We start from the raw sequence: 70,055 nt of genomic DNA on the forward strand, positions 1-70,055 counted from the left end.
GTAAGGCACTCCTGCACTGCGAGCTTTTGGAGATTCTCTTACCTGTTCTAACAGGGTAGCTGTGTTGTAGGGCAGCTGCAGATGTTCCCATAACCTACCTCAGCTTCCTCAGAGCTAATGGGGGTTAAAATAACTTAACTGGAACAGTGAAAGACCTTCAAAAAAATGTCTTCTTGAATGTAAGGATATGAAGACTTCCTGGTATTTGGCTGCAGTAACATGGCTCAGCCATGCCATAGGAAGAACAGTGTGTCACAATCTGTGTGCAATGAAATTCTTTATTCCCTGACTACTCAAATAATGTATATTTAAAGCTATGAACATATGTTTACACAAATGTGTTTGCACCAAGGTCTATTAAATATATGTATATGTGTTGGCATCTCTACAAGAAGTATATGGCTTTACCTTTTGGTAGTCACTTTTTGCCACCTCCAGACAAATAAGTGTATGGTAACAACTTCTGTTCATACAGAAATTTCTCTTCAAATTGATGCAAGCAGAAGAGAGGCTGACCAGCTGTGAAAAATCAGAGCTCTCTCATATATACTTTGTGCCTAGTGTGTTCTGGATGGTGTTTTAATTGTTAGTTTACATGCACCTGATACACCTTGGTAATTGCTGTATAAAATCCATTGAATGTATTTGTCTCTGGGATGCAAATGATCCCTTCAGCTGGTGTATATATAAGTAGACACTGGTTTGAAACCTCTGGTACCTGAAGTTCCAGTCTGAACTGGGGTAACAGCTGTTTTCACAGCCAAATGGCTGCACCAATGCTGACCCGTAACTTGTGGTGTTGATGTGGTGACATTCTGGTACCCTTTTCTTTGCCCTGATACCTCCCTGAGTGGTGGAAGGGTGAGAGCACTTCATGCTCTGCAGTGTTGTCCTTCTGAAGCTCTTGGCTGACAGCTAAGCTTGAGTTTCTGATTTGAATCAGAATTTGGTTTTGAGTGATAGCAGCAGTGATCTTGGATGCATGCAATCAGTCCCTTTGAGGATAACGTAGTCTTATGCAATGTCTCTAAAGGATTTTTCAAGAGTTTTGGGAGGCCTAGCAAGGATGTAGTTTATGCAGCTATAATCTCTGGTAGAAAAACTAAATATATTTGTCTGCTAGAAGATGCTGTCTTAGCAACTTTGCTGAGGATTCATACTGTGGTCACAACCTCTGGTTGAGCCTTGGATCCTGTTCTTGGTTTTGGTCAGAGAGGTTTTATTGGAGCTAAATTCTGTGGGGTTCAGGAGTTATTCAGACTTCTCTGCAGAGGGTGTTATGAAAGAAGTGTGGGAGAAAATAAAAGAAAATTAACTCAGTAATAGTAGGTGAAAAAGAACTTCGTCTTTTTTTTTTTCTGCTCTTTGTGCTCTGAGGTTTCAAGGCTCTTCAGGTGGGACATCTCATGTCACTGCTATAAAAGATGCAATTCCTCCTCCATGTCGTAGAGGATAACAAGCAGCACAGGGATAGCTGGTAGCTGAGGCCAGAAACAGTTGTGGAGAGTAACATCTGAGGATGGTGAGTGAGCAGATGTAACCTTTGTACCAGCTTAGAAATGCAGTGGAGCAAAAGAGCACCACTCATGTGGCTTCCCTGAAAAAGAGGAATTGAGTTAGCAACATGTCTGGCTTACTTTTTCTCATAAACAATGTGGAGAAATTTTGAATAGCTGATTTTGTTAATCACAAAATGATGAGCTCTTACAGGAAGAATTGCATTTTAATTTATATTCTTAGTTTTATTACATGACAGTCAAAAGGCCAGGGTATATATTCAGTTTCAAGCTCTGTGTTTTTCATATGCATGACATTCACTTTGTGAACTGATATTTGTTCTCGAATATAGCTTGAGAGTGGTAGGATTTCAAGTGAGTGATAGAAAAAGGGAAACATTAGCCACTTAAAGAAGCGTGTAGCTCTTAGTTCAATCCTAAAAAATTGATTTGAAGTTCCTTCTCTCTCAAGCTGATTTGAGGACAAAGCTTCCCCAATTTCTCCTAGTCTTGCACCATTTTCACAGGCCAGCCTGCGTCCAGGGATACTGATGCCAAGTAAGAAATTAATTTTTTGTTGGCCAGGTGCTGCCATGTGCAAAAATTATATACTGACTGGAGAAAATGTTGGGTTTGGGGATATTTTTTATGTGGAAACCTGTGTTTTCTAGTCTAAATCGTTCAGTTGTTCAGTCTGTGTGGTAGTTTGTAGATTCTCAGTTGATCGAAATGATGGTTAAGAGTGGGAAGCAGTAGGGAAGACTGGCAATGCACTGGATGTTTATTAGGACTCTGTAGTGCGTACCTAGGGTTAATGGGCAAAAAGGGTTGAATGACACAGCTGAGGCGCACCATGGAGTTTTCAGCTGAAGGGGGCTGCACTGGAAAGCTCTATTCTGGCCTCTGTATTTCTGCGCTGTAGACATCACATTTATGATTTATATTTTTTCCCCTCCGGTTCTACTGATGTATGAAAATGAGCATCTGGAGGCTATTGTTCAGGATAGAGGAGGTAGCATCAAGTGGCTTAGTCATATCCAGTAGCCTTTTTAAAGATGTGCAGGGAAATAATTTTGGTATATAGAGCCAGTGTTCTCTCTCTGTAGCATTGCATACACTTATTTTCAGGTCACAGTGTTCTTTGCTTGGAGAAGAATTGGAAGAGGCATTGCCTGTTTAGAAATAGTTAAATGTATAATTAAAATGGTTCTAACTTTCTATTTTTTGTCAATGCATACTGGAAAATACATTTAACCTTCAAGGCAGATTATTTTTCTAGAGATGTTTTTTGAAAGTGGTTATATTATTCTGGTAGATGATTTGCATTTTAATTGGCAAAAACCTTCGCAAGATAAGGAAAGTGGTTTGTGTTTCATGGACAACATTTTGTGATGTCCAAGTTCTGAGGCATCTCATCAGCACAGGAAACCTGAAATTTCACTTTCAGAGCTGTGTCCAGTACACACTGTATATTTTTTTGAGGGGTTTTATATGGCATTGAAGATTCTGATTTTTAAATTTGATTCCTCTTTTTCACTTCAAGAGATAGGAGACTGACTTTTTGTGGACATTCATGATTTGGTCTATTTTCGTTATTGTCTACACGTATTTGTAACCTGTATACGTAAATACTGAAGGCAAGAGTGTTCAAAGCTTAGTCTTACTATCTTTTTGGAAGGACATCTCTTGTTCTCTTCAATAAATGCAGCAATATGGATTCATAAGAGCTACTGTTACTGTATTTCTGGAACACTTTGATTTAGCATGAGCTAATTTCTGAAGCAATTTTCTTGATGCGAGTAACAAGAAGGAGAGGCACATCTGTTGCACCCAATTAATTTCTGTGTGTGTATGCTACATTAGTATAATTGAAGACATGAAAAGAATATGATACTATGATGTAGAATCTTTTTATGTTCTGTCTGTTTCCTGAGTGTGGTTGTATGCGAGTCCTATGTCTACTTGTTCTCATAATGGCTATTTCATTTAGAGGCAGCTTAGGATCATTTAGCTTCACTTGTGTGCGTTCCTCTAGAAGGCATCTATAACCATTTTATTCTACTGAAGGATGAATTTGGGAACAGTATTTCTTTTGAGAATAGGTTCCATCTGTAAGCATTTCATTAAGGATTTGTTTAGGTTCAAAACTTTTTATCTGTCTTGACCCTTCTGAATTGTAGAACTAAGTATAAATTAAATTTATGTAGATTTGTTTAGAAGAAAATATTTCTAGTCTGATTGTTCATAAGTTTAATGCCTATAGTGCTCTAGGCTTCAGCTACCAAGTAACCCAAAATACCAGCAGTCCCTTCTGGAAGAACTGTTATAGCCATTCAGGCACTTAGAATTCTTGTAGAGTGGGATATTCTTCTCTTTTTTTTCTTTTTGTTATGTTCTGAGTACAAAAATACTACTTTAGATTGATTTTTCGAAACTACAGTATGGAAAACCCCTAGGTCCCAGAGTTTCATCCTTTTGATTGGAGCTAGCGTATGTTGGACCACAGAAACACATACTTACACTAGCACATACACCAGCACTTTGTGGTCTTATTTTGGGGAGAAAAATATGCTGCTTAAGTTCTTTTAACTTAAACACCTGGGGTGCAGTAAGGTTTTGATTCATGTCTTGGTAGCCAGCTGAGAGCCTCAATATATTTTTTTGGTGTGGAGAAATTTAAAATGACAGATGATAAATACTGTAACATTTGTACATCATCACTTAAAGAAAGGAATCAGATTTACACTATGGAAACCCACTTTGGGAATATGAATAGACACGTAATTTATAGAATCATAGAATGGCCTGGGTTAGAATGGACCTTAAAGATCATCTGATCCCAACCACCACTGCCATGGCAGAGACACCTTCCACTAGACCAGGTTGCTCAGAGTTCCATTCAGCCTGGCTGTGGACATTTCTAGGGATGGGACACCCACAGCTTCTCTGTGCAGCCTGTGCCAGTGCCTCACCACTCTCACAGCAAAAATAATCTTCCTGATACCCAATCTAAACCTGCCCTCTGTCAGTTTAAACCCATTCTCCCTTGTCTTCTTCCTATATGCCCTTGTAAAAAGTCACTCTCCATCTCTCATGTAGACTCCTTTTAGGTACCAGAAGGTGCTGTTGATGCCTTAGATTTTAACTTTTATATTTTTCAAATCCTGTACTGCCTAGTGTGTAACTCTGAAGTTTTGTGTGGCCTGTTATCTGCTGTTATCTCATGCTGGTTAGACATAACAAACCTCTCTGGGTTTGCTCTTCAAGGACACCAGGGCCCAAAATGTGTAAACTAAAAGCCTTTGAGAGGAGGGGTAAACCTGGGGTAATTACATCATTAGCTGAAATTATAATTGGAGAATTAACCCTGATATGCAAATGGACCAAACTCATAAAAGTGTGAAGAACCCATGACCCAGGGTCCATCTTGGGTGTAGCCCCTTGGAGGCTTTGACTGCCCAGGGAATACCTTTGAAGGCCCTTCAAATAAATACCTACTTTTATTCTCTTATTTTTGTCTAGCCTCTGTTTTTAGGTGGCCACATCAAGCATCACTGTAAGGTCTCTGCAGGCCTTCTCCAGGCTGAGCAGCCCCAACTCTCTCAGCCTGTTTACGTAGGAGAGGTGCTCCAGCCCTCTGAGCATGGCCTCCTCTAAACTTGCACCAGCACTTTCCCATCCAGCTTTCTGTTGGAGACCTCAGGGCTGGATGCAGCACTCCAGGTAGGGTCTCACAAGAGCAGAGTAGATGGGGAGAATCACTCTGGTGCTTGTCACACTTCTTTTGATGCAGCCCAGGATATGGCTGGCTTTCTGGGCTGCCAGAATGTATTGCTGGGTCATTTACCTTCCACCTGTTGGTGTGTAAACATAAATAATTCATTCAATGGCTCTTTTTTCTACCAGGAGTCACAGAGCCATACTGAAAAAGCAAAATGGCCACAAACATTTTTTTTTCTCCTATTTTTGTGTTGAGAGATGAAGATGCAAGATATACCAAACTGACAAAAGGTGCTCTTACAAATATTTCTGGCCCCCCAAAAAAAGTCCTGGTTAAAGCAAGCTAAAAATTGTTAGGTTTCAGTTTGATATCTTAATTCCTCACTGGGAAATTAATTCTTATAACCTGAGGATTATGGTATTCTCTTGATGAATAGTCTCCAGTAGACTCAGACAATTGCAGTGTAAACAAATTAATGTAGGCTTTGGGTGGGATATTTTTAAAACAGTCACTGTTTTCCCAGTTATACCAGTTGGGTTCTGTTCTGGTTGCTTCAGGAAAATGACAACCTGTAAGCAAAAGCAGCTGGAGTTGCAAAATGTTTTGAGTAATATTTTTCCATGCTAATTCCATTTAAATAAAATAGGAGACAATTTTGTTTTCATATTTGGGCACAAGCTAGTAAATCTAACTTCTATTCCAGCTGAATATAAAGTGAGTAATATTGGGAAGTATATATTGCATTGTTTTCTCTGTTTGCAATTGTTACCTAGGCTTCTGCAAAACCAGCTGTTACTATTTGCCAAAAAAATTGAAGAAACTAATTTGCAGCATTTGACTTCTTAGAAACTCTTCACGATATACATTCTTGCTTATGTTGGTATGATTTTCAGGATCATATAGTCCTAAATAAAAATGGAAATCCTTGGAGGGGGAAGATTACATCTGACTTTTTTTCTGACAAATATTATTTTCTGTGTGAAAGTACTAAATGCATTTAAAGAAAATGAGTGCAGACTTCTTTCTCTATATAGGATTTTTTCCTGAAATGTAGCCTGGGGAATTTTAAATTCTGTACATTTTCTTTTCTAAATGGACCTAATATGAAATTCACAGCAGCTAAAATGTTGATGAACTTTCCCTATAATTAAGGATGAGCCTGAGCTACTATTTGCTTATTCTGGTAGTAATGGAGTAGTAGTGACCCTCAGTGGGGCTAATTGGCAGATGTTATTTTCTGCAATGCATTTCAGAAGGTGATAATAACAGTAGAAAATTTAATATCAATATATGCTATCTGCTGAAAATGCTATTAATAGTATTATTCTTCTTCTAGGAATATATATATATATAAATATTACTGTTCTTACCTCCCTCTTTTAATTCACCTTAAAAGGCTGAATAAGAGCACGGGGTATGCTTTAATTAATGTGTCTTCTCAGTGCACGGACAGTTCTATTTAAAAGTCATTAAGACTTATTGTCCTTAGCTTGCATAACCGCTTTGCTCTCCATATCTCTGCATGCTTACCTGTTTTAAGGAAAGAGAAACAATATTATTATATATTCAGGAAAAGTTTTACTTGTCTTTCAGTTCAAAGAGATATTGTGCTTTTGATGAAAAGGGAACTGTGGCTTTCAGAACATGTACTGACACTTAAGGAGAGACAGGAAAAAGTAAACGGAGGCTTTTGTGATTTAAACTTGGCAAAGCTATTCTTTCAAAGTAGGAACCAGATCAAACCTTCATCCATTAAACTTAAAACTTTTGTATTGAATGACTCAATATGCACTCCTCAAAGACCATTCCCCTTCCTCTTCTGCCTTCATTTTACTGTTTGTCGGGGTAGTGCAATCCAGGGCTTCCTTTGCTTCTGGTACCTTGCCTGGGTCATCATTTGCTTTCATGTGGGCAGTCAGATTCTGCAGGGTGTGAAATGCCCTCAAGTACTTTAGATTTAAATAGGGCAGAAGGCTGATAATCTCCACTGGGATCTAAAGTTGGGGAAAATACCTGGGGGTTTTTTGGGAACACCAGGGAAGAGACAGATTGTATCTTATGCTTCACAGCCATGAGGGTGAGAAGCATTAAACGTGTGAGCTGATGATCTGAGGTCAAATGCTCAAGTTGGTTTTCTTTTGCTTAATAAATATTTTTTTTATTCTAGGTTGGTGTGATTGGTCTGAGACCATATTTCACATCTGACTAGAGGAGGGCATATCCATATCCCACTGTCCAAGCAAGCCTCAGAGCTGTGTTTGTAGAGGGAGATGGCTCAGTCTACACTAACTTAGCTATTTGTATTCCAGGTCAGGGCTTTGGAGGGCAGGAAAAGAAGTGAAATAATGCTTGGAAGTATTGATATGTGTAACTAATTTTTATATATTTTTTGTTTTAGTGTTTCTTTTCCCCGTGAGCTGAAATACAAGATTATATAAATATAAGATCTTTAGCTGAAAGACTTATTCTCTCATGAAGCATTCTATCCCAGTTTGAATTACTTTCATATGTGCAGGTGAGGTGATTAGAGGCTTCTAAAAGATTCCATTTGCTTTGTAAAAGAAAAATCATAGCCTAAATACTTAAAAAAAGGTGTGAAGGAAATAATTGCTCACAATTTTGCTATGTGCTGGAATTCCTCTCTACTATAAATCATACTGGCTTTTTTTTAAAAGCAGGCTGGGAATATAAACAAAATGCATCAGTGCACTAAAAGCAAAAAATTTGGAATTTATTTTGCACTGCCTGACAATAATAATTTTAATGGTTTTACAGCATGCACAGAGATAATTTTATTTTCAATTAGTGCTCTGTTAGGAGCTTCTGTTTAGATTTACAGACTTTAGTAAGAAACTTCTTTTCTATAGACCCCTATCTTTAGACTGCTCTCTTTGCCAAAGAATGAAGTGAGAATGTCTAGAGTGATAGTTCACTAAGTGGCTTGGACAAAGGCATGGAGCAGGCATGGTAAGACCCTTCTCTCAATGAAGAAGGCATTGGTAGGATGCTGGTGAGCCACAGAGTGCTCATCTTCCACTGTCCTCTGAAGCACTCTCACTGCAGAGGGAAAACCCACATACCTACATAGTTTAAAGTCACTGAAAACTGTGGAAGCAGAAATTAATTCTTGTTCCTCAGAATATTTCTGCAGTCTTGTAATTGCACTTTCTTGAATTGCTTGGATAATGACATTTTATCAAAACCTTTTTGTTACATGGTGTGGAACTCTGTGAAGTTAAAGGGCTGGTGACAGAGTGATTTCTATCATGACAGTGTTGAAAAATCTGTTGAAAATCTGCTAAGAATTTCCTTTGACAAAGTATGTGCTTGTTCATCATTGCAGATGTATGTGCTGAAAGAATGAGTATACTCATGCTCAGTCATTTAAGTGTTACCTAAGCAGAGATCAATTTAAACCTTTTTAAAGTTAAACATGTTACTTGCTCTGCTGAATCAGGCACGTAACACGTAAGTAGTTAGAAGTCAAAGGGGGAATTCAGTGGAAGCTATTTGTGCATGGTGGTTCATTTTTTTCTGTTTGTAAGAGTCTGTATTAGTCTTAATTCCAAAGATTACTGGAGGGGAAAAAGAGAATAACAAGAAATAGGAGACTACTTCACACTTTCATGCACTTGGTGAACCTCACTGCCAAAAAAATTAATTTTCTTTTTAAAGAAAATAACACTATGAATAAAAATCTTCAGAGCATTTTATTTTAGAAACTTGGTAGTATGCCCTCTTTTTTTAACCGTAAAATTTTCTTTTATTATATGCTGGTAGGACTGCAGAGAGAAGCATTTTTATTAGTAATAAAATACTCAGCTATTTGACATTATGTACAATATTATGTGTATGTATACATTTCCTCTTGACAACATATATTCTCTTTCTTCTTCCCACTTGTCTTGCAAAGATTAAGCAAGTGTGCATTTAAATATGTGCAAATGAGGAGTTTCTCTATCCTGGCAGTTTCCTTGCTGCCCATCTCCCCTGGACTCCTCTCTTTGCCAGGATTTCCCTGGATACATGGGCTGGGTATGTGCAGCTTACAAGGAAGAATAGATACAGGAAGAAAAAACTGATGAGGCAAAATAATAGTATTCTTAAACACTGACCTGAGGAAAGGCCTCTTAAAGTGAAACTGGTTGTGTGAAGAAAAGTTTAAAACCAGAAAGAGGATTGTAGCTTCCCTAACAGGTCAGGGTAGCTGCACTCATTTTAGCCACTTGTATCAGCTTGTCACAATCTGAGGTCCAGATCTGCTGAGCACAGGATTATGGAATTTTCAGTTCTCGTTTTTAATCTGTGACTTCACCGCTACCAAGTTGTGTTTATAGTTTGTTGCTCTAAGTCTGGCATAGCTTTAATTTGCGAGTGCTTTTGCCACATTTTATTTTTCATAGGGAAGACAGAAAGAGGTACAGGCAGTTTTCCACTCTGCAGGAAAGCATATGTATTGCTTTGCCCCTAGGATGGAGAGGCCTGCAAAAGCCTGTTTTACCCAGCACTGAGAATTGATTTATTTGTAAACAAAATGCAAACCTGTTTCTTCAATTACTTCTAGGGAACAAAAAGGAATGGTATTTAAAGAAATCCACCAAACTCCAGAAAACATTCTTTCAGATTTCCATTAAAGTTGCAGTATCAGGTTGTTTTTGTCAGTACATCTAAAATTCACCATTTTTATTTTTCTGTGGATCACCTGGAACCAAGTATTTTATCCACACATTGGTATATTGCTAATGAATTCTTTTGCAGAAGGAATGTTGCTTTGTCATATTTGATATGTGCTTACACTTGATAAGAATATGTGGCTGGTAAAAGTTTCATGAAATGGTGAAATATTAACTTTTTACTTTAAAGTACATCGTGTTTTTGCTAGCTGTGTTAGCCTGACATCTTGCTCCTGTGAAACAATTTCACTTAGAGGAAATAAGTAAGTGGGAGTTTTTGGGTTTTGGAGCTGATTCAACTTCACTAGAATAAGAATTATAAGTAAAATTAATGCAAGCAATAACAACAACAAAAAGAAAATAATTGAAAAAAGCTCAGAAGCCTTACTACCAATGAGATGTAGATACTTTTTACTGGGCGAAGTGACAGCTGAAAGAAATGCAGAATCTGTGCTGGGAGGCAGAGCCATCTGAGTAGATGTTTAATCTTCTAAGAGTATTTTAACAATCATTACCCAGTTCCTTTAGAAATTGCCTTAGCAACTCAGTGTGAGCTGTTGAATACTGCCATATTCATACAGAGACCTTTCTTGGAATACTCTTTCACCTCTCCAGTACAGCACTTTGACTTGAAGGAAACTTACTTTCTATGAATATTTATAGCCTGTTCTTTTACAAGGAGTTTTATTGATTTGATTAGTGCTCCTACAGAACACAGATTAAAAGAAACCACTGAAAGGAGATCAACTTCTGTATTGTCAGTTCTTGAATATTGCACACTTTATTAATGTCAGTCTAGGCTTTCCTGTTATTATTCCTGGTTAGAAGAGAAGTATTGGTAATGTCTTTTTTTCAGGCTTGAGACAGAACTTAATAACCTTCTAAATAATCTATTTGCAGTTTTGTGACACAGAATTACGGGCTAGTGCTAAAAATCAGAATATTGTAGTTTGGAATCCAGAGAATACCAAACACTCAATAAACAGCAGTAATTTGTGACAACATGGATCCCAAATCACTGACTAAAACTGTGAGAATTGGCTTCTAGAAGCTGGAGTGGGTGAGTGAAGTGGTTGAGTCACCAACCCTGGAGGCATAAGATTGATGTGTAGATGTGGCACCTAGGGACATGGTTTAATGGTGGGCTTGGCAGTGTTAGGTCAATGGCTGGACTCAGTCTTTAACAGTCTTTCCCACCCTAAACAATTCTATGAAGAAATTATGCCAAACTTCTGTAGAGATTTTCAGTTTCGTAGCAGACCATGGTCTAAAACATCTCTGTTATTGCGCAGGGTTCTTCCTTCAGCAGGACTCATGCAGGAATTTCTTAAATTTAAAAGCTAAATTATTTTCTGTGTGTGCAATTGATGAATGAACTTGAAGGAAGAGCACTATCTGCATACTCATGCTGGGATCCACAGGCAACAGCTTGTGAGCAAGGGCTGTATCACGTAGTATGTGCATGGGTGAAAGAATTCTTGTGTATATATAGCACAGAAACATTGTACTTTCCAAGCAAGAGTATTTGTATTCAATTCATTTAGGGATTTAGATTTTAAAGTAATCCTTGGACTTATTCAACCTTCAAATTCTCTTCCTTTATGTTCAGGAATGTGTGTGTGTGCACATGTGTTGGTCCTGACAGGAGGGGAGTCCAAAGAGTTTGTAAATATTGGCAACATCTATGTCTGTGTACCTCTATCTTGAGCAAGACTGACTGAGGGTCTTTAAGGGCTTCAGATGTCTAACTTCCACTAATTAAGGGTTAGTGTAATGCACAGTCCTCAGCCACTGATCTGGTGTGAGCTATGAACCTAAATAATATAGAGAATTTTGGACTTTCCTTCCCACTGTTCTTCAGTCACCTTCCTGTAAAAAAGGGAATAGGAGTTTTCTAGCTACTTTGAAATATTGGGAGGGATGTCACACGGAGAAGTGAAAAAGCCCTTGTACTATACAAAGCCATAAAACCTCATGGAATATGTGTTTGTAAATATACAAATAAATAACACTGACATACACAAGCATGTCAAACTGGAAGTGTCGGACAGAGTTAAGAAAATGAAAGGAAAAGAGATCAGTTTAAAAATGTGGATTATTTTTTTCCACACGATGAACACAAACATGGAAGTTTTACTGCTTCTGCAGTGTGTGAAGGGATTTCCCCATAGTCAGTGTGAGTACAAACATTGCCTTTGTGTTTAATGATTATGTCTAGCCCATTATTTATGCTAAAAGGGATATCTTATTCATCTGTGATTAAGTGCATATCTCTGCTTTGGCACTGTTGGGCAGGGATGTATTTAATGCTAATCTCCTGAGCCCAAGCGGTGATCCAAAGGGAAAAAAGGATTTTATCTTCTAGAAATGAGCTACCTTCTCTAATTTTTTCAGATAGCTCTCAGGGCCTGGAAAGAGCATCTTTTGATCCTTAAAATCAATTTGACATTCAGTATCAAAACACGTGTGCCCTTTGAAAAGGGTAATCATTGTAATTGAGCTGGGTAGTCAGGGTTGATGTGAACCCATGGCTACACCGCTTTCAGTGGCACACAGAGTTCGGTGGCTGAGGCCGAGGCTGTAGCAGCTGCTTCCCCTGGCTCCAGCCTCCTGGGAGTCAGCAGCCAGGAGCTCTGCCTTTTTTCTGATTCTGTGAAATCTCAGTATCAACTTTCGTAATTCACTTTTATGTAATTAAGAGTGTGCCTGCTCACCAAATCATTTATCCCGCAGTGTTGCGCTGTTCCATCAATGGACTGCATAGCCAAACCTACTGCTGAGAGTAGTTTCTCATACCTCAAAATATATGACATTAATTTGGGATAATTTTCACTTTTTTTTTTTTTGCTATGTCATGAATGATGCCTTGTGTAACCTGAGTTTTATCAAAAACAGGGAGAAAGCATTTACTTGTATTTGAATTTACATTTCCTTGTATAGAACGAAAATGTTTCAGAACTTCCCCAGAACTTTCAATCCCACTTGAGGTATTTGAAATAAATGAATCATAGGTGGTGGCACTCTCTTCCAGTCAATTTAGCAAGTAAAATTCAGTCTTAGAATTCTCAAAAGCACCTATGAGCTCTCACATGAGAAATACTTTATTGATGCTAGATAGTTTCAGTAGATTCCTTGCTTTGTCTGGGAATTTTATGTAAAAAATATGCTCATTTGGAGTCTCTGTATTTCTAACTCCATTTGTAAATGTGTATCTACAAGAGTTTTCTGAAGATGTTGGTTAACTAGAAAGCAAAGGGATCTCTTTCTCTAGTTAAAATAGAAAAAAATTAAATTAGTTTTCAGTCTTCCTTTTTATGAAGGTGTGAATACAAAGATGCTTATCATCCAAACAAAAGTGTCATGTCAATTGTATGAGAATTTATAGCACTTCAAGATTTTCTATATTTGCAATATAATGTATTGTTTGTCATGGGGGGGAAGACTCAACTGGGATTTGAAACTTCAGACATTGTTTTACTCAAAAGTAGTAATATATAGTTATTAAAGTTACTAATATCTGCTTAACAGTGAGTCTGCTTCTCATGGGAAAGTTACAGATGCTTTAGTTCTCCCTGAAATATGTCAAAAAAGACAACGTGAAAGTAAGGAATCCTATAAAATATCATTTTGATTGGGGTTTTTTTGGGTTTTTTCCCCCTTTTCATTTTGCATACCTCTGCTTCCACCTCTATTGCTGACCAAAGGGATTCAGATTCCCTTTGAATCTGATTTGAATCTCAGAGACTCTAAAGAGTTTGGAGTTGAAACCATGGAATTATTTTGTTGAGTGGAGCAATTACTTAAAATCTACTTACTATGGCCTTTTATTCTTAATTCACTCAGGGGTTACTGGAAGCTCCTTCTAAAAAGCATTTCTTGTCCACAGAAGGACAAGACAAAGGATTTGTCAGAGACAAGTCCTTTGTCCGTTAAAGGAACACTAAGATTTTAGCAGGACATGAAAGAGATTTGGTGAAATTAGGAGGCAGATCATCATCTTCCTTGTTGTGAAAGTGAAGTGAGGAGAGTGCATTGGGGAAGAATAGTCTGAAAAGGATACTGACAGTTTTTTGGATGAAATTTGATCCCATTTGGAAAGTTAAATTTTCTACTCTGTACTGTTCATGGCAGATAGCATTGGTTAAAATCTTTGAGGGAAGCTTTCCGATGAACTCATTAATTTCCTCAATCAAACCCAAGCACAGTGGTTGAAATGGGGAATAACCTGGTTCTAGGAACTTCCCCCTCAGTAGAAACAGAGGAAGGGATGAGCTGCACAGGACTGAAAGTGTGAAGAATAAGCAAGGTACTGAGGCTGCCTGTGCAGTTGCAGTGTGCACATCCTGTTGCCATCCCACCCAGGCAAGCAGCTCCTGAGGCAGGGAAAAGGCAGCAGACCATGTTGTGATGTGGCTGATTCTGTGAGGTTTCTCTGTGGGCAACGCAGTCCTAGCCAGACTTTATGCTGCCTCTTGAGTGGAAGGGGGAACTCAGAAGTGAAAACATGCCAGGGGAGCTACTGCACTGGGACCAGATGTTCCTTCCCTCCACATGGAGGAGAGCAGGGATATGCAGCAGCATTCCTATGACCATGTTCTGTTCTCCCAGCACAGTGCCCAAAATGAAGGTTTCCTTGGTTTTTACCTAGCAACAGAATTCTTCTTTTTGTTTCTATTATAATTATTTAAAGGAAGAAATAATACTTTTCTGACACAAATCTCTTGGGAATTACATCAACCCTATGAAATATAAATACATTTCCTCTCCTGTTGAATAAATAATAGATTAGGTTTTCACTGGAGAAGCTGAGAGTAGGATTTAAGGACAACTTGTGTAACTCACAAAGTAGGCTGCAGTGTACAGCAGCAGACGGTTATAAAACATGACACAGTAGGAAATGCGATTTATGTGTGATGGAAACCCCTTGGTAGATCAGGTCACTAAAGTAGGTACCCTACCCATGGTTTGTATTATGTTCAGTGAGCATCTGGACAGAAATAAACTTCTACCTGGTGAAGCGTTGTTTTATCCAGTAATGTGTGAGATTTAATCATACAATTAATCACCCAATGCCTTTTCTGTTGTTTATGGAAGAAAAGCATTTGACAGTTTTTAGGATGAAAACCAAGAATTTGAGTGTAAAAGTGAAGTACCATCCTTCCTTCCAGGAAGACATAAGTCTGATTTAGGGAGAGTACCCAGAGCTGAGCGTGAACTTGGTGTCCTCATATCAATTAGCAGTAGATGAGGAGCATGCTGCAGAGCAACAGCCTCTCTAAGAGCTGTGGGATGCTCACAGAGTGCCTGCTTGTTTTATGGGGCCAGGCAAGCATAACTGCCTGCTTGGCATGTGCTCCACTGGGCTGGTGTTTTGTCACCATTGTAAGACATCGCTTTTGCAGAGAAGTAAATAAAAAGTGATTGCCAAATCCCCTAGCATGAGTTTTCTAAATTTGGTGCATCCAGACCCCTGATTCTGAATTGCATTAAGACCTCCCAGGAATTATAACCTGGAACAATTCAAGCTTCTGTTGATGCATAAACAGGCATATTTATGGAAACAGATCAGCTTGGATCTGTTTGTCCCTTTTTGATTGGTGATGAGCTAATTTTATTTGAAGATATGAGTCTTTACTCCTCGGTGCATGAAGGGACAGACAGAGTGAACTCAGTGGAGCTGAAATTTCCTGAATTGTAATTTTAGTCCTGACTCTGGTTTATGGAGAAGTATATTATGTTGGTCTAAAGTTGCTATGACTTTTTGCAGTTTTCTGACTCAGACTTTTTTCATTATGCTAGTGCAGGGAACATTTACAAAGTTGTAGGGCTCTGCAACCTGTAATTGATTTTGTTCTTTTTTTTTGTTTGACAGGGTTTATTAGTCAGGATTTGGGGAAAACTTTAATATCAGCTGTCTTTTCCCTAACTGAATTCCATCAAACTTACATTTGTTGTTTACATAATTGCAATCTGAAAACTGATATTAGAGCAAATGATCTAGGAGTAAAATATATTCCCAGTGGGATTTATTTTTATTTTAATGAATCATAGTATAGCTTGGGTTGGAAGGGACCTTAAAGACCATCCAGTTCTTACTTCCCTGCCATGGGCAAGGACCCCTTCCACTAGACCAGATTTCTCAGAGCCCCATCCAACCTGGCCTTGGACATTTCCAGGAATGGGGCATCCACCGCTTCTCTGAGCAACCCTGTTCCAAGTTAAGCGAGGGACAGCTTTGTCTTGTGTGTTCTGAAAGGAAAAAGTAGTTTTGGCAACAGAACTTTGGTGTAGCTCACCTACATGAAAGCAGAACCAAAAATTAGGATAACAGATTCCATAAAGAAAATCTATATGTTAAACAAACATGCTCAGAATACTTAAATACAAATTCTGATAAATAGCTAAGATATACATTAAATGTGCTCTATATTGTAGGAATTTAGTTATATTGTGAAAAAATATTAAGCTACTTTAAAAATAAAATGTTGGTTGTTCTTAGGAAAATTGGATTTTCTTAGAGGGATTTATGTGCATATGAGGTTTTTCTTATGAAAAATTTAAGACACTAAGACAAATTTCTCAGTTACATGCTAAAACACTTTGCTTTTATTTGCAAGTTATTTTTCTAACAATAAAGGTAATGTTAAAATAAACTTTTGTTTAATTTCTAAAGATAAGCCTTTTTATGACAAGTTTTCCCTCTTGCCTCCTTTGAAGGGCATGTTGGTCTGTTAAAAAGTGAAAGAATGTCGGCAATTCTGGGGTGTTACAGCTACTGCTCCCTCAAAACATTAGTGATCCTTTGGAGGGGAAAATCTCCTGAATTAAAACTCAGGACTTAAGCTCATGAAACTTGTCTGTAGGGTTCTGCCTATGTGACCTTGTCCAAATCATTAAATACTGGTCCTGGGAGATGTACTTGAGGGCATTCCACAGGTGCTGGGGCCCGTGCTCTTGGTATTTCTTTTTCTCTGTTCTAAGTGGACCAGCAGCAACTGAGCCATCAGAGGAATCTGGGGTGCTCTTTTACACAAGCCTGTGAAGACAAAATGATTTCCACTTTCAAAGGGACAGAGATGTGAACTGTTACTCTAAGCTTTGTTCAAAGGAACCAAAGCCTTTAATAATGAAAAATCTTTAATAAGGAAGAATTTTTATGGTAGAAATCCCTGTTTTGCTCATCCAGGTGGTTTGGGGTTTTTTAAGCTGCTTCACTTTGAAACTTGGCTCATCTGAAGGAAAATTGTGTGTTGTTTACAGGTGCTGCAGCCAGTGACAGACACTGGCAGGCTAAGGAATAGATTGCTATTCACTACATGTAATAGATGGTAAGAGTAGCTCAGGGAGGATGGTATGACCTACATTTTCATTTAATTTCTCACAATGTTTGCTGTGTCATATGTTTAACCTGGTTAGCCTGTTTTTAACTGTTCTGTTCCTGCAGTTCTTTTAAAATTTATAATGTATTGTGTATAACCTCTTAAACATCTCAGGTTGTTTGTAATTTAGGCTTTGGAAACATCTCCCCACGCACACAAGGTGGAAAGATATTCTGTATCATCTATGCCTTATTGGGAATTCCTCTGTTTGGTTTTCTGTTGGCTGGTGTTGGAGATCAACTAGGGACAATCTTTGGAAAAGGAATTGCCAAAGTAGAAGATACCTTTGTTGTGAGTATGCTGACTGCCTCATTTGGGTTTTCTTGCTGCTTGTTCTGAATTTCATAAGTGAAATGAAAAGCCTGAAAAACAGGGTATAGCTCGTTGCAATCAGATGTACAGGAAAAGGTAGGAAGGACTTGGCACTTGCTAATGAACACCTCTGAGAATTGGGTGAAGACACATTCCCTACCATGATTATGGTTGGGATGAGGAATAAGATCCAAAGAATTTTATTTCTGCTCTGCCTTTTTTACTCGTAAGCTTGCTGTGATGCTTTCCCTTAAAGCATGTGATAAATGTATTCATTGAGATTTTTGAAGCAGTGAACGCTTAGTAACCAACTTTGTAGCTGCTTGCATCAGCACTGCAGGTGTTAGGACTGGTTTTCCACATCAAGCCCTACCCTTGCATGCAGGACACCTTTTCTATATAGAAAGGGTCTGACATGGCTTTATTTTTGATGCAAAGCAAACTGGGCCTGTGCTGAGTAGCCTTATGCAATAGGCAAACACAAACTTGAAAGCTTTTTAAGAAAAGGCATGCATTTTTGGCTTTGAAACATCAGTTCATGTCCAGACAAGGTGCTGGTGAATAACACAGATTTCCATTGAGATTTGTCTAAAAAAAGCAAGAACATTCCATAAGAACATTTTATATTTTCTGGGTTTTCATAACTGATTTTTTTTTCCTAAAATTAGAGAAGTTCTGAGATCAATTTGTGTTTCTCTTGCTCATAGAGAGAATGGTTTTCCTTTTTTTTTATAATGGGTGTATCCCTACAACAAGAATTCCCCAACATAAAAAGCAGTATCTTGCTGCCTTCCGACAATATCTGAATGAAAACACTGGTCTATATATTACAGCCTGGAACACTCCCTAATTCTGTTTATTAGTTTGCCTAAAGAACTGGGAGATGCAGATGGGTCAGAGCAGGGATTTTTATGTTCCCATAACACACGCTGTTACTCTGGTTTGGGTTACAAAACTTGACCTTGGTCATGCTGGCTGTAAACACAATCAGTTCCCACTGAATTAAAAACAAGAAAATGTCCATTCTGAACAATATTTTCAGTTGATTTCTGTGAAAGTTTCTTGTATAATTCCTTCTTTTAGGTTGAACCAACATGCATTGGGTGGATGGAAAATGTCACATTGGCTGGGCACGCAAAATGGGACTTTGCAGGGGTCTGTTCTAGCTTTAGTACAGTTTAGAAAAAATGTTCATACACAACAGCTAAATAACATGATTCATTAAATCTGCAGTTGGTCTCAAGCTGGGGAGAGAGCTAAAACTTGGAGGATCAAAATGATTTTAAAATTTTTGAAAAGCAGTCTGACTAGACAGGATTAAATTCAAGCAGGACAAATTCAAAGTAATATACGATGGAATAATAAAATATGCAGTTGCATGTCAGGAACCAGCTAAGTGCAATTTTATAGGAATGCTCTGTGGGCTCTAGAGGTTAGCATGCTAACATGGGTTAATGTCATACTGCCATGGAAAAGCATGCACTGTAGGTAAAACTGTAAGCAGGCAAAGCATACGAAACGGTCATTCCATTCTACTTTGTGCTATTTTTTCATATCTACTTCTGAGTACAACACTTAATGAAACATGGGTTAGTTTGCTGGTGCCAAGGGATAGGAAGAAATATAGGGAAGGGAAGAAAAGGAAATAAATTTATTTGATTTAAAGAACATGTAACTAAAAGGGAACACCCGTGAAAGCTTGCTGGAAAGAGAAAATTAACGATTTCTTTGTCTTGGATACAAACCTAAATAGTACACTTAAACTGAAGGAGTTGAGATATAGGTTAAGAATTAGGAAAATTATCTGATGACAAGAGTGTGGTCACAAGTAAAGTATTTGCAGTGGCTTAGGTGGGTTTTTGTCTTTGGGCAGGTTTGGAAAAGGGGATCTCTTACGTCCCTTCCAGCTCTGTTTTGTAGGATTTTGTTTAGCTGATTATTTGATTACAGAGGACTGTATGATTAAAATTCACCTTATTTATTTGGTTATTTGTGGATGTACAAAATTAGAGAAATTGCAGGTGCATGCACTACTTGCAACTCACTTGAATATCTAGACAGCCCTCAAAACTTTCACATCATCAGCTGTTAATATTAGTGAATGCTACACATGCTGCTCAGCCATGAGGAGTCCATCCCTGCTCTGCATTTACTGCTGGCAAATGTTTCCTAGGATAGTCATGTTTGCTTTGAAGCCCATTTCAGAATAAAATCCTGCTTGAATTTTTCTGTTTGTTTGAGAATTATAATGCACTGCTCTCTAGAGCTGTGTAGTGCACGCTGGGGTGATGGGTGCTGATGTGTACGGTGCAGTTTTATTAACAATGGGTTTCCTGTCTTTCCCCTTCCCTTTCCAGAAATGGAATGTGAGTCAGACAAAGATTCGCATCATTTCAACAATAATATTCATACTGTTTGGCTGCGTGCTGTTTGTTGCTCTTCCTGCAGTTATATTCAAGCACATAGAAGGCTGGAACACACTCGATGCAATCTACTTTGTGGTGATCACTTTAACTACCATTGGATTTGGTGACTATGTTGCAGGTAAGATTTTTTTCATAACTCTTTATCTTATAATGATTGGTACAGTGGTATTTATTCTGCATCTTTTCTTATTTTTGAGACAGATGTATCTCTCTTGTGGTGCCTCTCTCCCAGTTTTATCCTTCATCATTCATGTGATGGGGCCTGTCCTCCTTTTGGTTAATGTGACAGTGTGGAGACAGGAGCTGGGACAGTGAAATTCCTGATGCATGTCTCTACTTACTGTTTTTTCTCTTCTTATACTATTAAAAATTAAGTAGAATATAATTTAGGTAGGGGGTTTGTTTAATTTTTCTTACAGGTTATGAAGTGCAAACACTAATAGAGCATTTTAATCTGAATATATCTTTTCAGCTGGACTTGTTTAAAATACCTCGCCCTGTGAAGTTATATAACATAAGTTTTGTGTGCGTCCCTTGCTTTCAAAATATTCCGGAATTCTCTTTCTGGCATTGAAATATCTGATTCCTGTAGGATCTGCTGCATCCCACTTCTATGATTCTTGGTTGTCAGTACATGTTTGCCCATGTGTTTTTTGTAACGTCAGGAGAAGTTTTAGCACAACCTGTAGCTAACATGTCCAATTTCTATGGTCCCATTAAGCTGAATTATTTGCAAATAACTTTTTTTAGCTCAGTGTATCAAAGTCTGGGCCAGTTCTGTGTCAACCTTTTTCTTGAAAAGGTGTCAGAAGCATTCATTCACTTCTTAGATTTGAGTAAGTATATGCTGTCTGTGCTGAGAAAGCATGTCAATCTGAGTCAGTGATGTGTAGAGGGTGAGGTTTAGGAATTCAGAGCTTTGTGCTCTGAGCCTGAGATTTGCTTTCCTTGGCCTGGTCTGATGCCTCTGCTGATGCAGCTCCACCATCTCTCTCATGAAACACCTCTCTCCCACCCCTGAACTCTGCGCAAGCCAGAGGTGACTGACAAGGACCTTTGTGCTGGTCTGCTCTCAGTGAGCTACTCTGCTGGCGGGAACTGTTTTAACTAGACACTCATATGCTGTGGGCTCCTCCTGTGTCTTGTCTGTACCCATGGCTGTTGTGTGAGTCCACGTGTGGCAAGCTGAGGCTCTCAGGTTGGGTAACTCCTCTTGTAGATGTGCTGGAAGTTTTGCCTTGATGGCAGTAATGGAGTCTTGTCACTGGCAAAAGCTTTTCAGGTTGGTGAGGTCCAACAAGGACCTCTAAAATATCAGAACTGCTTGACATTTTTGTAAATGATCTGGGTAAAATGGGGGTAAATTTAGTTGTTGTTGACAATACTAAGCTATTCAGGGAGCCTTAATTTTTAGACTGCTTGCAAGGTTGCCAAAGATTCTTGTAAATTACAGAACAGAGCTATAAAATAGCAAATCAAATTTCTTTTGACTTTTACATAGTTATTTGTGATGTGTCCAAATGTCTTTCTGTGTGTCTTGACTTCTGCCTTTCCATTTTCTTTCCCGTATTCTTTTTCTTTTCATTTCATCTTCATAATTTGTGATTCTGGTCAAATAACAACTAGCATGAAATAAAAAATTTATGCTGTTTTCAAGTCAAGAGTCTGGGTGTTTTAGACTTTCATTCCTGAAGGGTACATGTATGCCAGGGAATAAAAATGATAGTGTATAAAGGCCTGGTTATATTTACTGTAAAGCATTATATGAAATGGCCCACTTGGCTCTAACTAGAACACTGAGTACATTCATCATTACTCCCATTATAAATTTCCATAGACTTCTCTATTTGTAGGCCATTTGATATCATAATTTTTTCCTACATTGTCTCCTTTTTAATTTTACCAGGAAACACTTTCTCTTTCTGCAGAATGTCCTTGAATTATATTGTTCTATAGCTGATGGCCTTTTATGGTTCACTTGATAGATGTTCTTTATTTAATTAAAAATCCTACTGTAAATCCATTATTTCAAAGTATCAGAAGTGCTTTCTAGTTTCTTTGAGCAATATGCATAAGACTTGTATTTGAACTGAAGTATGCTATTGACTTAAAGGAGGAATGGGATTTGTAATTGCAGAGAGAACGCTCGAGAGAACAGGGTTAGATGGCTGCCTCCATCGTAACTGGGAGGTTAACATTCCCATGGGACTATATTTTGACAGAGATAAAGTTGATAATATTATCAACTTTGGGTGAACTAAAATACTCTGGTTTTGGCAGGTGACTTGAAGGATTTTTCAAAAATGTCCAGTTGTTTCTTTTGCAGTACATAATTGGCTGGTTAAATAAAGATTTTGAAAAATAGGTAAGGTATTAATTGGCTGAGTTTGCATTGTGGAAGTTTGCACTCATCGGTGTATTTGTAAGAATGAAATTATGAAGGAAACTGACATTGCAAGTTCTCAATGGAGCTGATAGAATTTGTCCTAAGAGCTAGGCTTCCTTATTAATTTTGAGGAAGTATGTAGAATTTTTTGCACCCTAACACATTAGTATCTTCTCTTCATGATTTTTTGGTTTGCTTGTTTCTCTTTTAGGTAAGTCATAACTGCAGAGTGGACATTAAGGGCCACTGATATTTTTGTGGTAGGCTTTGTCTGGAGAACTCTCCTTGAAGTTTAGGAAAGCTGGGTGTCACAAACAAGGGAGAAACATGAAGAGTTAAGGCATGTAATGCTGTGTAGGGCTGTAAAAGAGGTGGTCATGATAGAATATTGTGGTTGTAGAGCATGCTGGTCTTGGTTCTGGTTTGCCATGGTGAGAAAAAAGCAGCAAACAGAATGATGCTCCAGTGTCTAGATGCAATGCAGTTGAAAAAAATCCTCTCAGTGGCATTAATTTGTTCATTTTGCTGATTCTTTTCTCCTTAAATAATACTTACAGTGAAAATTGTCTTCTTCCATTTAGCATTATAGCCAAAGCATAATTGGTGGGCAGTGATGCTCTGATTTGCAATTATATCAGAGTGTACTTTCTGCAATAGAAGTCAAATTGATGATTGTTTTAGTGCTTGGAGGCACTTCTGATAATCCATAAACATGTGTCAGTTTTGGCCCATAAAGTTCCCTCAAAACCCCGAAATTCCTATATATCTGAAAATTTTCAAATCTTTTTTTCTGTGAACTGTCATCTCAGAGGAAAAAAAACCCCTAAGTTTACAACCCCTACAAACAAATCCCGTGGTTGTGTTAACATATGTGTTGATGTGTAGGGAAATATTTCTGAAATACCTATCATTTTTCACTAACATGAAACTATCTGCTTTCTGGTGCCACTGCAAGTAGGAGCCGAAAAGAAGAACTTTCAGGAGGTACAGGACACTGTGTTACTCAATAGCTGTAGCAAAAGGGAGCCAACAGAAGAACCTGGGATTCAGGAATATAATGGTGTCCTTGGCTGTAGCACAGGCTGTCATATTAGAAATTCTTTTGTTCTCCAGGATTTTTTTTAGAACTTTCTTCTTTTTTGTACTGGAGACCATGTACTCTCTTCCCAGAAACCAGAGGGAGGAAATATTCCCATTGGTAGTCAGAGTCTAAGTTGTTATTTGGAGCCTGTGGAAGTTTCATCTGGGGTTTCCATCAGCAAGAGAAGCCTTAAGGCAAACATAAAAGACTGATCACTCCTAGTGTGTGCAAGAAAGGAAAAGATGAAAAGCCCTTATAATGCATGTTCAAGAAAATATATGAATTGTATTTGAAAAACTTGACTTCTTTGTCTTATGAAATGACTTGTTTTCTAATTTTTGGAATGGTTGAATTTTTTTGGAGGGAGAGAAAAAATTTTTTTATTTGAAGAAAGATTATTGTAGCTTCTCACAAAAACAAAGAACAAAAATTGTACTACAGCCTGCACTGCCTTATGAATATCAGGACATAGTCAAACATCCCTTTTCTTGTTTTCAAGAGAAAACATTGACTTTAACATGACAGAAGAAAACCCAATCAAAACTATTAATACCTTGTGAAAGACAAAAAGAAATCTTCTCATGTTGAATGTGCCATGATTTTAGCACAATGAAATATATTTCTGGATACTAAGGTTGGTACTGAGGCACACGAATATGTGTATAATTGACAACATACTGTTCACATGTACAGATAAATTCTTTAACTTGCAGTGCAGTTTGGAAGGCATAGTCAAATATTTCTAATGGCATTTATCTAAGAGGATTCAAATCTAAATTAGGTGGCATGTCCAAAACTTGACTAAATTAAGTAGAAGGCAAAAATATAAATAGCATATCAGTAGTCTATTTCACAATGGGGCATAATGATGATATAAGATTGTCTCAACCGGTTCAGTGAAACAGATCACAGAATTCTGCAAGTCTTACTTTAAAAATGTATTCCAACTCTTTTGTTACTTTTGTGAGTACGTGGGGTTTTTTGTTTGGTTTTTTTTTTTTTTTTTTTGCTTGGCTTATTTTCCATTTTTGAGCCCTGATTTTTAACTTACTGCTTTTTCACTGTTTCATTCTGTAACACACTGATGTATTGCCAGTGTAATACACATACCTGTCTATGCACTGTTGCTTGGTCTGAGACCCAGTTTGTAGTGAGCTGAGGTGTTTTAGTCTCATTTAATGTCACCAAACGGGGGCACTTGACCTGGTGGTCATAGCAGCCCAGTTGATCTGCTGTCACTGTGTGATACCATGCACCAGCAGAGAGAAATTGCTGTCATGCTGAGCCAGGGGTGTGTCCAGCATCCTGGAGGAGAGCTGTGTGCTCCCCCACAGGCTCCATGCCTTTTTTTTGGCATCTGGAGGAGCTCTTTGCCCCCTCAGGACTTGGTGCCCGTAATAGGGGCTCTCTGGTGTGAGCCATGCTTTAAGGTTAAGGTGGAGCACTGTCTTGCTTGGTGTCTGTGTAGGACAGCATGTGAGGAGTGTTTTAGATCTGTGCTTTGTATTCTGAAGTAGCTCTCCATTTTCCTCTGAGTGGCATCACGTGGCTCGTATGGCCTACTTACATTCCATCTCTGACAGCGCAATATCTTGTCCCCAGCCTTCTGTATTTCTGCATCTCCACATGAGCTAGTCTTTCTCTGTCCCCTTTTTTTTTGCAGTCCTCAGAGGTAATTCCTTTCAAATAGGAAGGATTTGAAATATGGCTGGACCTCCATATTTCTTTGGAGTGGGACAAATGACATTTCTGGATTAAGCATGTTCATCAGGTTTGTCACAACAGGGATGGTGGACAGCTACTTGTTATTCTGCAATTAAAACTGGATTATATGATATTTCTATATCAGATTAATTTGTACTGCTGATGAAAAATCAGACATATCCTTGTTTGCATTGCCAACTTTTGAATAACCCAGAAATTTTTGCTGGTATGGAATTGAGATACTCAATGCTGACAGCACTTTCTATTCTCTCCTTCTAAATTTGAAGTAAAAATGCAAAGCCAACCAACTTAACAGAAATAATTACATGTTTCTATTTTGAGCTGCTTAGCTGTAGGAAAAAAGGGGAAAAGAATGACAACAATGAAGAAAATTATTTACTTTAAAAGTACTTGTTTTACATAAATAAGTAAAAAAGATATATCTGTAATCCTGATCTCTTACCTGAGAACCAGAATCTGTTCTAAAGCACTCCTGAAATATTCTCTAATGCCTTTCTTCACTGAAACAGAGTTCTCAACCTTAGTAAGGAATATGTTTGGGCCATAGAACAACTTACATTTTCCAAAGTGTTGAAAATGCCAAATAAAAGTTATTTGGCAGATAAAGAATGGTGGCAGCAGCAACGCAATAGCCTTTGATGAAGATGGATAGGAAAACTTTGATTTCTCGTAGACCTCAAGCTACTTTAAATCAAATCATTACCAGAAAACATCTTGGCAATAAACTGTGGCTGCTCTTGCTGTAACAGATTATGGCAGTGAGACTGCTAGATTTCTTCTTCATTGTGGTTTTAACCTATTTTGGGTAGAGGAGAGGCTAAAGAAAGCTGGGAAAATTTTTGTCCCTCAGCCCACAAAATTGGGTTTGCCAAACAAGCAACAAAATTCAGCTTCTGCCTCCTCAGCGTTTTGCTTCCTAGAGGGCTGCATAAACCAATTTGCTTTGCAAAAGAAACATGATGGTGTATCATATTGATATGGTTTTTACCATGTTGCCCATAAAATCATTAGATTATCTCATATACTTCAGTACATTTAGCTTTGCGTACTCATACACAAATGCATTCATACCCATTTAAGTAAATTTGGTAGTTAATGAATTCTTTTAGTTTAAATTCAGTACAGCTGAGTTGTGATCACATTTCTCTATGAAATCCTATTTAATGACATTCCCAGGTAACTGCATTATGGCAGTTTGAGCATGACAGGAGACAGTACAAACATCCTCAGGTATGTCTCTCTCTCCCTGAGATTTGATTAAATTGTGAAATCACCCAAGGAGTCCTTGAAATTCAGAAGCTCAACCGCTAATAAAGGTTTTAGTTGTGAAACCTTACCCTTGAGTATTTCTTTGGATACCTTTTGTCCCTTTAACTTTAGGGAAGCTGAACTCCTTTGGGCATGGCTAGATGGAGCCATCTCCTGGCCAGACAGCATCGAAAACTTGGTTGAACATGAATATGGCCTAACTCCTGCCTTGGTGATTAACTTTGCTGTAAATAAAATGAGTATAAACTGTGAAGGAAGTGCTTCCTGCAGGCTGGCAGAGTTATGTTCCAGTTTCGGTTTATAAACATAATATGCCAAAAAATTAAAAACCAACCACGTGGATGCGTTCTATGACACTTGTGCATTGTATGAACAGCTGAAGAAGAGGATGAGCCACTGAATGTGGCCCATTACTAGAGCAAAGACATGGTGGTAATTAACCATTTTTTGAATTACAAAAAATTTTGGGTCAATCATCCCTAAAATTCCATTTTACTAGATTGGCATGAGATGGATGTTGTTAACAAATAACTTGATGTTTTTTCTTGTGCTGTGATAAACTCAGCCCTTTGGTGGCTGGATGTCTTCTGTTCCAAACAGAGCCCTGTCTTCTACCTCTGCTTGGGACTATGAAGGCATCAAATTATATCCACTTGCACAATGTGGATTAATCTCTTGAGTAGTTAAGTAAACCATTGCAGCTCAATGCATTTTTTTTTTCTTGATGCAAAGATGTAATTGACATGAGAAAAACAAAATTTCTGTCTGTGAGGGCTTCCATACAAATCTAGTCATCAGTAAAATTGTTTGTTATTTGCATGCAATCTCTCTTTGTTATTTGCATGCAATCTCTGTGATAATACAGCTAAGTAAAAACGTTATTCTCCATGAGAGTCAATATCAGTACTGTAACAAGGTGCTTGATATTTTCAGGCCAATTTCCTTTGATTTGTTTTATTATAGGATGCGGATACGTAAAACAAAGTATTATGTACCTGTACAGGCTACTTTAACGTGCCTGAGAATGCTTTACTATGGAGTCTCTTCAACTGTGGGCAGATACACACATCGAAATTCTTACACCAGCCCAAACTAGAAGTCTGGTTTTACTTGTTGTAACATAGCTGAATTACAAGTTTAAGGCTTCTGTTTTATTGCATGGCAAGATGTGAAATGTGAGTTATTTGGTGTTGTCAAGAGCTCTGGATGAACATAGTTTTTTTTGTGTGGAAATAAGACATCTGTTCTTTATAGCTGTATTACACCTGGAAGCTGTATTACCAACATCTGAAATTTTTTCTTTTTACTTTAACATTGGAAAGAAGTGACTGGTGCTTATGGCAGTAGGATTCAAAAAAGCTGCCTTCAGCTGACTTCTCTTCTATCTACGTTTTTTTTGGGGGGGGAGTATGATCAGTTCAACTTAAGTCCCTGTACTCTGGTTTCCTTCCGCAAAATGGAGACTATAATATTTGCCTACCCACCAGGGGCACCTGTTAATGCAGGTGCTACTCTTTCTTTACTGAGGCTAAAGGTTTTATATAAGCATTGAGATGTTTTAAAGTTCTTACAAAACCAGATTTCTCAGGATATGTACACATTGCATACTTTGGAACAATACTTAAACCTCTGGTACAGCATCATTATTTGGAGCAGGTGGGAAGTAATTTCATTCAAGCTGTCTTCACTGACCTCTATCTTAAATGATAGTATATCAGAAGTTGAACCAGTTTGTGTTCATTCAGTAACTATTATGAATGGCTAGCAGTCATTGTCTAAAATTTGCATACTCCAGCCATTGCTTCCAAGAGCAAACTAATTTATATAATTTGTTCAAATTCAACAAAGTATTTTGCTAGGAATTTTTTCATGGGTAAAAATACAGAAGTTTTAAGACATTTAACTTCTTTTTTTTCTAGGAAAATTACTTTTAAAAACATCTTTGCACCTATAGCTATTAAGTCTGATTTAATTTTAACTGTATTGTTTTTCAGGGGGATCAGATATTGAATACCTAGACTTTTACAAGCCAGTGGTGTGGTTCTGGATCCTTGTCGGGCTTGCTTACTTTGCAGCTGTCCTCAGCATGATTGGAGACTGGCTAAGGGTCATATCAAAAAAGACAAAGGAAGAGGTAAGAATATTTTGAAAGGTGAAGAAAACTCCTTTTTAAAAACTTTGAATAGAAGCCAGATGAACTTATGGCTGCTTTTGCTCTTAGGGTGCATAGGTCAAAGCCCTTTCTGTACGAACTATAATGCTGCAGCTCAAACTGCAGGAAACTACATAGCAGCCCATTCAAACATAGTATTTTATTTTCACATGTCTGCATAGCAAATTAGATTAAATGTATTATTAAATTAAGTGTATATGAACAGTTGCACTTGATTTATGGGGAAAAAATCTTAAACTACTGTTCTAGGCAGTAGAAGGTAGGCCTTAATTTTTAAGGCAAAAATAATTCTGCTTCATTTCTACAAGGGATATAGGTATGTAAAGAAAGTACGTATGTAGTTATATTTGAGATACTATGTTTTATAGTGGTAAGAAAATAAATTTTTCATATCATGCAAGATATTGGAATGAATTATTTAAATATCCCTGGGTGTGTATTACCATAATATCTTCCACAGAATTACTTGGTGTTTGTAGTCAGGTATATTGCTTTCAATTGAAATATGTTTCACTTGTAAATGTGTATTTATTATTCCAATGTTGCAACAGTATTTTACCTTAAATTTTGCCATTTAAGAAAATGTCCTGGTTTTGAAAATGTTAGAGGGTAAATAAAATTTCCTTCAATTGTAGTGTGCATAGTTCAGGTTTTACTGGGAGTCGGAGAAATTAATTTTGTTTGAAGCAACATATTATTTCCCTCTAATTTAGCTTGAGTTCCTTTGCACGCATCAGTTGATTTATGATACTCAAACATAAAAGCTCTAATTTGTTTTTGATGGAATGAATATGTTGGCTACTGTGCAGTGGCCTGCTACTTACATTGTTTTAAATTGTTTTCCTAGCTGTAGGGCATGGCATCGATGCCTAGATGTATTCCTGGCAATCCTTGAGTTCCCAAAGCCTTTGCTCTGAAGGGTAGCTTACCCCTGTGCGCTTTCACTGACTGCAGCCCCTCAGGGTGCCTGCCACCTCCTGAGCAGGAGCAGGGGCACTGCTGGCAGCAGGCAGGAGGGTGGGAGCTGGGCTCCTGGGCAGGATTAAACCCACTTTGTGAGGAATGTGGGGTAGGAAGCCCTTTTCCATTGCCCTTGCTGGCTCATGGCTCTGTGGTTAGAGACAGCTCTGTGGCAGGTCTGCTGTAAGTACACTTTCAGCAGGCAATCCATAACCACTTAGCCCTGAAGCAGAGGGCGGCAATATTTGTTGGAACAGTTTCAGTTTAAGAGTGTCATCTTTTGCCACATGCTGTAAATTTGAAAGGGTATTTATGGCCTCCCTTCCACAACAAGCTTTACTAGTGCCCTCCACACACAGGGAGCAGCAGGTACCACTGGAGTGTTCCCATTTGCAGGTTCAGCAGCTTGCAGGATTGCAATTCTGTTTTCTAGAAAAGCCCTGAGGGTGCCTTTAACAGGCAGCCTTACACAGCTTACACCAGCTGCAGGGAAACCAGTGCATCAATTCAAGTGCCAGTAACCTGCATGGCTGTGTTGGGTTATTTTGAACTTCAGAATTAGGCTGGGGTCTCCCATTTTCCCCTCTGCAATAGGAAGAAGCAGGAGAACACTGGCGTGGGCTCCCCAGGGAAGTGGTCACAGCACCAAGCCTGCCAGAATTCAAGAAGTATTTGGACAATGCTCTCAGGCACATGTTGGAATTTTTGTGCGGGACCAAAAGTTGGACCTCAGTGATCCTTGCGGGTCCCTTCCAGCTCAGGATATTCTGTGATTCTAAGTGTGGTGTTTCCTCTGGGGAGTCTCCTGCTGTCTAACTGTTCTCAACTTGGGGCATTTCCTAAACTGTCTTTAGTTTCCCTGGGTTACTTGTGTCTGGATGTTTTGGAAAAAATATGATGTGACTGAGGCACTATGACTTCAGACTATGCAAAAAATGTTCTCAGGCTTCTTTTTGCTGTATTTTATCAGACACTGTTGACACATTTTAGTTCTTCACACTATTTTCTAGAATTAATTTGATATTTAACCTCAGTTTTCTCATATTCATTTCTGTTATCCAGACAGCATCTTATCCAGAGATCTTAGTATATTGACTATATAGCACACTGAGGTTTCAGTCTTATAATGATGATAATATATTAAGAATATTTGAAATTTGTAGTATCTCGTGTATATTAGTTTATCTTGAAATATATCTATTTCAATACAGACTAACTTGGGAAAATATTTAAAGACACATGAATTGAAGAAACTTAAGAATACCTCTAACACATCAAAAGCATTCCTATTTTTATCAGGGAAAACTGTTTGCCAGGTTATGCAGTGCAGAGCTTCTTTTTCCCAGGCACTGGGAATGTGTAACCTAGTGTATCTTTTCATTCTTTCTCACCTTTATAGCCTAAACAAGCATATTCATTTTGTCTACAGCAAGGAAAACATCATTCTTCAGATATACCCAAATTGTCTTGGCTGAAGCAAATATTGGGAATACTGCTGTATACAAGTCTCATGTGTATTAGGTTAGATTAAAGACAGACATAACATTATTGGTGCAGTTTGTTCAGTTAATAATATCTCTGATGGTCAGAAATCTCCCTCTTTATTTTTTAACCCATTGCTCAGGCATGTGTGTGAATTCATGAGAGAAATAAAAATGCTTTAGCAGTTTAAAATTCTATAGTTTTAACAATGGCGGAGACCAGTTTGAGAATTGAATTATGACATACCTTGTGTGTTAGTTAGAAATTTTTTGGTTTATTTTCTCTCTTCCATCCTAATGAAACTTTGTAGGAAGAAAGTAATACAAATATATTGCATTTTGTTACAAGATTGGCCATAAGCATCTTAAAAATATTCACTTTTTACAGGTCTCATTTTATGATAAAAACTGCTGCTCTTAGCTCATTCTTGCTATCTGCCTGGGGAAATCTGAGTGAAGATGCTGAAAGAGTTTAGTGGAAATGTAGTTATCAAGTCTCTTCTGTGCCAGAAGCCAGATGAGACTGGATTTCTTGTCTTTTTTCCAGTTAAACCTAAATTTACAGTGGACTGTTCCAGCTTCTATGGATGCAGATTATAGCAGAGGAACCTCTCTGCAGTTCCAATATACATCAGTGCAATGCAAAACCCTAGTTCCACGTATGGGGTTTATTTTTTTAACTGTCTTAGGGAAGTGTTCTGTCAACCCTGGTGGAAATAGCCTCTTATACCTAAAGGTAGCCTTTGAAGTTGGAAGCAATGTTATATATTAAAACCTATTGAGATACAGAGTCCATGATAAAATCTACAGAACTGTGATTAATAGCAACCTGAATACTGAAGCTGTTTAATGTATTTCCTAGGAAATAGGATGATGAAAACCTTATTTCCTGAAAATTATGGGGATTGTTATGGGAATCAACACATAAATATAAAGAAGATTTTGTATAGGACTTGTATCCTACTTTCCATGAAAAAACAGTAGTCTACCACATTTTAAATACAGGAGGGAGTAGATCATTCAGTAGTGATCAGTTGTGCTGGTTTCAGCAGTCTAAGACCAAGCAGCAAAGTGTAGAGAATGTTACTCGAGTCCAGAATGGAGTCAGAGAGGTTGCAAGTGTTGAAAAGCCCTTCTTTACTTCCCCCCAACAACCAAAACTATGTATCATCGGAAGTAGATTTCTTTTGACAGGCAGCCATAGTCTCTTTTTTTTGCCTTTTCCTATAGTCCAAGGTAAAAACTATCAATAAACATCAGCATATTTAGGGTATGAAGGGGAGTCCTTCTTATTCCAGGGAGGAAGCATGCTGAAAATGAATATTACCTAAAATCTATAGTTCTATTCATATATATTTTTAATGCAGTTGTATTTTTTCTTAGTAGCAGTTTACATAAGACTTTGAGGCGATAATGCATTTTACTGTTTCAACAAAATAAAACATGTATTTTTTTCAATATTCTACCAGCAAAGCTTGCCATATCCAAGTAGATCTGAGACAAAAACAATCTGATCAGATATGCACTGATGCACAAAACTTCTGTATTTTGATATTAAAATCCAGATAACCAGTATGTCAGTCAGTTGCTCAGGTGGCTTTTGTCTCCTGAAACACTCTAGAGAATTTTGAATGCATCAAATGGGGTGGGAAGTGAAAGACAAGTAGAGACAGAAGTGGGAGTTTTAGAAGGATAGATCTGGAAGCAGTTCATACAGTAAGATAGATGAAGTGTCAGAAAGTCACTGGAACATGCTGTGTGCTATAATCTTAAGTAGGCGATCTGTCTCTGAAGTTCAGCTTCAGCTGTACTAGCTTGGCTTAAACTCCCTCCTCTTCATTATTCTCTACACTCTGATTACTCAGAGCACTTCTAAAGTCTTCTGATTTTAGTCTCTTTGAAAGGTAAATTTTCAGCAGGATTTTTTTCTTGTTGTATTTTTTTCTTCTGTATGCAGCAGCTCCTGAATTCCAGCATTTTCAGCAAAAATGCCTACCTAACCAACAATCTTAGGCAAGATTGTTGGGCTATAGATCCTGGAGAAGCCTGTTCTCTTCACTGTATACCATGAGTCCAGGTGACTGACTTATGTTAGACATTAGCTCAGTTTGGACAAGTGATTTTTTTTCATGCTGCATGTCTGTCTTTTGAATTGAACAGCATGGATCCAGATTTACGGACCAAGCCTAATGTTTCATGCGAAATAACATTCACTTCTTGTGGAAATTCAAGAGGCAGTTGCTATATTTGATATTTATAAACAAATTCAACAAATTTGACTCATCTGAGTCATCATTCAGTTTAATCTTCTTGGCACCAGTGACAGAGCTGTCACTCAAGTCTGTCAAAACAGAATTAGACTTGTCATGATGATGCCATGGAGATTATTGCACTCCCCATATTATTTGTTGCCTTTTTATTAGCTTCAGGCTAAAGGTGCTCACCCAGCATAAGGGTCCCAACATAAACAGAACTTAAGCCGATTTCTCATATCCCCTGAAAAGGGACCCTAGATGTAGGCTGTATGTGTGAAAAGATGGAAAAATTAGTGGACTCAAGTGAGAAAACAGTTTTGAAGGGTTTTGGTGCTCCAGGCAAACAGATTGTCCTTGCAGGCCGTGTAGTGAGGGTGTATGACCAAAGAGGAGGAAGAAGTTGTTCAGTTGGTAAATGAACTTTTGACCTGGCTCTCCCTGTTTCAAGAAACAAAATTCATTCACTTAGAAATGAAGTTGGTAGACAATAGCTCTTCAGTCTGGTGATCAGAGACTGTTTACAGAGATGTGAGTCATTTGCTGGTCCATTTCGCATTGTTCCAAGTGAGATAGGTCAGCTTCTGCTGAAGAAAACAACCGTTTGGGCTTTTGCTTTTCTTACATCCACTCCATCCAACCCCCCCAACTCCTGGCAAAAGAAAACAGATAAGCAATCCAAATCATAAAAGAAAAACAAGCAAACAAACAACCAAAATAAAAACCCAAAAGACAAGAAAACGTCAACCAACCAAAACCCAAAAAACCAAACCCAGCTGCAGCAGTTTAAAGAATTTTAGATCCACAAGTTTGCTAGATTGGTCAGGCTGGTGTGATGGATGTCTCTTCCTAGAAAGCACTGAATTGCAAATATTTGTGGGACACAAGTATAATGTGAAAGCCATGGCATGCAAAGTAATTTTGCAAGGCAATGATTAATACGGGTAACAATTCTAAGATGTGCTAGCAGGGGATCATTGAGTTTCTGTAGGAAAGTGGTGCTACTGCTGCAGGTGTTGTTAAAAGGTACGTTACCAGAAAACAATCCCTAGATTTGTGGTCTAAACTTCAGAAAGAGTGCAGAGAGCTACAAAAATGACAAGGGAAAAATCTGAAGAGAAGTCTGTCTAGCATTAAGAGGGTTTTTTTTCCTGTACATCCAAGATGTGCAGAAAAGTCTATTTGAGAAGGAACAGTCACATTCAGAAGGTGATTGTTTTCAATAATTTCTATGAGATTGGGAGAAATACAAAATCCTTCTACAGTCAAAGCAACCTCATGTCTCCAGTCAAATTTGACTAGTAACAGGACAATAAACCAACCAAAACAATCCCAAAATATAAGGTGAGAGTACAGTCTCTCTATCACAGCCCTGAGTCTCAGGGACGTATAAAGAGTAGTATTGGTGTAAGGAGGAGATGGAAGTGACTGACCTGGTTCTGAGTGCAGCTTGATCTCTTCCTTTCTATGAGTTTAACTTATGCTGGTGATGTTCTTGAATCTGCCCTAGCAACAGTCTGTAATACTGAGTTTCTATATTGATCAGTTTTTTAAAAGTCTGCTGTGGTAATATGTGCAATAGTGAATAGGAAAGAACATCTTGTTCTGAGAATTCCAGGAAAACTAAACAGCTGATGGCTTTTGACACTTTTTTTTGAGATCTTTCCTCGTAGTTTTGTGTACTTTGTACATGTGATGCTTACTTCACTTCAGATTCAACACTCACACAGATAACATCGACACAGTTTTGCTGTGGTTATATTTATATTTGTGTAATGCCTCTTAGCTGGGCATACCAGGCATTTAGAGACTGCTGTTTTATTATTGCATATTGAATACCAGGTCCTGCTGGGGTGCTGATTACAAGACATGTGCTGCCAAGTACACTTCCATGAGGAGCAGCATGGCCCAGGGCATGGGGACACTGTCAGTGTCTCTCATGCCAGGCACTGTGCCTGGCCCTGCTCTCCCACAGTGCTCAGAGAAGGAGAAAATTACTCCAGTGAAGGCTGCATGCAGCAAGGGAGTGATGGCAAGAGCTATTGAATTTGCAAAAATAAAGCTAGGGCAAGAGACTTATACTTCATAATAAGAGAAATTTTTTAAAGAGAGATCATTTATAACAATGTCATTTCTTGGAGTTAATTACCCATGAAGATTCCCAGAATGTATGTTGTGATGGTCTACATTGAGAAATCTTAATTTTGGAGGTAAGATGTAATTGATCCTTTGTGACAGCAGTAAATATATCTGTGGTTTACTTTATTGTGGGCTGAAAAGATTCCAGATTAAATATCACTGACATCTTCCTGATTAACATTCCTGAAAACTTTACCTTTTTTTTTTTTTTTTTTTTTTTTTAGGATAATCTCAGTACTTGAATATTGTTAGGAAAAGACTCCAGAACATGTTACTAATGCTGAGTGTATGAATCTGATAAGTGTCTTGAGGATGAGTCCCCAGACAAAGCCAGTTCAGCAGAATGCCCTTGCAAGTAGGTGTGTCGACATTGAGGAAAATGCTTTGTAATTGCAGATAAAGGGGACTGAAGAAGCTATGGAATACTTCCTTTCACAAGGGATTGGTGCAGTTGTAATATTAGTGATGAGCAGCCAAAGTGGAGCTATTTCACACAAATATCACTCCAGATACTGACATTAGAAAGTTAAGAAATAAACAGCTCTTGCTGGGCCTTGACCATGTAGTTACTATAATCATTCCTTGCTCATTACCAAGTAAAAATTATAATTCTTTTTTTAAGCTTGTTCTTTTTTAGCATATCTTTATAAGATAAAAAAAGTCCAATGAGTTATGAAACAGTTGTTGTCTCTTTCCTCTGGGAGAAAGTTGAGGCAGTCTTTCAACAGCCTGTGGCTTGGGTTTCATTATGCTTCTAGTATAGTCCTGAAAATGTTTGCTATTCCTGGCTGCAGCCAAGTGGTTGGCTTTGTAGCACAGGCAGAGGATACACACTGTTCTCCTGAATCACCTTAGGCTCAACTGATAGAGCTTTGTGCAAACCTAAGTAGTTTCTTGTGGCTAATACAGGTGCATGTCATTCACTCTCACCAGGATGAAAGAGGGGTTGGATGGCTCTCTGAGGCAGCTGAAACAACTGAATAGAAATTATTTTTAAAGGGAAAATGTCAACATCTTCTTTTTTTAATCTTTATCTTTGGAAGTTAACAACAAAGCAGAGTGTAAGAGAGAGAGATAATCAGGCCCATAACTTGTCTACACTACTGAGACATACACACATGCAGCTCTATGCAAAGAGGTATCCGATGGGCAATATTCAATAATAGTTCTGAGGAAATACCTAACACAGCAGTCTTCATATTTATGGAAAAACATAAGGTAAAACAAAATAACTGTGTTCACTGTTAGTATATCTGCTTCTGTTTCATAGGCATGGTTTTTAAATAATATTTTTAGGCTATTTTTATTTTGTTGAATAAAACCTTGATAGAGGAAAAGGCCATTTCTCGCATCTGCCATCTGTCACATCTCCACAAAAGATATTCCCACAGCTGCCACCATAGGAGTTCCTCCACAAATAAAATAATCAAAATTTGTGGGCTCTCTGCATTCCCATTGGAGAATGTGGTTTATTTCATCCAAGGCATCAGATGTGTTCATGGAAGTTATGTGGGTGAAACCAAACAATCTTTGCCCACCAGAATGAACTTGCGAGCATTGCTTATTACAGGACTGAATAATCCAGTTTCCATCAGGAAAGCATTGTTCCCAAAACATTTCTGACCACCATGGCAACAAAACCACAATTGTCTATGTAATTGAAACCTTTCCCCAGAAGATGACAATTTCACAAAAGAGACCCTTCTCCCCCTGATATTTGTCTGAAAAACAGAGGGATGCGTATACCACGGAAGTGGAACCAAAATAGGCATCACTTACCGCTTCACGTGCTTCATATGTGCCATTCACTTTGAAATTAAAGTCTGGTACCTTAAAGACCTGGTGAAGAAGAGTTCCCTGCTACAGAACTGAGGTCCTGACAGGATCAAGTAGAAGATGGTGGTTAAACACCTGAGAAAGCTCAGCATAGGTATCTCATTTAGTGCTTGTGGTATTTCTTGCATTTTGTGGCTGTTTACATTTAAGGACAAGTAGAGCACACTCTTCTCTAAACACCTCTCCACAGCTATTTTGTGTATGTACTAATAACACTATGAAAGTAGAAATACTGAAAGCCAGATCACTGGGTTGGGAATTTTAGGTGGACTATAAATGAGATTCCCTTAATATGCAGCAAATGCATGGGTTTCACGAAAAGTTTTTGTGAAACTTATCTTTTTCTCTTCTGCATTCTGGTCTTCTCTAACCTATAGCCAGCTGAGGTAGTGAATAGAAATTTGTGTCCAGCAGCAACTTGGGTGGGAAAAGGTGCCATATGATTGCCCAGGAAAGTGAGATGGCAGGTAGGAAACCCCCACTATGCACTCAGGGATAAACCCACCCAGCAGCTGAGTTGTTAAACTCATCACCCCTCTCTGTACCTACATTTTTTTTGAAAAAGAAACTTCAATTTCTGTGAATGCTGGGTGAGTTTCCTGAGAACTAAGACAAAATGTTATGTTCTGTACTCTGCTGCCTGCGTAATTTGACATGTAACGCGCTTTCTAGTTTTGTCTGAGTAGCATATCATAGGTTAATTGGATGTGTTATTTTTAAGTAGCAGGATAAAGTACACTGGAGAGGAAAAATGAAGCTATGAAAATTCGGAGAATGCAGTAGGCATAAATGTTTGGCATTATATACTGGGGAACATCTAGACTATTAAGAATATCTGTAAGGAAGGGCACATTTTTTCACCCTAAAATGTAGTAAAATGGATACCTCCAGCTCATCTACTTGTTTTTTAAATTCAATTTTTTGGCTTGCACGACCATGCTCATCATAAAATGTATGAGCCCTGTATGCCAATGGGAAACAACATAAAGCACAGCTATGACAGAAAAAGCTGCACACATTATTTAGAAATATATGTTTTCATTTTCCTGCATGACATATATATAACACTATTTTTTTTTTCTTATTTGCTACTCAGTGGTTTGTCTCCTCCTGAGTATATCATAACTTTTATGTCATATATCTGAGCTCCATCCAAGCAGGATAGATTTCTTCCCACTCTGTAAATACAAGTAGATTAACTGATTATACTGTAATGTTGGGATTTTTCAAGAATCTCTCTGAGACAGAGGAGCAAAACTAAGGCAAAGTTAAGTTAGGCAAGTGCATTTGTCTTGGTTTATTTAAGGATGTCCTTAATTATGCTTTTGTTTGTTTGTTTTCCTGCCAGAGCACAGATGTGGCTTAATTCAAAATACAGATTACTTGTGTATTGCTACATGGCTTGTGCTTTCCAGACTCTTAATAGGAAGAGTGGCCTTCCTGAATGGAGGGAAGTTTTGCTCATATAAGTATTTGGATAATTTTGTGAGTGTCCAGAAAGATTCTCAAACTCTTGACAAGTATAAGGAATTAGAGTAAAGGTAGTGGAGAATGAAGCAGGTGCTTCAGTACGTTCAAATGCTTTTTTAGTTTTAACAGTAGCATCCCCTTGGACATACTTACATGCTGTCTTATGCTGCTGGCCTTTAGCTGAGTGTGGAGCCCAGCTAGACAGAAAGCTAAAACACAGTGGCAGTGAAACTGGATAGGAACTTTTGGTCCTGCTAGAGATATTGACTGAGAGCCAGTTGTAGGACATTATTCATTTAGATGGATTTTGGCAGGAGTAGGAGAAGGAATGATGGCTTAAAGTCCATGGTTTTTTTTCCTAGTTCTGTTAAATTTAGTATATCTGTCTTGAAGTTATACTGGTGGTGGTATATGTGTGCAGCCTGGGAACTGTTTGGTCATTCATTTGGTCATTCAGGAATTTCATGCAGTGTTTTACTGATGTCTGTTTTTCACTACACAAACTCCCCAAAAAACCTAAAAGTGACTTTAACAAGAATGAGTAGAATACTCTTCACAAATGGTTCAGAGGCAATTTCTCATTATATCCTACTAGAGCAAATGTGAGATTTCCACCACAGGTAGGCACAGATATATTGGCATAGACATTTGCTGGTGCTACTGGAGATGACCCGTGGTATTTGAGACACCCCCATAGGGCTGTTGGATATGGTGCTGATCATATGGAATATCCTGGCAGTGGTAGCTGGAGGCCAGGGAACCTGTGCTGGGCAAGGAATTGTGCCAATGCTGTTCATTTGTTAGAAAAGTTGTGGGTGTTGTTTTTGGGGTGTTTTTTGGGGGGTTGAGGTTTTTGGGTTTTGGTTTTTTTGGGTGTTTTTTTATTTTTTGGTTTGGTTCTGTGAGGAAGTGTTCTGTGTGGAATATTTACTTGTGTTACTATATACCATAATTCTTGAGAACTTGTTATTGAGACTTGTCTTCCCTAGAATCATGAGGCAGTAGGGTGCTGCTTCCTGCTTCTTAAATACATAATAAAGTTACTAGCTGTTGATGTTCAGTGTAGCTAGGTTGATACTCCTTGTGAAATATGTCTAACACCTTGCAGTCTAATTTGGATTTTGATGTGGAGGAAGTCAATTCAGGAGCTGGGATAGGGACCATGTCCCCATTACTAGTGGCATTTCTCTTCCCTGAAGGTTGAAGTGAGAAGCATCACCAGATTAGTGCTGCTTGTTGTATGGCTGAGTCAGGTGCTATCACTCTGACATGTTTTTCATATTGCTTCTGAAATATTTTGTGACATTTGGCCTTCTGTTAAGTACGTAGTTGTCAATAATTTCTGTGACTAAGAGGCCTTGTCCTCATGTCACACTGCCTCCAACTATGACAGCTGTAGAATCTACAGAGCTGTGTTGTAATGAGGCGACAGAGCTGGAGGAAAGTAAATAGTTGTCACAGTAGGTAGGTATGCAAAGAATTTCATTTTCTTGAGCAGCACAGGCAAGTGGCATTTCAGCGGCTTTGCATAAGACATTTTTTTGGTTGTCAGAACCCAGATGAAGAGGAGCTGTAATGCAGTGTGATAAAGTGTCATAACCTAAGGACAGAAAGAACCTGAACATACACAGATATGTCCCTATGGATCAAGGAGGGATCAAATTATATAAGCAAATTACTAATGTACACTGGTAGTTAAAACTGCACATTTCTTATAACCTGTTGTGCTTGAGTCTGGAAGTGCCATGGAACTAAGAGCTTTATTTAGAAGAGGTAACATTTTTGAATGTGTTTCAGTTCACATGAAAAGTAGGGGCTGAGAGCAGTGATTTGGGGCATGTATAGTACAAAGAGCACTGAACTCTTGGTTTCTAATGTGTGCCCATTCCCTCTGTTTTCCTACTAACGCGTGTTGATTCTACTTAGTCATAGTATTACTAACAGCATGTTGTAATTTGTATTTTTTCCTACTTTTTTAATATAAACCGACATTACAACTTTGGTGTATGGGCAGGTAGAATTGTGTCCACTGTGCTAATGTTCCACACCACCTTAATTAGAGTGAGCTTATCTCCAAAGGCACATTTATTGATGCTCGTCAGCTGGCTGCACAAACTTGCTTTCCCAAAGAAATGTGATTAGAATTCAGTCATCAGATACCCCAAGAGCTACAATTTCAAGATTCTCCTGAATAACTTGCATGCCCAAGAGCAGCTTGCCCTGTGTGAGACAGGACCATCACCGGGAACATTTTGAGCCTATCCTAGAGGTTACAGAGACTTGCTTTCTTCAGAAGCAAGTCCAGTTGATTTTCTTTCCTGGATAACATGAAATCACGTGGGAACTGCAAAAAAAAAAAAAAAAAAAAAATTGAAAGATTACAGGGAGACAGTTCAATTGTGCTGAGACACAATTTAAAAGCCTGATAGCATCTCTTGTATGTGACCATATGCAATGCCAGAGATGTGTGCCTGAGCAAAATACCTGGTCTGTTAAATGCTTACACAGAGGGGTACATATAAATATATGCAGTAAAATAGAAACCTGTGCGCTGGCTCTTTATTCCCCCAGACAGAACCATTCTCCAGAACCTGAGCAGCCTGTCTTTAGTAAGGCATAGGAAAAAGAGAAAATTGCTCCAGGGTTGCACTGATACTATTTATCATATTTTTATTACTTGTTTACTACAAGTAAAAATATTGGAGCAGCTGAGATGTTTCAGCATTGCAGATTTCATTATGTTCAGATCTGAAGTGCAGTGTATCTGATCCTAGCTGCACAAATCAAATACTAGTAATCATTCAGCTAGGTGAGTCTTCTGTGTATTGCAGATAATTACCCTTGTTTTAGAAAATACATATTTGTCCACATTTATCATCTTCACTGAAGTGGAGATGAATGTAATAAAATGACCCTTGAGTAAAGAGATCTTTTTATTTTGTTTCTGGAGGGGGAAAGTTTTCCTGAAACCCTGTCACTCCTGGATGAGCTGATTAATTTTTACCTTCATTATATTCCTGTTTTCCAGTGCACTGCAAAGCATGAATAAGCTCGTGGCTTCTTCTCTGATGGTTTGCTCCCTGTATTTTTCTGTCTAAACTCTTTTTTCATTTCTGTGCTTACCAAGTCAGAGTTTTCTTGCCAGTGATTTAAATTCTGGACTGAGCAGTACCAATTAGACTAATTTATTTATGTGGGTTAAATTCTCCTAAAGTGCTTCACTTTGGAGTTATGTTTATGAGTGATTTATCTTCCCTGTGCTGTATCTTCCCAGTATTAAGCTGACTAGGGAGCAGAGATTTAAAGAGAAATAATCGGTTTCCTTTGCAGTTGTAATGAGATATCATCATCAAAGGGTGCCTCTTTTAGTTACCTATGTAACTTAGTGTAACAGTTGTTTGACTGAAATACAAGTGCAAAAATATAAACAGTAAATAAATGACAGGCCATAGTTTACTTCAGAGTAGATCTGCTCAGTCTACCTTATGCCATATCTGAGGAAAAATAAGGATGTTTTGGGCTTGAGGGTGGGAAGCATATATGCCACTGAAGTGACTTTTAACTGTTGCTATGTTGGTGCTATGTTTGAGCGAGCGCAGAAAAGAGAAAGCAAACACCTGATGGTCCCTTTAAAAAGGCTTTTCTGTCTAAATTTAGAAAATTCTTTGCCAAATCTCCCAAGGATCTTTCCAGAGACAGTGAAAATGCTCATAAATAACCCTCACCCTAGTAACAATACATAACACAGCCTGGATTGCTGGGATTTCAGCATCCCCTGACCAGCTGGGTATTGTGCAGCTGTCAAGCCTCTGCAGCTTCCCTGTATTGCTGGCTGTCTATGATAACAATTAAAAAAAAAAAAAGCAGCAGAAAATATTTTTATTTGTGTTTTTGGAGTTGTTAGCTCTTACTAGTGCAGTGCTTCTTCTTTAGTTGCTGTCAATAAAAGACTGAGTCTTTGGCATGAGAAATTTGTGCCGGTGGCAGCTCTTTGGCAGCCCTGCACTCTCACCAGGCTCCTGAAGATAAACAGTGTCTGAAGTCCTTGGTTCCATAATGCCTCTGTTTTATTCCTGATTTTTGCTGCAGGTTGGGGAGTTCAGAGCCCACGCTGCAGAGTGGACAGCCAATGTCACCGCTGAGTTCAAGGAGACCCGAAGGCGCCTGAGCGTGGAGATCTACGACAAATTCCAGCGGGCCACCTCCATCAAAAGGAAACTCTCTGCAGAACTCGCTGTCAACCACAACCAAGACCTGACCCCCTGCAAGAGAACACTGTCAGTGAACCACCTGACCAGCGAGAAGGACCTCTTGCCAGCTCTGACAAAGACGGACAGCATTTACATGAACGGCTTGACGCCGCACTGTGCAGCAGAAGAGATAGCCGTGATCGAGAACATTAAGTAGCCATGACTTTGGATCCCATTCCTTGGGAAGCTCTTGGCTTAGACTAGCCATCCACCTTTTTTTCCTCCACCCTGTCGATGACCAGTGCTAGCAGCATTTTATATGTGTGCATGAGTTCCACAGAAAAACTACAGTCCCGAGTTACCATCGCATCTCTTCAGAGACACAAAGATGAATGGCACTGCTGGTTCCGAAAGATGCTGGAACAAGCAATGTTTTCTGCCTTTATCTGCCCAGACTGTTTTTCACTTCTAATGTGCCATACGGCCTCACGAATGAATCTCACTTGTTTATGGTAACAATGTAGCTTTGAGGGATCAGTCCTTAAAATTTCAGGGTCTACCTTACTGAGCCTAGGAATGGACCATTTCTGGACTACAACACATTTGTAAATGGCAAGAAATACTTATGCAGCCTTTTACCTAAGAAATTTTGGTCAGTGCCTTATCTTTTGAAGAACCAGAACCTCTACAGTTCCTGTACAACTTTTGTTTGTTTGGGTTTTTGCATGAGAAATGTGTTTCATTTAAGCTTTCGTTCTTCTTGAGATGATGGTGTTTCAAAGGTGTCTGTTGTGAAGATACCAACCAGCACGAATGAATGCCAAAACTCAACAATCATCAATTGATGTTCTTAGCTCCAAATTTAAAGGCACTGCAGTTTCAAAAGTTGCAAACCTGTCCCCCAGAAGCATTTTGTTTTACTCAGGTCCAGCTGATACTTGTTCATGCTGACTTGTAGGATTTGCAGACCCTTTTCAGGTCTTAGTTTTCCAAGCAGTGTTCAGCAGTTGTTTTTCTCTGCATCAGATGTACCAAAAAAATCTGCAGCTTATCTATCACGAAATCATTTGGTAGATGACAAGAGCAAATAAAAATTACTGTTTTGGTGAAAGGCAGGGGAAGGCTTTTAATTGCTGTGTTCTAATAATCACATCCAAAAAACAATGCAGAAGAATACAGCTATTTTTAATAAGCATAAACCTTCTGCCAGATATTTGGTATGAAAAGGAATCTTAATTTCCTTTTTAAGTCAAGTTACTCCAGAGGCTACATGATATTTTACCCAGGAACCCTGGTGGAGTGCTTTCCTGAATGTCACGTGGGCTGCTTGTGCCAGAGCTGTGGCTAACGTGGGAATGCAATTGAAACTGGTATCACTGTGACTTTCTACATTTCAAATAGAGATGGCTCTGAATATCAGAGCAGGCATGAAGAAGAGCTGATAAATAGCACAATCTGAATACCGATGATTGTTCAGACAGGATAGGCTGACAAGAAGCAGATCTAAACCAGACTATGGGGTTTTCTTTATTGGTTTTAAGAAAACACATTAATTTTGTACCTTCTGTTTTGCTTATAGGTGTACATGAGATTCAGAAGAAATGCAGGATGGAATGGATAATTTTGCATTTTTTTCCTTATGTTAGTCCATTGTAACCTGGCTGTACAGAAAATGAATAGAACAGGCCTTAAAGAAAAATTTAGGCTCTGTAAATTAAAAAAGAATGGGACTTTGCTGATTGGGCATGATTCAAGTGGCAAATCTTACAGCATCTCTGACCGTTAGATAACATGCAAGATATGAATGTTCATGTTTTTTGGATGCTTAGCTTGTTTTCTAATAAATATAAGTTAATATGTAAATTCAGTGTAAATATCAGTCAATTAACATTTACAGAGAGTACGCTTTTAAAACTAAGAAAGTTCCATGACACTGCACCGAGCAATGCTCTTATAACAAAGACCCTTGTCTCCCCAGCACAGTGTTCTGAATGTCCACATGGCAAGGGTTCTTCTTGCCATGTATAAACTGTGAATTGTAATGAAAAATAAAGTTTTTAATTAAAATAAGCTTTCCTGAATCTCCTGCTTGCTATAACTGGAATGCTAAGGAGCAATTTGTGAAACTGATTTTTATGCTTTCATTGGTTACAGACTATACCAGTTTGCCACCTGCTTTAATTTAAGCTGGTTTAGCAATAAAGGCTTGACTTACCCAGCTCAGAAATTACTATTTTTTTTCTTGATATTAAAAATGATGCTCTTTGGTTGCCATACCTTAAGTTGTGTTTCTTGCTATTTTGTTTCAAAAACTTATCAGGATTCAGTTTCTTCATCATATGCTACAGAGCTTCTGGCAATTGCTCCATCCTTGCCCTGGGGGAGGTGCAGGGGGCTCTGCCCCTCTGTCCTGCTGGTTTTCGGGTGGTTGCTAGTACCTTTCTGCAGAGTGTGTGAACAAGCAGCTCTGAGAGCAGCAGCCTTTCACCCTGCAGCAGTTGTTCCTACAGTGACTATTCTACAGGGGCCTCTTTAATTAGGTCTTGGCCAAGGGAATGAGAGCCCACACCAGTGTGGTGGTGAGGAAGACTGTTTTTTTAATATTGTTTCACTCTGATTTGTTGTTTAGTGCCTTCTGGAGCTGATTTTTCAGAAAGGGACAGGTAATGTTCAAAGTTTATTGTCCTTGGTTCCCTGAGACGCCTTAGGTTAAAGCCTTGTATCACTCTAACCAGCTTGTTTCCAGTTACCAACCTACAGAAGTGCTTGGCTTTGTGGTTTCTGTAATTTTAAAGAAATTTTGGGCATCTCAGGACCTGCTGAAAAGAGTGCATTTTTTGGAGATCCTGTAGCAATGTTTGATATACAAGTATGGATACTTAAATCCATTCAGTTTTTATTTGCTTTGAATATTGAGTATGATCCCTGGGAAAAGAACCCCTGGTAACTTATGTATATTTGTTTTTTCACTTTTGTAACAGATCTAAATTATCTTCCCCTATCAAAATAGATCTACCTGTGGGGAACAAAGCATAAACAAATAAAATCCTTCATCTGGAAGCTTAATAACTGAAGAAGAAAAGATGCCACAGTTCAGATGGTGTAGGTAGGTAGAGTTACCATGATCCAAACATAGCCAGTGCCATGAAAGTTATTGGAAAATCTTTTTCTCCCTCTCCACATATAGTGATAGACCACAAATGCTGAGAATGACTCAGTTACTTTATAATACTTGATGAACTCAAATGTTTTTCTCTTTATTCCCATAAGAGCAGATTTTTGTATTAAAAAACCTGCCTTTCTTGCCTCTGGGAATGTTGCATAGCTCATTTTCCCTTCCAAATATGGAACTACCCAAGCATGAATTAGGATCCATCTGTACCCTCCTTTCTGCCACCCATACATGTAAACATTTGTGACTGCTCATACGTTTGGTACTTAAGCAAGCTTGTGAAAATGGTAAGGGGCTATTTGCTATTATATTAAAAAAAAAAGAGGCATTCAGAAAATGTTCTGGATGAGAGACAAATTGTGGCACATAGGAATCTATACAGGCACATGTGCCACCTAATAGAACAATTTATTTCTCAGTATTAAGCCCTTCATTAAGAAAGCCAATCTGACATCTCTCGAAGGGGCAGCTACAGTGATCTGTATCGCTCATTCTTCTCCTGTACTCGGCACTGGTGAGGCTGCACCTTGAGTACCTCGTCCAGTTCTGGGCCCCTCAGTTCAGGAAGGACATTGAGACACTTGGACATATCCAAAGGAGGGTGACAAGGCTGGTGAAGGGCTTGGAACACAAGTTCTATGAGGACTGATTGGGGGAGCTGGGTTTGTTTAGCCTGGAGAAAAGGAGACTCAGAGGTGACCTTATCACACTCTACAACTTCCTGAAAGGTGGTTGTAGTCAGGTGGGGGTTGGTCTCTTTCTCCAGGCAACAACAGACAGAACGAGAGGACACAGTCTTGAGGTGCTCCAAGGGAAATTTAGGTTGGATGCTAGGAAGAGGTTTTGTACTGAAAGAGTGATAAAGTTCTGGAATCATCTGCCCAGGGAGGTGGTGGAGTCACTGTGCCTGGATGTGTTTAAAAAAAGATTGGATGTGGCACTCAGTGCCATGGTTTAGTTAAGGTGGTGTTAGGGCACGGGTTGGACTCGGTGATCTTGAAGGTCTCTTCCAACCTGGTAATTCTGTGACTCTGTTTACTGTTGGCTGTGATAATCTTACTTTTTTTCTCTTTGTATACTTTGGAGTCTGGTAAAGCGTCTGTGTTGGTCAAACCCTCCATTTTTAGATAGTCCTGTGTGAGAGCCAGGGAGATCGAGTTGCAGAGAATTTGTACCATGCCCCACTCTTGCTTGAGTGCCAGGGCAAGAGCTTTCTTTGGCATCACTTCCATGTGCTTTGTAGCTCCAGGCTGCCTCTCCTCCTTTTCCTAATATTTAGGGAGTCTTGAGGACAGAGCGGTGAAAAGCATGGAAGGATCAAACCCAGAATCTTGCTGAATCTCATGAGCACCCCAGCCATATCTGCCTCTCTCCACCTCTTCCTGATTCAATAGGAGGAAATCTTCAGGGTAACAGGAGCCGACAGAGAGCTAAACCTCTAAAGGTTCCCACCCTTGACCTGAAAGGCACCTTCCTTAAGTCACACTGGGAGACCAGGATAGCAGGTGGGAGATCTGTGCATTTGTTTGGAGCTCTTGCTGCTCCAGCATTGTTCCTACATCAATGACCTCTAAAGAGGAACAGAACACACCCTGCAGAAGAGGAAAAGAGGCTGCTCTGATTGGTCAGATCTAAATGCACATTTAAAGTGGGTACACATTTATAACTAACTCCTGGGAAGGAGATTTTCCTGTCAGGAAAACTACCTACAGTGTTGAAATACAGCAGTAATGCTTCTAATAAATTCCTGTCATATAGTTATGTGATAATTAACTTTTCTTTCCTACCCTGCAGAGCTGCTTGAAAGGAAAGGATTTTATATATATGGAGAAATACACATTTTGCATGACTTTCAGAGTTAATTATTTTGTCATTTAAAAAAATGAATAAATTTTTTTTGTTCCTGTTGCCCTGCAGATTCAAATGAACAGCATAACCTTATAGCAAACAAAGTGTTCCTTTTGGGAAAGGTAGACAAGATGCTGATTTACTGTTATTGGAAATAATAAGCTGTTGAGCTACATGGAAATTAAAAATGTCAGCTTTTTTGTTTGAGCAAGCATTCTCTGCTTTGCCAAATTATTGTTACAATTGTAAAGAGCCTTTGTGAGAATCAATAGGAGTAGTTTTATTATATGTGGAAAGCTTGAGTATTTCAATTTTAGGCCATTGCTTATCACGCTTTTATGAACTTTCAGAGGAATATATTGAATAAGCTTGTAAACAAGTACATTACTTATTGCAGAACAACAAGTCCCCTTCATTCATAACAACTGATACAGTAGCATATGCAGCTCTATATTCTGGACCCAGATATATTTGTGCCTTCAATATGTATCGACATTGTTGCACCTTCTTAAATTGACTGAAAAACCCACTTTGGTATAATGACTATAGTTTCATGTAAACTCAGTGATTTGAAAATATAGCTCAGTTTTAAGTCAGTATCTTAGAAAATCAATAGACTTTGCAACTTTTTATGAGTTATAACAGTCTATACACACTGGTGATGTAATAAATAATATCTTATTGATTGCCAGTTTTAGTTATTTCTGAATATTAGCTGTTTGCCTCCCTTGTTGCTGGAGACAGATAATTATGAAGAAAGCAACTCATCTCCATGGTTTGTGATCAATACACTGCGACTGGGCTTCTGGTATTAGAATTCTTAGTGGTTAAAATGGAGGTATTATGTTCTGCTTCCACAGCATTCAGTAAATTCTCTGGGTGCACTGACTTTTCTGGGAATGTCGCAAGAATATTTATACAGACATCTCTATTTTGACTTTGGCAAAAAAATGTCCTTAGTGAGAAACTCCTTTAGAAGGATTGACTAGATTAATTCAATTGTTAATAATAGCTAATTCTCAAGACTAATTATATGCAGCCAGATCTTCATCCTCCAGAGAAAGGCATATAACACACATATAATAGAAATCCTGATGGGAATGTACTGTTTGTCATTAGTAATAAATAACAACATTCTTCAGAAGATAATCAACAGCCTGAAATGACTTCCTAAACAGCAGTATAGTGTTAGCTCCATTTTATTTCCTTTCACTATTAATTTGATCCTTCAAATAAACAGGGTGTTCTCAGAAGTTTTGCTGAAGCAATATACTTGCTGTGAGACATATATTTTAGTCTTGTTTGGCTCAGGGGGTACTGAGACTAACTTTGCTGGGTGACTAGAAAAGTGAACACGTATGTTGAAAACTTTCTCATGGGAACATGAGAGAATACATATCATGTACTGCTGATTTTGACTTTTATACCAGTGACACCTGGTCTGCTTCTGTTTTGTGTGGATTTTGCTTTTTCTGCAAAGATTATACTATTCAGTATTCATGCACTCAAGCATGCAAAGCCACTAGCCCTGGTAGAAAATATGATAAACAGGTTCTGCTTTAACTATCCTAGCTATACTTAGCATACCCTTCCCTGTTATGTATTGACATTCAGAACCATTTGTCACCTTGCTTGTTCTGTAGCAGAAGAGAGGGAATGTACAGATTTAAAGGCATTATACTGCACTTTTGGATTAATGGCCCAAGACATGCAGCCTGAGCCCTTCTGAACTGCAGACTGATAAGTCACAAAGTCTGAATGCCTTTCTAATAGAGAACACCACAGTGGTTTGTAGCAAAAAGAAGCATAAAAAATTAGGCTCTGCTGTGAGAAGTGAAAGTGGGAGTAACATGTCATGTACTATTGTACTTCATAAAGTGGAGGTGGCACAGACACAAAGACCTTTTCATTTCTTGGTGTCCTCAGGGACTGTCAGAAGAGAGACAGAGTGTAGCCTGCATTATATCACTGTGCTCTTGCTCTTTTGCAAGCTCAGAACGTGCCCCAGCTGCAGAGGTACAGTACCTTCCTGGGTGCCACTCGGCTGCCAGTGATGGCTTGACAGGGTAGCTTGATGGGTACACTTTCTCTTGCTCATATGGCACAGGTGGAGTAAGAAGAAATGGGTTTGGCTGTTGTAGGAACAACTTGTTGTCCTTTGGAAAGAGGCAGGACACACCTGAATGCTGGACAGATTTCACTTTGGCTAATATGAAGTCCTTAAAACTGCTTCATGTAGAGAAAGATTTTTGGAATAATAGATTCCTATTTGCTCTACCAAGATCAGAGCAGAGGCTGAAGGGTTTTTTTATCACTGCAGCTGCATGCTGCTTTTGAGCTTCCCTTGTCTCTAAATGAGCAAGGCTAGCACAGAATTAGCACTGGATACGGTTTTTACTTGTGTAGACAGAAAATACAAGAAAACAGTTCCTCGAGAATTAGAAATGAAAAAATTCCTCTAAATTCAAGCTGCTGGTTGGTGATCATGGAAATCAGGTTTAGAAAGGAAACTAGCTTTTACTGCCAGTACCGAAGGGCTGCACTTGCACACTGCTCCATACTTACTGTCCTTTAAAAGAGCTGCCTGCTCCAAGAGTAAAGGATTACAATGGAGAACATGTAAAGCCCTTAACTACAGAACACATCATAGACCTTTCTTCCTTTTTCTTACAAATCCTAAGACAGTTTCCTGTACAGAAAAAGCAGAGTGCAGAAATGTACAGCTAAGATAAGTCAGGATCTTTTCCTTTCTTTCTTCTTGCTGTTGTTTCTGTTTATGTCTGTGGGCTAAAGTTAAAACGCTTCATACATTTTAATGTGGCATCTTGCATAATAAATGTAACTCATCGAAGCAAATTTATGTGCTGTATACCTCTGGTTGGCACATTTTGGTCCTGTTAGAAGTTAAAAAACATTCTCCACTGTAGGTGAAAAAGGGCTATTTGAGAAAAACATACATGCGAAATGGTTAAGATGGAATAAGCATCTGACCAGTGTTTTCCTTATTAATATGCCAGAATTTAAAAAAAAAATATGTTGCTGTGGAGACTGTGGCATGACACGATGCTTGAAGAGGACATGATCACATGCAGATCAGCATGGGGTTGCCATGTCTTTCAGTACTTAACATAGCTGTTGGAATTGCATTCAACCAGCATAAAGCTGCTTTCCAATCTCTTCCAGCATGTCTGCCTGTCAGTTTGGTAATTTAGCAGCAAAAAGAATTTTTTTTGAAGAGAGTTGGAACAAGAGGAAGACAGGGGATACTATCCTGAACAATAGGGACAGCTGTGGTGATTATATCAAGTTCTCAAGTGTCCTTTTCTCCACCCGTGTTATTTGCGAGCTGTGTGAGAGACATACCTTGGCAACTGAAGTACTATCTCATCTCTGCAGATCTATAGCTTGGGTTTGAAACTGTCTGTAATCCCCCACTAACTCAGAAATAAAGAAACTAAAAATGATTTCGAAGAAGTAATAGAAATTTTTTGGAGACAGTTATTATCTTGGAGGCTTTTGACAGTCTGTCTGTATTTGAGCTATACCTGAGGTAAGGGATTATTACAAATTGGCACGAAAAATCAGGGTTCTCTAAAGTCAAGTCCTTTACACATGACTGTGTATTCCTCTAAAATCTTACAGATAATTATAAAATCCAGAATTAAAAATCATTTGCCTGAAAATTCCTTACAAAAATCCCCAAACAACAAAACCCAAAACAGTGCAACAATTCGGCAAATTCATTCTTTCTTCAGTATTTTCCAGCAATATCCCTCCACTATAATGTGACCCTTTCCATCTCTCCATTTTCCCCATTTTATTTTATGTTTTTTTGTGTTGTTCATTGGTCAAAAAAGGAGTTTGAGAGTTAGGTTTATGTACTCTATTCCAGTTTGTGGCTTACTCAGGGACCAGCAAGATTAACTTCTTTAGCATAGGTAACAATAGCATTGGAATGTCTCCGTAAAACAAAACTAAAAACAACCAACCAAACAAAAAAACCTAACATGGAAAGCATTCTGGATTTGGGCTTTTGTTTGTTTGTTTGTTTTCTTTTTATTGCTGCAGATTACAGAATGGTAGAATATTCTGAGTTGGAAGGGACCCACAAGGATCATCAAGGCCATCCTTTAAGTGGATGGTCCATATGGGGATTGAACCCACAACTCTGTGTGTTATTATCACCCTGGTGTAACCAACTGAGCTGATCTCAGGGTCTGAGCTCCAGCACATGCTTCCCTTTCTGTTTGAGAGAAGCTCTCTACAAGTATTTTATCCCCTTCTCCTCAATCTCTAACAAATTCTCTTTTACAGTGGTAAAAAGACAGAGTCCTTTATGGCTACTGTCACACCTGGAGCAAATTTGTTGTGGTCACTCGCTTTGTTTCTATTTTGCTGAGATATTCCATGTCTGTCTGTATCCTTGTACTTCTTCTAGTCCTGGGATTTGGAGACAAGGTTCACCTCTGCTCTCTGCTCTACTCTCTGCCCTGCACAAAGAAGTTCTTTGTTCATGGCTGGTTCATACTGCAGAAATGCAGATTCATGGTGTGATCATACTGTTGTGTTTTTCACTGGCTTGGATACCAAAATACCTCATTTCTCTCTTGTGGCAAGGCAAATGAGTCATCTTGAATACCCCCACCATGTGGACTGCCAGGAACTTCTGACATTCCCTTGATCCCTTGGTTTGTTTATTGCCCTGCGTATCTAGCAAAGTGCAGGGTGACTCTGAAGAAAGGAAAATTGTTGCTTATAGAAGAAATTTTTTTGAATTAGGATGTTAAAAAAAAACCTGCTCTGTATTCATGGATTTGGGATGACACTACAATCCTTAACTAATGCAGTTTATTGGGAAAGATTTGTGCCTATGTAATAAATAAATGGCAGTGAAAAGTATGGGAACCACAGATAGTATGTAAATTTTGTTTGTAAGGTTTATTTGAGAGGACTCTAAACATCTGTCAAGTCATCATAATGACAGGCATGTAAAATTAAACCAGCATTTGGGGTTTGGACTTCTCCCCAGAGCAGAACTGCTGTCTCACTGCAACTTCCTAGTGTTAGGCTGGAAAGCAGTACTTGTTAAATATCCTAATTTTTCTTCAGAATAGGCAACCCTTTGAGTACAGACTTCTGGAAAGTGCATGAAGGGAATAGACTGTGGCCCCGTGCTTTAGGCTGGAGCAATGGATACCTCCATATTCCCTTTCAGCATGGGAGATGACAGCAATTATTAATTTACTAAAAGCTATGCTGGCAAATTTCAGTAAAAGGCTAGACATGAATCTGCTTTGATACATGATGTAGCCAGATTGGTGGAGTGCTTCAGGGGTGCAAAATCCAAGTCCATTGGCAGGTACATGAAATTAAAAAATATACAAGAGAAAATATAAAAGGAGAGCCTTGCTTTGAGTGTTGCCTCCAAGAATCAAAAGCCCAGGAGGCAGAGTCCTGTTTTTCATGTCAAATAAGCTGTCACTAAAGGCAACATGAGAGCCTTTTCATGGGAAGCAGAGTTATTTAGAAGGATGTCCTTCCAGCTGGGCAGAATACGAGGCCACAGTCTCATCTCTATATATCTTTGACTAACTCTATCCCCCAGCCTCCTCCTGGAGTAGGGTAAAACAGTTCCTACCCAAAGGAACTGAAGGATTGGGCAAAAAATAGGAATACAGTGTTTGTGGAGAGAATTTCAATGCTGTGTGCCTCTCCAGTGTTCTAAAATTTGGATGAAATGTGTTGTTAAAATGTCTTTCTAACCATTTTCTTTGATCCCATTCTTGAAATTATGCTATTGTGTAGTTTCTGAATAAGGGCAATAACAACAAAAGTCTTTTCTTGCAGTTTTTCCTCACTTGCTTGTGCAGTTGTGCCTCACATATAAATATCACAACTGCTTCTGCTCCAATAACCCACAGAGGGATATTGTCTTCAGAAAAAAGTGGGAAAGCAAGGACATTGCAGGAAAGGCTTTGCTCTAAATCAACACCAGGTCTTAGTATTTGCAAAAGAACGATTTATGCAGTGAGTGGGAACCTAATACAAGTGCAATTAAGTGTAATGACGTCGCTAATCTGCCTGAATCTTCATTCAGCTTGGCACTCAAATCTACAACCCCAAGTCACTTTCAGGTCCATGGAGGTCTGCAGCCACCTCAGCTCACTGCCCCAGTAGCAGTGGCACAAGGGCCAAAAGCTGTTGTGGACATCTTGTAGCTGATGCCTGTGGTGACAAGGGGCACTGGACTGGAGCTGTCCTAAGCTGTGCAACCTCTGTTCCCTTCAGACCTCTTCTGCTGGCTCTGTCTGGAAAGATGCCCCCTGTACATAACAGTGACAAACACGGATTCAGGCTGGAAGCAGAGCAGTTGCTTTCCTGTGGCACTTCAAATCACTTGAGCTTCTGGGAGCTTTGCTGGTTCAACTGGCATATTTCTGAATAAGTGACAGAGTGTGTCCTGAGCTGCCTGGAGGTGAGGGAACAGCTGCCTCAATGTTCTTTTGAGGTTCTTCATTCCGTAGAGCAGGCAAACGTACTAAAGATGCTTTTTCCACCCAAGGGAGCACTTGTCCCATCTTTGTCACTCTTGGTTTATTCCATGTGTAGGGGGATAGATAGGCTGACAGATGAGGGCTTGTTTTTTTTTTTTTTTTAATAAATTAAGCTAGGAAAGGAAGTGTATGAAGGGGAAGAACTCATCTCTATCTTCATTCTTCTGCAATGTCACTCCTCACGCCACCTGAAAATCTTGTCAAAACCTTCAAGCCCGTTGAGGAGAAAAAAAATGGTCATGGTATCACTTGCCTAAAAGAAAAAAATAAAACACCCACCCTGAAAAAACACTTTCTAAGGCAATATTTATGTACCTAAGACTCACAAAGGAAAGGACACAGTATGTCTAAATTTTGCTTTGCGAATCACATGGAGATGACGAGCACAAGAGATGAGGCTGGAATATCATGTGGTGGGACTCATCCATTCAGTCTTGCCCCATTTTTGAGTGACCTCTGCGCAGCTAAATTCTTACAGTATGTAAAAGCACCACTCAACTGCTGGGTTGGGGTTTTTTGTGGGATAAAATATACAGTTAATTAGCATACATTAGAATAACTTTTAGCCCTCGCTTTTATGATATTAAAGAACATTTTCCTTCTAATTCATAAGTCCTCAAGTTTAAAAGATCAAGCTTGACATAAATAAATCTGAAATGACAGAGACAGAGACCTCAGATCAAATGAGGGAATGCTAAGCTTTTCAGCTAACATGAAAGACTAATTACTGAAGCGAGACTTAATAATTGATGCCTTCATTCAGTAGAGCTCTGAGATTTAGGTCCAATAAAGAATTTATGTATCTAAAAATAGTAAATACAGAACCTAACTTTCCATTGTTTGATCCCCAGATAGAGACCCAGAACCCTGCGCATACTATGGAAGCCCTAGAGCAACACAGCAGTCAAGAAAATTTCTCAGATCATCAGAAGGGGACTAAGGTTGCTGCCCTCAGCCTGCCCAAAATTAGCCAGGCTAAATGTGACTCTGTTAATGATGCAGGGATGTGGTGGAGGGGGCTAAACAGCAACTCAGCTCTCCTGCCATCTGCTAAGAAGCATCAGGGTTTGCTAAATTGCCATTTCCTTTATCTCCCCATTTAATCCTAATGCCTAGACCTGGTTTAAACAAAAGAAACGCCAAAAACGCAGAGGGAAGCCTTATACTCAAGATGTGTCTGAGAATGCTGGGACTTGCTTCTTCACAGTGCTTGAACTAATGTGTTATTGAGGTTTTTACCCCCTCAAAGCACTTTGCAGGACTTCTTACTGTGCAGTCAAACAAGGGTGAAGTGGGTTTTGCTACTGCCCCTTTTTATACAATAGATCTTACCCTGGAGCTCTCTGGGAGACTGAATTTCATTAGCTGGAGTGGATGAGTTCATATATCCCTGAAGGGAAGCTGAACCATGGGGCAGCAAGTCAAGCCATCAAGGCAGGACTTTTACTTCTCCTGCTTGAAATTGAAGTGGAGGATGGCAAATCATGGAGCTGAGGGGTTGGAGGCTCTGCAGCTCAGGTGCAAGGTAGTCCCACACAGCTGAGCCCTATTGCTGACTCACTGCCCCTGTAAAGCAAAGTGATGGAGAGTTAGGCAGCTGTCCGGGCAGAGATTGGCTGCCAGAGTCTCCAGTCTGGGAGGCATCCCTGGGTACTGGCCTAAGGGGTCAGGCTGCATCTGGGAAATAGCCTAATCCCAAAAATACAGTTCTCTGGGATGGAAAGGATTGACCCCAGTTTTCTGGTAAAACATGGTGGAATTGGGACCTGCAGCAAGGTGTGGTTGAGGCCTCAACAGTCTCTGCTCTGGCAGCTGTGGTGGGGGAGGTGACACCAGGTGTTTGCGGTGGTGGAACTGATTGTGGTGGTAGAGGTGATATCAAGGGCTGAGAGTGGCTGTGATGGTGAGGTCTTTCGGTCACTGAGTCGCAGGGAGAGCCTGCACCAGGAAGTGTGAGGATTTGAAGTGCCCTTGGATCATCATGGGTGCACCCAGACAAAGCCTGGTGAGTGAGCTAAAACTAGGGAGGAGGGTTGTGTGTGGTCGCTTGCTTCCTTTTTGTGAAGGTATTGAGTTCCAGCCATGCTGGAGAAGGGGGAGGACAGTCTGTCTTGACCATTGGTGTTTTGCTTCGGTTTTTCTGTTTGCTTGCTTTTTTGGTTTTGTTTTAAACAGATGGGTGAGGGTTTGCTACTGTTTTGCTTTCCACTAAGATTTTCCATGACTGTAGGGACTGTAGGTTTATGTGGCTGCCAAGTACAGGGCCTTCTCCAGAGGTGGACTGTGTCCAGCTGGGGAATCAAGGGACAGGCGGTGGGGAGTTACACTGCTCCACAATTCAGGAAACTAATATTTTCTAACACACCATGTTGCTGCTTTTCTCCCAACCTAGAAGTGAGAATTTTGTTAAGTCTGATGCTGCTTTTTACTTGAGCCAAGTTAGTGATGCCTGCTGCAGAAAATATTATGACTGGTGGTGACAAGTTAATATTCTTCCTACAATTATGGCATTCCTGGAGAGCTATAGGAAATGTCCCAATGATATTAAGTAAGCTAGATGGTAGGGAATCCAGCAGCAACCATGCTGCAGAGAGAGAAATTGAGCAGAAGCAGCACATTAATCAAACGCTTACGGAAAATGAAAATGCACTGTGCAAAATCAGATGAGTTGCCTGTTACAGTTCTTCATGGGTTTTATGTTGATAGCTTGTTGAAAAAAATGCTTTTTCAAGTTTATTGCTGAAGGTTACTTAATGAACGTGGGGTTTTGCCAGATATAATTACAATGACAAAGTAATTATCAGTGTGTGCTACTGCTTTTCAGAAGAGGAGTCAAGCAAGCCCACATTTTAGTTCACTTTCCTAAAGGAAGAAGTTGTGTGCGAGTCAGCTTTTCTTTGAGTTCACTCTTTGGCCCTTTGTTTTCTATTCACTTTTGTCTTTGATCCAAATTCATCTGAACTGATGCAGTGTGAAGAATGATACCTAAAAATACATCGTTATTCCTAGTCTTATTTTTGTGACTCTGTTTGCAAGTTTTGTTTTCTGGGTTTTCAGGGTAGATTTTTTTTGATTTTTCTTGTGTGTGTTTGTTTTTTAAATAAATAAAACCTGTAGGGCTGTCAGGTGAATTTATCAAACTAGGAAATGTTAAAGTGTTTTTGAAAAACCTGGCTCTAGGTTTGGGGTATACAGAGACAACGAGATAATTCAGGGAAAATTACCATGAACAATCAAAATATTAGGTGACTTTGTTGCTCTGGCTCTTAAAAAAACACCTTGCAAGCCTGCCTTTTTGAGCTGTGGTGGGCTGGCTCTGGCTGAATGCCAGTTGCCTACCAAATTCACTCTGTCACTCTCCTAAGCTGGACTGGGGAGAGGAAGAATGTTGAAAGGCTTGTGGGTCAAGATAAGGCAGGACAGGGAGGGATCACGCTGCAATTGCTGTCACAGGCAAAACAGACTCAAGGGAAAATTAATGTCATTTATTGCCAATCAAGTCAGAGCAGGATAATGAGACATAAAAGCTAAATCTTAAAACATTATCAACCCACCTCTCCCTTCTTACTGGCCTTGACCTTACTACTGATTTTCTCTACCTTCTCCCCACCAGTGTCCCTGGGGGATGGGGAATGGGGATTGTGATCCATTCATCAGTCTTTGTCTCTGCTGCACTTTCTGCCTCGGGAGGAGTACTCCTCCCACTCTTCCCCTGCTCCACAAGAGACAGTCCTCCACAAACTTCTCCAACATGTGCCATTCCCACAGCTACAGCTCCTCATGAACTGCTTCAGCGTGGGTCCCTTCCATGGGGTGCAGTCCTTCAGGAACAGGTTGCTCCTGTGTGGGTCCCACACAGGGTCCTAAGTCTTGCCAGAAAACCTGCTTTACAACAGGCTTCCCAGAGGGTTACAGCCTTCTTTCAGGCATTCACCTGCTCCAGAGTGGGACTCCTGCACGGGCTGAAGGTAGAGCTCTCCTCATCCACGGACCTTCATGGGCTGCAGGGGCACAGTTGTCTCACCATGGTCTTCATCACAGGAATCTCTGCTCTGGTTGCCTGGAGCACAGCCTCCCCCTCCTTCACTGACCTCGGTGCCTGCAGGTCTGTTCCTCTCACGCATTCTCAGTGCTGTCTCCAGCTGCGGTTGGTGTTGCACAGGTTTTTTTCTCTCCTTTCCTAACTACTTTATATCCCCAAGGTGCCACTGCCATTGCTGGTGGGCTCAGCCTCGGCCAGTGGTGTGTCCATCTTGGAGTTGGCTGGCTTTAGCTGTGTGGGACACAGGAGAAGCTCATAGAAACTTCTTACAAAAGCCACCTCTTGTAGCCTCCCTGCTACCAAAGCCTTGCCATGAAAACCCAATACATGGTTTTAATTAACAAATATATAGGTTTAGTGTTTAAAACTTCTCCAGAGACAACTGTTGTTTATCACTTTGTCCTTCTTTGTTGGTTTAGTCCCCTTGTTCTGCCCTGCAGCCTTCTGGGAAAGGCTGTGTTCCCTCCTCGCTCAGAGCACTCAGGCTCTCATTGTCCCTGTTCACATGAAGGTTCCAGTCCTGGCTTTGAATTGACTGTTTATTGACACTGACACCAAGCTATAGCAATAGGACACAGGAAGCCATGTGCAGAAGCCCACAGTGTCTGGAATCAAGGGCTTTTGGATGGCCACGCAGGAATGTCAGAGGAGGTACTGTGGGCAAATAGAGTTAGAAATGCTTTGTTTACTTTTCCTGCAGAGAAATGGATTAAAAAGCAAACATTGCCAGGTTTTGGTTTGGATCTGCCAGATGCTTGTGTGCTTGATTACAGTATCTTCCTTTTTGTGTTCGGGGGAAATAGATGTTTCCTCCTCCCTTTATTCTATCCTGCCTCAGCCTGCTTCCACTCTGGTGCTCTCTTTGTACTGACTACACTGTAGTTTGTTGTTGCTTTGGGAGCTGCAAATGCTCTTCTCTAGCCCAAGGCAGATCTCTCCCTGAGATTCTCACTCTGTCTGCTTGGGCATATGTATGACTGAGCTTATCCACCTTCATCCCTGGCACGAGCTGAGGGAGCCAGGAGTCGAGGGAATGCACTTGGAGAGTTTGTGAACTGTTCGTGTGTCTGTCACCCTCTGGCAACTCCACGTTTATGTCAACCTGCAAAACGTTTCTGGGGTCACTCCTTGCTGGTTGTCTGACCATGTTCTTATCTTTGCCTGTAGAGGTTTCTGAGAAATTTTGCATTTGGCATGAATGAAATAAGAATTGAAGCGTGTCTCTGAAAGCACTGGAAGAGGCATCAGTTCAAGGGCTGAAAGAATAGCCTGTGCCCAAAAAGAAGCATGCTGCTGCCAGCTTGCTGTTCCCAAAAGTAAAATCGAGAAATAAGGTTTTTATGTTGCCACTGTGCTGGCAAGACTACAGCACAGATGACTCCTCGGTGAAAGGTCCTAACAACAGGAGGCATGTGGCATTCTTTTCTATGACAGCTGAACAATAAAACAAGCAGTTCCCCACCCTCCCTGCCTCTTTTTTTCCTACTTCTTTCTTTTCCTTCCCCACCTCTTCTTTTTTTTTCTTTCTTTTCTTTTTATTTTTTTCAAATTGTTATTTTTATTCATTTCTATATCCCTCTCTCCTCTTACCAGGAAAACCACAGAACAGTCAATTTTGCTGTTTTTTGTGGCATGGTGCTTTTCTCTCATCCCAGAGAGGACCATTCCAGGGCAAATGTAAGATGCTTGACTGCACCACTGAGGTGCTGTTGCATGTCAAAATCCCTTCTGCATTTCATCAAAAGCATCTTAAACTACTTTTCTTATCAGAAATATGCAATTATTTTTAAAATATTTAGAAACTTTGCAGTTGTGTATGTTTTTCCTGTTAATTTTAGAAGCTCTGAGGGTTTTTTCTATTGCAGACTTTGGATAACTGCTCTTAGTCTAATATACTCCTTCGGGCAAATTTCTTAATCTTCTATTATATACATATATTTATAAATTTATATTTCTTAGTGTTGTGGTCTAATCCCAGCCAGCAACTAAGTACCATGCAGCCACTTGTTCACTCCTCTGCTCCCAGTGGGATGGGGAGGAGAGTCAGGGGGAAAAAAGGTAAAATTAATGGGTTGAGGTTAGAACAGCTTAATAATTGAAATAAAGTAAAATATAGTAATAATAATGAAAAGGAGATAAAGAGAGTAAAAAAACTCAAGAGAAACAAGTGGGGCACAATCCAGTTGCTCATCACCCCCTGACTGATGCCCCTCCTGTCCCCAAACAGTAGTCAACAGCTCCAGGCCAACTCTCTCCAGTTTATATACTGGGACTCTCACAAATGAGTAGTTAGACTGCTTAAAGAATCACCATCAAAAGTATTAGCAAAAAAGCAGGTTTTAATATGAATTTATGAGTCAATGGCAAGGCTCACTCTGTTACTTACTACATAGAGGAAGCACACATAAGAGAATTGAATTAGAATCAATTTGGAATGATTTACACGAGGACCGGGGATGCAAGAGAGAAAGGGTGCAAAGGATATGTGCACAGAAAGATACGGGTGCAAAAGGGTTTATCAGCACTTAATCATCAATTAACTTAACATTTAAAAAAGCGGTTCTCTAGGATTTGCTGCAATTCTAATCGTGACTTCATTATAGATTCACAATAACAACACTCATGCCATAATCAATTCCCAGGCAGAGAGGTGTGCATGCATCTTCATAGAGATAAAGGCACCTATCCAAAACTCCCCTAGGGTTCAGGGAATACTCACATCCAATCCCTTGGTGTTTCTCAGCAGGCATGAGCTGCACTTGGAGGAGTCTCTGTGTGTGGCAGGGGTGTCAGCCTGTGCCTCGTAGTCGGTGATGGTCCTTTGAGTGTGGCAGACTTGAGGGTTCACGGGTTCTGAGAGGTATTCCAGTCAGGGGGAGGTGCTGGTGCAGCCGGCTGCAATCCAGGAGAGATCCACAGGCCTCATTTGGGACTGCTGTTAATAAGATCGCAAGATGATTAGCTTTAGTCATCAGTAAGTTTCCATTCTGACCATATCCCAAGTTGGGAACTACTGGAAACAGTGGTCCTGTTTCACTTGGACTATGATTCAGGTAGGGAACGTCCCAAGGCTGTCAGGGGATGACTGATTATCCTTTGTTCCCCACCTTGGTCAGGCAGCTGATGTTCCTGCACAGGCAGCTCCTGGTACGGGCAGGGATGCCTTGCTGCCCAGCTGGTCTGGGAAAGGGGCACTTCACTGCTCAGCTGGTTTAGTCAAGGCCTGCCAGGGGCTCCTGTAGTGTGAGGAGAAGGGGAGAAGGATGCACCACCACAGCATGACATTCTATGAAATGGAATAGCCCTTTGGCTGGTTTGGGTTGCTGGCGGAGCATGGGAAACTGAAAACTCCTTGATTTAGACTATTTCTACAAGTATTTTAGGCAGTATTTTTTAGCATTACTCAGTGACAACTAAACCATCAGTCTGTTAGCAACATTATTCTCATCCTAAATCCAAAACACAGCACTGCACCAGCCACTAACAAGAAAATGAGCTCTATCCCAGCGGAAAGCAGGACACATATATTAGGCTTAATATGTAGTCAAACTACTGGCAAACAGGACTTCAAAATTAAATCAAGATTGTTTAGAATAGGATACACAGAGCTGCACTCTGCAAAGAAATTAAACTGTATGTTGACTCTGTCCTTCTGTAGTGATGACCTGAGGAAACCCCCACCTTCAGCTTTCTGATACCCACAGGGCTGCTTTCCTCCCAACCCAGGTAGTTCAATAGTATCAGGTAGTTAAATAGTTTTATACTGTGTGGTCATATAGAGCTTAGTTTTGGAATTAAATGAATTTAATTTCTGCATATTACTTGCACAGACTTATTGGAAAATCCTTCAACAGGGCCAGGTTAAACAATAAAACCTGAAGTTTTGAATTTGGTGACTCTGGCAGTTAATGACTCTGGAATTCCAAGCAACAGGCTCTAGCACTAAAAGATGGAAGTGTAACAACAAACATGTATTGTAAATAAAATTGTATTGTTTATTTTCAAATTGTGCTGTAATCATGACATTAATGAGGAAAAAGAGGGGTGGATTTTGAACATCTGTACTCTTTTCCCTTGACTTTTGATTATGTGTAAGGGCGTTAGCATCTCAGGATAAAAATACAACAGTGTTCAGGCCAGCTCTGAAGGGTGTTAGCACGTTTAAAGATAAAATATCTGTCAAGAGAAGAGAATAAAAGAGGAAACACCACCAGCAAAATGGCCATATGGTCTCAATAACAGTACAGCTCCAAAAGGAGCTGCAGCTGTTGTGAGTGTATCTGCTTTACACTGACTCTAACAGTAACTAGAATTCAGTGTAACTGCACCACCTAAGAGAATAATTGTACTTTAATACGAGCAATGCAACAATGTAATAGCAGGCTGGGGTTTGAAGCAGCCATTAGATTTTCAGCAACAGGCAGTCTTCCTAAATGCAGCTTTATATAGTTCTACTTCTGCCAATAGAAAGAGGGTATTAAAGATTGAAATACTTGAATCTTTTAGTAAAAAACATCTTCTTTAGTCTCTTCATTTTCCAAATTATATCCAAATAATTATTTGTATAATCTGAAGCTTGGCAGCGTTTCATCCAAACCTCAGTGACACTCTTAAGCTCTGGAATAATTATGCTGTTGAACTCACTACAAATAAAAATGAAAACTGCAAGCCTACTCAGCTTGCTGCTGTCCCGGCATGCTGAGTCTGGTTTCCAATTTTTGTTTCATTAGCTTAGGCTGACAAGTTGGTAGGAATTAAATGTGCGATCAGTTACATTCTGCATTTCTGGGTATTCAAAAGTGCTGATAAAATCCATTACGGATCATGTGGATCAGATGTCAATAGGTGCCAGACATCTTTCAGGTCTGTGAGCTTTACATCAGGCTTTTGGCAACTCCTTTGAGAAATCTACACCTTTGTTTGGAACTACTTTTAGGTTAACCAGTACCAGAAAAGGGCTCTTGAAAAGCAGCAGTCCATTTGCTTGCAAGGCATACCTTTATTCACCCACTTTCCTTAAAATGAAATGGCAAATGCTTGGATGGAACACTGACTAGAGAAATATCTGATCATTTCATCCTACCATTGTAGATTAGATGAAATGAAACCTAAACTAAGGTTAAAAACAATCACTTCTTTCTTCACCTGGTCTTAATTATGCTGTTTCTGAGTGATGTGAAAATATATAGATACACTGGCCATTTTTTTGTGGGGAGAACTCTTGGCTCCACTAAATCACCTTGGCCTCCGGATCTCATTTGTAGCTGCTTTACCTAGTCAGAGAAACTGTTGCAGAAACAAAGAGAAACAGTTCTGTTCACTGAACATCCACAGCTGAAGCGAGTGACTAGAGACACAGTCAAACCTTACTGTGTGCCTTAGTGTTCTTGGAGCTGTTTTCTAGAAACAGTGAAATATTTCTGAATAGAAAAATACTGAAGTGCAGCACACTGATTACAGAAATTTAACTGTTGTACTATTTTTATCAGTCTTCTTTACCTGAAGACAAGACTCTTTAAAAATGAAGGATTATGCAGGAAATTCTTTAGCTTTAGTACAGCTGATCTGAGGATGCCAAAAATTTCAGGTAAAGGTTTCATACCTCTGAAATCACCACCAAAATTTCTCTTAATGATGTGATTGACCATAAACCCTGTGTCTACCCTTCTTAGACCCTCACGAAGAAGAGATCTTCAAGAAAGGAAGGACAAAGACTTTGGGAACAGGAGTACTGTTCCATGATCTACTACTGTCTATAGTGCTTTGGAAATGAACGATACATTATTATTATCATTATTGTTAGGGATGTTATATTGGGTGCTCAAGATTCTTTGGAGAGGAGAGAAGAGGGAGTTGAAATCCATTGGAATTAGTAGACAATGTGGATTCATTCAAAGTTGTTTGCTGTTTCAGTATTTTCTGAGGGATAGGACAACACAGAAAGCTTCCAGGCCCTGTCTGTGCTGTTCTTGCCCTCTGGATAAAATGGGGCTTTTCATCTCTCCGAATATCAATATTCTGTCAGGGCAGAAACTACAGGCATTCTTCAAACTTGCTTTTTATTTTTGGAATCTTCAACTCCTTGCAGCTGGGGATGGTAATGTGAAAGTGTAGGCACATGTTTGATCTGGAAGGTAGCCTGGGTGATTGGTAAGAGTGGAACCATGTTTCCATTGCTTCTGGACACAGCCAGCCTAAAAATATGTCCTCTTTGCAAAACCTGAGTTTGTGTGAAACAACATGAAAGATCTTGCAATAGGAAACAAATTTTGTTGTCAAACAACACAAAATTAGGATTTTTTGTTTCCTTTCTAATGACCAATACTCCTTAATACACTTCCACAGTTCTGTCTTCAAACTGGCAGCACTCCAGCCATTTGTTGCTGGGTTTGGTTTGCTGTTGTAGTAGCAAAGAATCTCAATGCTCACCTTGAGCTGCAAATAAAGGTGTATTTCTACAACTTGGTCTAAACCAGCCAAACTGGTCCTATTTGAAAACCATGCTGAAATGACAAAGGGTTTTTGCTGTTGTTGACTGGTTTTGCTTTTATATGTCCCTGATTAATGTCAAGATATTATCCTTTGAACCAAAGAGGTAGAAGTTCAGCTGAGTGTACATGCTTTTCTCCGGAGCACCGGTGGCATGTCTGTTTTAATCAAGGATAATGCCCAGAACATATCTGGTCATTTAGAAAGGTTAAGCGAGTTTTGATACCTGGATTTTTTTTTCTTTTTGCTTGGGGTATTTTCCCTGACAATTAAAAAAAATAAGTTTGGAGAACATTTCTGTTTCTATTGAGATGGGAAATAATTTGCTGCCTCCTAATGATCACCTCTGACTAAACTTAAGGACTTTATGTTGATATCATTGGATTTACCAATTCAATGTCTGATTCTGCTTTTAATTTAGTTGTAGGGACAAGAAATACCATTTAAATTTAGGGTTTTACTTTTATATTGATAGTTGGTAATGTTAAGAGCTGGATTCTCCAAGGATATGCAGGCCTTTCCCTCAGCATTTGAAGTCTAAATTTAATTACTGAGCATGTAACTGTTGAATGGGTACTGACAATTTTATATGTGACTTATTTTTTTCTGTTGGCTTTCATAAGTTTCCAGTAGAATAATTTATATTTGTTTGTTAAAAAATTAGTTTGAGTTCTAGAAGTGTACCCTGGAGATATATTTCAACTAAACTGGATGTCTTCTTTTTCTTCAAGTAAGGAAATATTCTATTTGCCTTGCAAAGAAATCATACTACTCCAGCCATTGTTTGGAGTGGTAGATGATCAAAACCTTCTAAATCAGGGCTGTGGATCCTAGATACAGGATTTAGTTCTCGCTGGAAATGATTTTAAGCAAGCGTACTTTCAGCTGTTTATTTCTGAAAATTGAAGTTTCGTTAGTGAAGGTATCATTTCCTGGAAATTGTGTTTTGGGTGACTGTTTGTGGTACAGATTTAGAGAACAGGTACATAATGTCAAGCAGAGTCGGCCCATGTGAGATTTGAGAGGAAGATGGCAAGAGGAAGAGGCAAGTGTCCCACCATGTTAGGAATTAGAGGATTTTGGTATCTGAGCTGGCCAAGGCCATTTGTGTGCTGTGGACCTCATTGAAGGATCTGTGACCTAACAAGGGGCTTTGCTTCCAGGTGTGTGTATGTAGATGTTTTCCAGCAATTCTCTAAAATTAGATCAAGGTTTATCTAACAGTAAATGAGGCTACAATATTAATCTTAAATGGGAGTACTATAAAAAGTGAAGTTTTTTAAGATTTATTGTGTATTTTGAAGTAAGGGCTGAAAAAAATGTTCTCTTCTTCATAGAGAGAAAAGAGTCTGAAAGAAAGCAGGGGAAAACTCTTCTCAGGAAGACGCTGCTGTTTATTTGGCCTGTGTTTATTATATCAGGTAGAGTTTACCTCTTAGCTGTACTCATCTAAAAGTTACTTGGTTTTCTTTTTACCTGCCAGAGGCGAGAGGCTTATTTTGAATTACCCATCAATTTGACTTGGGTGCAAATTTTACCTCTACCTTTCCATGTTATAACAGTGATTTAGGGCTTTTTAATTGTACAGTATGTACACAACATGCAAAGCATTACATAGTTATAATAAAGCATGGAATACTAATGCAATGTACATATAAATAAAACATAATACATTCTACTTTGCTCAAGAAGAGAAGAATTCTCTCCCCTTCACCCAGTTAAAATTCCTATCCTTCCCAGTTGCTCTGTGGGAAGAGAAAAGGTCATGCTTTGTTTCAGTAGATCACTTACCTAGCTGTGTCTGGATTTAGATTTGAATTCCGCTGAATTTTGAAACTATACAAATATGAAACTGTTTCAGATCTAGTTCTAGGCCTTTTCTTGAAATAGAAATAATTTTTTAAAGGCTGCATGACTGCTTCTAATTAAAGCACTTCTGATGATGGGGCCTGGTTGTTTTCTGGCTGTTTTTTGCTAAAGTAGTATTTTTTGAGATTCTTCAGTGATGACCACTTAATCAAGCTGGTTATTTTCCTTGCTGAACTGCCAAAAACCCTGCAGACAATTTACTAACTTATTTGCTGACAACAAACTGCAAATCAGTGTGCCCAACTCTTTTGCTAGTGAGTCTTCTGCAGAGCCAACCATAACTTCTGCTGTCTGATTGTCATCTGAAGAACTAAACATACAATGTTTAGATAGGAAAGGTATAAATAGTGCTGCAGATTCATATATATATATTTTATTTGTATTACCTTGTTCTTCAATAATTAAGGACAGACTTAATCAAAGGCATTCTGAGCTTGCCTTTTATTGTGTATGAACTGACAATGTGCAGTTCTCCAGGGCTTCATGAACCTGCTGTCTTCTGTAATTTTCAGTCCTATAATTTTAATTTTTTATGAGTTTTGTTGACATTCAGTTAAGATCAAAACACAAGAATACTACCAGCATAACCCCACACCTTTGCTTGAGGGTAACTAAAATTTTTTTTTTTTTCTCTTCTAACCCAGGAAAGAAAGAATTATGGAGGAGGGTTAATTATTTCTGAAAGCAGATTTATTTTTAAAACTCATTTACAGAATTTTCCACCCACATATATGTAGATATTTTACAGATGGTGGTGATCTTATCCTTAGGGATAAAAAGTTAAGGTGTAATTCAAGCAACTCACTTCAGGATTTTTCCTGGAATAGAATGCCTAATAATTGTCCTCTTTTTCTGCCACATTCAGTGGTGAAAAGGGAGCAATAGAAGTGCTCCAGTTATTCTATCTGAAATTAAATTGGAAGTTAAATATTCCCTCCTCAATGAACAACTACCCTTATGAGCAGGTTTCTTACCATTTAGTTCCTATTTTTTTCAGTAAGCTAAAAAGCACTGTCAGGTAGTCACTATACCTGTGTAGCTGTTGGCCATCCCAGAGAACACCATCAGAGCAGTGGTGACTATAAACTTAGAAATGTCTGATTGGAAACACTCCACCTTCTTATGCAAAAGAATAAAACAGCAAGGAATGTGTACTGAAGGAGGTTATTATTACTAATAGTAGTAGTACTGATGTTTCTGAAGGGATGATGCCTGGAATGAATGGCTGTAATGCTAGAATTTCATGGTCATTTGTGAAAATGCTAATCATAACAACTGATTTTTGGTGCAAGTAATACAAAACGAGGGCCTGAATTTTATGGGAAAAAGACTTTTTCCTCAAAGTCTGAGCAATTAAAAGTTCTGTAAAATGTGCCATTTCTGAGTCTCAGCTGCTGTGCTTATGCTCCCTTCTGGATGGCACAGGGGAGGGGATGGGCATGAAAAAATGTGCTTGGAAAGCTCTGAACTTGGAGCTTTCCACAGAACCTGTTTTCCTACTTTTGTTGTTCATTGCACATCTCCATGACTGCACAAACATTTCAGTGCTCTGGAAAGAGCTCGTGAAGGGGTTGTAAAAGGTTGGGGCATGCTCAGCTTTGGTTTTATCCTAATGAATGTATGAGCTCTCCAACAGGAAGGACTCTGCATGGTGACTCTACACTCAGCAAGGTTTTTAAACACTGTAGCTGTCAAGGTCCAGCAAGTCTCTACCAGTTACCAGCAAATGATAATCTAATAATTATCCTATTAATAGGATCTAGGGAGCCTGCATCCTTGATAGAAAATCCCTAGAGTGATTAGGGTTTTTGCAAAATCACAACTAACCAAAAGTAGGGTCTTAGGAAAGTTTCCTGACACTTTCCATTATAACTGCTACAGCTATGTAATTCCACAAGCAATTTGGGTTAGGAGGCTTGTAAAAAACATGTACAGTGCTAAAGACTCTGGAGAAAAACCTAATTGTTTGAAGAAGTTAAAATATATAATGCTCTGAGAAGTTGTTTGTTTTATTTTATTTAAGTCTCAGTTGAGGAAATTGCCAGTATTTTGTCTCATTAGTAAATCATTTTGTGATCCCCTCAATTCTATCCCTGATTGCCAGGGAAGACAGCAGCAGTGGGTGATGCTGGAGGGGAGCAAGGCCTTGCTGTGGGGCTGGGCTGGAGCTATTGCTTTCCAAAAACCAGACCTGACTCATTCAAGACATATCTCATCTTTGAGAAACACTCAAGGTGGGAATGGAGAGCTGAGCTCAGTTTCCCACCTTGTATGAAATTGCACTTCACCCTACAATAATATGTGAAGTGCTGGCTGTGAGCTACTGTTTGAAGGCATCATTGTATCCTTTATATTTTACATTATATTAAAAAAACCCAAACAAACTGATACATTATTTAAATTAAAAGTAACTTGAAGCAAAAGTGCCTCCAAGCAAATACACTATTTCTTCCCAGCTGTTGATGCTAGGAAAACACTAATTCTTGCACATGTAGAAGGGCAATATAACTGACTCTAACACTCTCTCGTTAAATGTAGGAAAAGTAATACCTTTTTACTGAAAGAGATTTGATTACTTGGGGCTACAGAAATGCTCATTAAAAAACCCCACAAATATGCTCACATTCTTGGTCCTTTTTTGAGTTCCACTGTATAGTGGAGGTATATTTTCAAGGTCTTTGCTGCAGACTAGAATATTTAGATGTTTCATAAGGAACCTCAGTAGTCAGTCATTGCATCAGCCCTACTTTTACTCTTATCCTATGGGACAAGACCCAAGCTGGCATGATCATTGTCCATTGTATTAATTCAGGAGTAAAGGGTGCTGTGGTACTAAAATCTGGTCTAAATATATAAGGATCCTTTAGTTTTCTTTCCCAGTTCTATAGCTTCTCCAATTGTTTGTTTGTTTGGTTTGGTTTTGGTTTTAATGCTGATCTCCTCCTGCTCTTCAAACAATAAACTGAGTTATGTGAAAAAGCACAAAAGTATAGGCAGAGGTGCTGTATGAAGCCCTAAATACCTGCACACACAACAAACCATGTTAAGCAGAATGAGGGCTGAAACTGATATTTAAACTCTCTCATCCATCTCCTCTCCAAAATTAGTATTA

General features: G+C 39.1%; 1 protein-coding gene across 1 annotated transcript; it reads left to right on the plus strand.

Moving 5' to 3' along the window:
* Positions 1 to 17,383: 17,383 nt before the first annotated feature.
* LOC121673030 (potassium channel subfamily K member 2) lies at positions 17,384 to 45,251 on the plus strand (the record flags this gene model as incomplete). Its single annotated transcript, XM_042046047.1, has 4 exons — positions 17,384 to 17,560; positions 19,939 to 20,125; positions 28,463 to 28,602; positions 42,869 to 45,251. Coding segments are annotated over 4 exons (822 nt in total), but the record flags the coding sequence as incomplete, so codon positions are not given.
* Between the last annotated feature and the right edge of the window lie 24,804 nt (positions 45,252 to 70,055).

The sequence above is a fragment of the Corvus kubaryi genome, unplaced genomic scaffold (assembly GCF_017639235.1).
Source record: "Corvus kubaryi isolate FWS band 111438036 unplaced genomic scaffold, C.kubaryi_AGA036_p1.0 65111, whole genome shotgun sequence".
In the NCBI taxonomy this organism is placed as follows: domain Eukaryota; kingdom Metazoa; phylum Chordata; class Aves; order Passeriformes; family Corvidae; genus Corvus; species Corvus kubaryi.